General features: G+C 40.6%; 1 protein-coding gene across 1 annotated transcript; it reads left to right on the top strand.

Moving 5' to 3' along the window:
* Positions 1-22,524: 22,524 nt before the first annotated feature.
* Positions 22,525-64,600, top strand: LOC107102255 (dystroglycan-like). Its single transcript, XM_015401474.1, has 4 exons — positions 22,525-22,974; positions 44,591-45,265; positions 60,667-61,143; positions 61,652-64,600. The coding sequence occupies exons 2-4, from the start codon at positions 44,840-44,842 to the stop codon at positions 63,464-63,466; spliced, it is 2,718 nt and encodes a 905-aa protein (XP_015256960.1). The 5' UTR covers positions 22,525-22,974; positions 44,591-44,839; the 3' UTR covers positions 63,467-64,600.
* The last annotated feature ends 7,489 nt before the right edge of the window (positions 64,601-72,089 follow it).

Raw genomic sequence — 72,089 nt, 5'->3', positions numbered from 1 at the left:
CCTCAGAGTATTAAGCATCATTTGTTTCCTTCGCAGGAAGTTTCTGTGAGGAAACTACAGTTAAATCTGCCCTAAAGAAGGAATTAGTACATTTTTTATAAGATCTTTTAACACTTTCCACTTCTAGTTTAAAACACTCTGGTAAAGATTTTGCTAAATGGAAAATATTCATCACTTCACATGAAACTTGTGTTTAAAACCTCAGTTCTGCCACCTTCAAGGATCCATTTATATCTGCAGGTTTTCCTTAGAGCAGAGGTTCTTAATCTTGGTCCTCCAGTATGTGTTTCAGACGGCTCTCTGTTGCAGCACAACTGATTCGAATGATTACATAGAATTCTCAGCAACCATCAAGTGCTGCAGATGGCTGATTTATTTAATTCATGCGTGCGGGCAGCAAGGAGACACCTAAAACACGTAGGGAAGTGGGATTTGAGGAACACGATTGAGACTGCTTTTAATCACAGTACAATAATGCATCTGTTTAATGGATTGTAGAAGAGATTCAAAACTAGTTCAATTTGTGATCTTTCTGAATTTTATTGATACTTACCTCATTGAAAGTTTCAGAAATTGTATATTTATGTGTTGATGTTGGAAAGAAAAACTTGTGGTGGGTTTTTAATGTAAGCAGTTCGTAGCTCTGTCTATCTGTTCCTTTTTCAAGATGATCTGTTTTAAGGAAGCCTCAGCTGATAATCTGCAACCATCACTCTATATCCATTCCATCATCCATCCCTCACTGTATCCCACCTAACTATATCCATGACGTTTTATTTTCAGTCTTTCTGTGTTCCTCCTCCCCAGCAGCCTCCATTTTCAATATCCTTTCTGGAAGTATTTCCTCTGTTCATCCTCACATTTCTAAATCAGCCCAGACATTCTCCTATCACTGTCACTTCATCCAACAGGAGGCGCCTGGTTCTGGTCCGCCTCCTCACACACCTGCGGATGGTTTTCTCTTTAAACGGAGTGTTCTTAAGCTGCTGACTGCCACTACTTCGACGCCAGAGTGTTTGCCAGTTTAGGGTACTCTAGCCAAGCTGAGTTTGCTGAGTCATGCTGAGTTTTTGTCAACCTGAGTTTAACTTTGTCTTGTCTTTGCCCCTTGGCAGGAAGTTGTCCTGCTAACTGGATCTCTCAGACCTTCACACCCTGGAAGGATAAACTGAGCTTCAAACTGAGCTGGGATTCAAACAGGAGGTTTGGATCCACTTTCTCCAAGAGATCGTTTGAGCTTCTCACTGGGAAAGGGATTATTCTCCACAACGACCCGTTCAAGTACCGCAGGAAATCTGAGTGGCAGTCAGTATCTCTGTTCTCCAACTGTCAACCACATTCTGGGTAAAACCTGTTCCGCCCTCCATCGAATCAGACAGACACTGGAACCACAGCACACAGACAGAAGTCAAGGACACAACAACTTCACTGGAAACGTGAGTCGGCAACCAAAACCTCTTCTCCAAGTTTCACGAAAACCTCTTCAAATTCCCCACTGAGCCTGAACTAACCGCTGTGTCTTCCCCTCACTTTGCAGTTCCGGTTGAGCAGTGTTCAGAGCAACACTTCTCCCCCTGTTTACTTTTTCAATAAAACCCGTTTTAAAAACCTTTTACCTGGACTCTCTGTTCGGTTTTCTGCATTTTTGGGTTAGAACTTTGAAACATCATGACAATCACCATGTCTCTATACTGGTCACACTGAGCAGTTAAGAAACTAATTTCCGTTGATTTATTTTCTTTAGTGAAAACCAGAACACCTTCCACCACAACTTCCTGTTTTTTGTTCTAATTATGTCACATTCATACGTCCTGGCAGATCTTCTTGCTAAATTCACTCCTACCCTTACTCTGAAAACCCGTTACCGTTACTGCTCTGCTCCACTCCAAACCCCCTCTGCAAAGCTCAAGGAGAGCATGCGTGATATTATTATTATTTTTTAATTCATAGAAACACAATATCATAATGGATGCTTAATACATAATTAGAACTCATTATCAGCAACAATCACACATGCAGTTTCTGCCCAAATATTTTATTTTCATTGTGGGTCTTTGTAATAGAGATAACTAGGATCATACCAAATTGGTTTATTCACTATCTCCAAAATCAGCATCTCTTCATCCATGCCTGGAATAAGAAGTTTCTTTTGAAGTTATAAGATGCGCCCTTTGAAGGTTTTGTGACTGGATTTGACCAAACGTTTTAGCATAGAATAAATATTGACAAATATATGACAAATTTGCCTTCTTGTATGTTGAAATACCAATAGTTTCCTTCCAATAAAACTGTTTATTTGGGAATATTAACAAATGTTTTTTATAATTATTTACAGATCTGTCTTTACCCTATTTTGCATGGAAAAACCAGATCTCCTCAGCATGTTTTTTTTTTTTTTCCTGTTTGATACAATTGCTTTTGTGGATCTTGACGTGGCTGGTTTCCAACTGATGGAGCAGATCAGAAAAATAGCATTGCTCTGTATTTTGATGGTGAAAGATGGAGAACACGTACGTGGGCGGTGACATTTGGCATTCTCATTGATTAAAATGACTGTGCAGGTGCTCCACCAGTGTAGGTACCAGATTTGCACGAGTGGTCGGATATGATTGGGCCCTGCGCATGCTAGTGATATTACACTACAGGACTGGCTGTATGTTCTCAGGATGACGTAAAACATTGTGGTTGCCCGGACAACGATAATAAAATAACGCCGAGTTGGGAGCATATTTAGTGTTAGCGTGTCTAATTGCCAGTAAAGTGTTACCTGATTGATAACAATACTTTAAAATATATATTTATGGTGAAAGAAGTAACTGCAAGACCATGGCATAAGGGGGGGAGAGCTGGGAAAAACCGTGGCTAGCTGTCCTTAGATAACTTCATATCAATGAGAACTGAGAACTCTATCTGCTGATGGATACTTTTTACACATGCTGTCCTTTTGTCACATGCTGAACAGAGCTATGGAGACTGTCCTGGAAAACTGAAAGCTGTTGGACCACCATTAAAACATGTTATATTTCAATAAAGATGCAGGAAATGAACTCACCTTTTGAAAATCATCATGTTTACATGACAATGATACAGCCCCGGGGAAGATGTTTTTATTTCCTGCCTTGTTCCTGACTCCTACGTCCTGTTAGGCCCAACGTCCTGTATTGTCTGAAGCACGTCACGACACGTCTGGTAAAATTACAGATGTCGGGTAGAATGAAACTGAACAGCTCTACAGAGGTGGTTTGTTTGTGAGCAGCAAAAAAAAAAGAAAAAGACATCCTAAACATTCTTCCTTCATAAAGACCAGTTTGTGTAAAGGAAAAGGCATCTGCAGGGTTACTGTGTGAGCTCTCCAGTCCCAGATTGGGCAAGTTGTATCATGAAGACACTTTAGGAGCTCCTGCTTACTTCCCAAGGGAAAGAACGGATCATTTAGCTCCCTCCCTACCTCTGAAAAGTCCCTGTGGAAGTGTGATGATGAAGCACAGGACACGGCTTCAGTGCAAATTATCCCTTACTACGTTCTATTCTGTGGTGCATTAAATTGAATAGTTTTTAGTCATTAAAAGGCTGTTCTTGGGTTTTGGTGCTGATGTATTTAATGCGAACACTATTTGCATTAATGCGGTGAGACAGCAGCAACTTGTTATACAGCCTCTGCTTCAGCCTAAAAAGCTCCAGAGATTTCATCCTCCCTTAAAATGCTCTCTGCTGTCAAAAGCACAGACAACAGGTGACGGAATAGTTTAATATTAAAACTTAATTATACGTATTTATTAAAACTGCTCTGAGTTCACGGAATGATAAAAATCAAAACAGCTGCAAGATGTTTTTTCCCCCCCCTCTGCTGTCACTGGTTATTCTTATCTAAGAATACCACCAGTCTTTTGTGCCTGAAGCAGATTCAGAGCAGACTTTATTATTGTCTGTCTTCATTGTATCTGGGTCGCCAGTTATTAGTTTCTACATGAAACCTCTGCTTTCAGCTGCACACCCAGGCAGATGAAGCTTTTCCAGATCTGCTGTTCAGAACTCACTTTTCTCCCTTTAATCTTCACATGCATGATTCAAAATGCTTGCATTATAGAATAAAAACATCTGAAAGCATACAAGTTGGCCATTTAAACACCAAAGCAAAGCATTGGGCCTAATCCAATATTTTCTTATTCTTATCATAATAAATTTCTTTTACTTTTTTTCTTAAAATGTACCATCCCATTTATGAAAATGATGAACACACACTATTAAATTATCCATTTAAATAACTATGCATTATGCTGCACCTTAAATGCATCAGGGAGCGTTATCGCAGATCCTTCCTCCCTGCAGCTGTAAGATGTTATAACCACCACTGTTCCCAACAACCTCAATAAGTTTTTACATTCATGCTGATTTTGCAGTTTCTACCTTAGTCAGTTAAATACAGGCTGCTGTCATTTTGCACCTCTCTGATGTTGCTGCTATTTTCAAATATCTGTTACTGTAAAAATGTCCATAGTTGTATATTGGTTATTTATTCTCCAGGTGCACAGTTTACCGTACAGTATTTTATTTGTTTATACATTTCTGTGACCATTTCTTTTCATATAATGTTTTGGCTGCTTTAACTGCAGAATTTCCCCATTGTGGGACTAAAAAGGGATTTTCTATTCTATTCTATTAAATTCTATTCTATTCTTTAAAAAAGTAAAAATACATTTCTGTATTTTTAGACAAATGTTGAAGAATTATAGCTGTTTTTTATTTTTTTTCATATTTATATTTTTCATTTTAAAATTCTTACTGTTGTGTCTTTAGGATAGGTTTACGATCTGTCCAGGGACAACAAATGAAAAATAGCCTTTTGGCTAATTTTGGTGGATTTGCAGGAATGCTTATTAATGTACACTGTCCCTGTCAAATACATAAACAAATCTAAATCAAATTAAAATGTACAAAATTATAATTTAGTAAAATAAAATATTTGTTTAGAATATTTGATTTAAAAAATATATATTATAAAAAAAGGACAAGGACAAATGAATGAATGAATGAATGAATGAATAAACTGTGAACCAACATACCTGTCAACAGGAGCAAAAGTCTGAGGGAACATTTCCTGAATTACAGAAAACACCTGATTTGATTGCCTGAAAGTGTTTGAAAAGGCTTGATTACTTGTTTTATTTAGGAAAAATTGATTGAAAGGAAACTGAAAAGACGACATGATAGTGGCCTAGTGGTTAGGGCATAGAGCTTTGAATTCTGAGGTTCTAAGTTCGAGCTCCACTCCCACAGACTACCACTCAAGGTCTATGAGCAAGACTCTTAATCCCACACTGCTCCCTGGGCGTTGAAAAGTAAATGGTGGAAAGCCGTAATTTTCAAATTGTTGAAAAGATGTTGAAAACTGGGTTAGCCACGTCTTTTCAATATTGGACTAAAGTGGGAAAAAATAAGAGCGACTAAACACAGTCCATTTTGCAACAACAGTTATTTCAGGACTAAATCAAGACTAACACGGAACGACCAAGGATTTTTTTTTCAGTTTGTTAGTCTTACAATATGGCATTTTAAATATTTTTCCGGATGCTGAAAGGAAGAACACAGGAAGACCAGAGTTATCCGAAATTATCCTATCCTCTTGAGCCCTGTTTCTCTGCTAGTTTGCTATTTTTTCTTTCTTCCTGAACCCTGTGTATTGAAAACAGGCTTGGAGAACCCCAATAAAGCTCTAAAGGGGTTCTGAGTAAAGAGCATTTAGTCTCTTGAATCTTTCCCCACACTGAAGTTCACCACAGGTCAGAAAACACGACTCAGGGTTCCCCAGCATAGAGTCCTCCCCATTATTCACATAGTCCAAGTAAAGCTAAAAAAGTTTTTTTTTAGATGGAAATCAATTACCTGGTAAAAAAATATATATATAAATAAATAAATTAATAAAAATTGTGCATATATCTCCAATCTGAGAAGGAACATAGGGATATTCTCAACAATCCAATCACAGACAACCTGAAGAACTTTGACAGACGGATGCTTATATGAGAAGTTGGACGTGAAATAGTTAAAGCAAGGTTCTTATTTTACATCCAGACTCAAAGTGTCCTTTACTGCAAATTGTTACACTTTATAAATTTACCCTGCAAGTCAAGAACAAATGAAGTAAATTGTGTCTGTTCAGCCTTTCTAGATGCTCTTTTATTGGGAGAGATACGGTTGGTTTTATTTCAGACATTAAACTCCTATGACTTCAGTTACTGACTGTATTTTCAGGACTAATAAATTATTTTGTACTCTCAGTTTGCCACTACAACCATTTTAGGTACTAAACTGCTTTTTTCTTCTTGTGTTCCCATCAGAAGAGAAAATCTAAGTCCCTCTAAAGACAGCTTCAAAAAGCTGATAGATTAAAAGCTAAAAGGTCAACCTAAAGGAATGTGAGGAGGAATGGTAGAGCAGTGAGGGACCACCACACCCCATCCAGAATCCCACCTCATTAACTGCAGCACCTAATGACACACAGCAAGTCAAGATCAATTATGTCGCGCATGCCAGCGTTGTTTTCCCACAGAACTATCCCTCTCGGAGTGAACAATGCAGACCCTGAGGAAACAATGCAGACCTCCACTGTTTTCACATTCCTTCCCGCTGAAGGGGTGATTTCAGATAGGACCCTGCTCTCTCGGATCAGAGGATCAATGACATGACTCCACATGTCGCTCAGCAGTGAGCTGAATACTTTAGTGACCCTGTTATGTGGCTTCAGGAAAGAGACAAGTAGACAAAAGACAGAAACCTTCTGCAACAGCTTGATTGTGTGTTTATGCACTCATACGTCAATTGAAAACATAACTGTATAAACAAGGGCATAAAGAAGGCTTGAGGTTATAAACAAAACACACAAAAGAAGAGAACAGCACCGCAACTGTCTCTGTAATTAGATTAGGGATCTAGGAGGCTCCTGCAGCTACAAATGGTTATTGATCATGCAACAGGTGCTGAGGAAAATCTGAGGGCATTGTTGTGTGAAGGAATTCTCCTGTTTACCTTACTGTGTGCACGCTGGAATAAATCCATTTATGTTAATGCATAGAGATGTCTCAGAAGGAGAAAAAAAAAGACTGTTATCAAATCCAACTTTATGACAACAACATGCATCCTCACCTATTTGACACTAGCTCCATGCCAGACTCAGCAACCTTCAGTTAGCAGGTAAAACGTTAAAGCTCATGACAGGACGGTTACAGAAACACAGAACGAAAGACTGAATCGCTGCACTGAGTTAGAGAAGAAATTATCTTCTCTCTGGATTTATAATAGCAACAGAATTCAGGTTAACTTAAACTCTTAACTCCCCACTGCTCGGTGAGTGCCACACAATGGCAGCCGACCGCTCCCAAAGGGGATTGGTTAAAAAGGCAGAGAGTGGATTTCCCTATTGTGGGACAATAAATGGATTTGCATCCTTGGTCCAACACACCTGAATCAATGGCTGAGTTACTCCATCCGAATGCAGCCAGTTTCTCCAGAATCCTCTCAATCATCTAATTACTTGATTCAGGTGCATTGAACCAAAGGCACATCTAAATGTTGCAGGATACCAGCACCCAGGAACTGGTATTGTCCACCCCTAGTGGACAATACCTTCAGCAGTCTGAAGAACCTTTTTAGCAGCCCCACAACTTCTTCTAAAAGATTCAGCACCCTGAATGGAGGTTCTTAGCAATAAGAACTAGTTCAAGGAGGTTCTAGCGTCTGATAATGGAGGGTCTTCAGGTTGATGTAGAAGGTTCTAATGGCTGCTGAAAGAGGGTCCACAGGTTGCAAAGGTTCATTAATTAGCAACAGTTCATTAATTAGAATTGCTGCAAATGCGCCAGAAAAAACCAAGAGGCTAGTTTTCATCTGTTGTCCCTGGACAGATCTTAAAATTTTCTTCCTAAAGAAAACACAACAGTGAGAATTTTACATGTTGTACCATGTTGAAGGTGGGAGAGAAAAATATACAGATTACCGTGTGTACAGGGTCACTAAATTCCAAATCAGACAGTAGGACCCCTATTGAGTTTAAAAGACCACATCCAGATCCCTATCTCGTTTACAACATAATCCCCTTACTGGATGCTGTCCTACACATGTCCCAGCGGGGCTTTTTCATGCCTCAACAGCACATGCACAACATCCAGTTTCCAGTTAAGGCTTGAGGCACAGCCGCAAACAGAGGGAGACTGTGGTCTTGGAATTTTTCCGAATGTTGAATGACATCTTAAAGGAGCTGCTTGTTGAATTATTGCAAAATAAGGAAGATATTCATTTGTAGTTGTGAATTAATAAAAATTATCCTTTGGGGGTTTAAGTAAACATTTTATTAGTCAAAGTGTCATGTGCATTTTTCTTGTTTTCTTTGTATATTCTAAGTATCTTGCTTATTCGTTTGGTCACTCTGGTTCTCTTATTACTTCCTCCAAAGAGGTTATGTTTTTAGGAGTCTGTTTTTGCCTGTCTGTCTGGGTGTGTACCCGATGATTTGAAAATTTATGGACGAAATTTAATAAAATTTTTATCTGAGGTGTCCCTCATGCCAAGCAACAATCCATTAAATTTTGGTGATGATCAAGGTCATAATAGGGATAAAGGATTTTCTTTTTAAGATTCTCTAACATTGGAAGACAGGTATATTTGTGAAGATTGTCAGTCATCCAGGTCATGGTCAAGCTTGAAAATTTCAGTCAGGCAACTGGAAACAAAGTTTTCTAGAAGACTTTTCACCTCTCATCCAAGAGGCCTTGTCAGTTTTAACTGTTGGTAGGGAGCACTGGGATTATTATACTTTAGGTGTAACAAAATAATCAGGGGAAAACAAAAGGTGGCTCTGATCCCTCCTACTGGATAAGGGTGGGGAGGGGGGTTGTTAATGGTTATTAGGGGGTTCTGATGGGTCATTAACTCCCTTGTCAGAGTGGTTCAGTCACATGCCTCTTTGAAATGTGAGTCAGATGACTGCAGGTGAGGTGAATCTTATGGTTATTCTTCCTGAAAGTGCTTTGTAGCAGGGTGAAAGGTTATGTCTAAGACCACCTCCTCTGTCCAGAGATGGTTTTTCCAACATTAAATGGCTTCATTAACCCCACGCTCAAACCCTCTTTCTTACTTGGCCAGAATATATACATTGTTGTTGTAAAAATGAGTGACCTTTAGCCTTCAGTTGTAGGTGAACAGCAGAGTCCTGTCCTTAGGAATTGGCTCTCCTCTGTTGAGCCATGCACCTTAGTGGTCGCATGGTCTCTCCAATGTACAGGTCTGTTGATTGATTGACTTAATTTATCTCACTGTAAAGAAATGTATTTATTACATTAGCTGAAATAGTAAAAAAAGAGAAGAAGGTGCCAAAGAAAAAAAAGGTGCATGGGGTATAAACTGTATATACAGTGTGTCCAGATATAAGAGCTGTTTTTTTTTTTTTTTTTTTATAGCAGGATTATTATACAGGGTTAGTGCATAGGGTAATTACATAGTATTTATATAGATGGATATTTATATATATATATATATATATATATATATATATATATATATCTATTGCACTGGGTGTCAAATGTAGAGAAACAGGTTATTGCACAGGGTATTAAATAGTAATTGAATATTATACATTGCACAAGTTATTACCGTTTTGTAGTGTCGCATTGTAGACTCTGGTTGCAGCAGGGATAAATGACCTGCGGCAGCACTCACTTTTACACACAGGGTGTAAAAGTCTTTCACTAAAGGAGCAGCTCAGCTCCTCCACACTCTGGTGCAGGTGGTGAAAGGTGTTGTCCATGATGGATGTAAGCTTGAACAGCACCCTCCTCTCAGCCACTTCCTCCACTGATTCCAGAATGCAGCTTAGAACAGAAACGGCCTTTCTCGCCATTTTTTTCAGTCTCTTTCTGTCTCGCTCTGCACTGCCAGGGACCCAGCAGACAACATCTTAAAGGAGGGCTGATGATACTACAGAATCTTATAAGGTTTTAAGCAGGGGCCTGCTCACTCCAAAGGACCTCAGCCTCCTCAGGATGTGGAAATGGGTCTGGCCCTTCTTATATAGGGTGTCAGTGTTATGAGTCCTGTCCAGTTTATTATTGACGTGAACACCTAGGTATTTGAATCTCTCCACAGTTTCTATGTCCTGCCCCTGGATGTTCACGGTGGAAAAAATATAGGAAAGGAGAACACAGAGCCAACGTAACAGGCTTCTGCATGCAAGGCGCCAAATGTTTGGTGTACACTCTTCACTACACTGAATGGCGTAAACCACGCTGTCGGTCTTGTTTCTGAGTGTTTTCTCTTTGGGATGATTTTGTCTCAGGGTGTTGCTGGGTTTGAAGTGTACACGGATTCTGTGCTGGTTGAAATTGGAGAATGAATTTTTCAGCGACTCCAGCAACATAAAAAAAAAAAACCATCTGGGATACCCACAGATTTTCAGGCTGGTCCTGATGTGTCCCTGTTCTCTCAACCTCCAACTTTTGGTGGTTAGAATGGGTTCTGCTTGTGTCTGGAGGGTTCTGATAATGTTTAGTTGTCTGTCTTCCTCTATGTGAACCGGTAGTCTAGGTAGGAAAGGCTGTCATCTTTCACATCTTGATTGTAGGTCTTAGCTAAAGGCCTGAACTTCACAGTTTCCTCTGCACAGATCCCCACAGTGGACCTCATCACAGCTATGGAGACAGCCATCAGAAACAACAAAAAGACCTCCAAAAAAGCTGAACAACTTAGGCTGAAGGTCTCTGCTGTGCTCTCCCATGCAAAGGACCTTTAAACCTGACCATTCTGGAAAGGAAAGCTCTAACAGCCCTCCAAGGAGATGAGAACATCATCATACTACCAGTGGCCAAAGGAAGATGCACAATTGTACTTAACAAAAGTGACTACCTTGCGCAAGTTAAAGCCCTCTTCAGTGACACAGCCACCTACAAATCACTGAAGAAAGATCCCACCGCAGCAAGAAGAAGAAGGTCATCAGCTGCCTTCAGCAGTTAGAAAAAGACAACTGGCTGTACCCTGGAGAACCTCTACAATAGACATTACAGTACACATCAAATATAACAATCCAATTAAAACTCTAATGAAACACATTTTGAATGGAACTTATGAAAGATTAAATAAAAAGTCACAGAACCTTGGAAACTGAAATAGTTTTCACTCCCATTTTAATAGACTACAGCGGGTAGTCTATAAAAAAGACTCCCTGGACTCTTTCATTCTTGGCTTTATGCTGGGTCCTTGTTCTCTGGTGGTTGATAAAGTTCACTTTGTTTGTTTATACACATGCCACAATATTTAAGTTCAGTTAGGGTGTCAGAGTCAGCTATGTTATTCCACACCACAATGCAACAGGGACAATCACAAACTAGCTGTGGGTCTAGATACGGCCAAGGAAGTAAGGAAGCATGGGCAAGTTTGTGCAACAATGGAGGGACATGAGAGCGAAAATGAACGGGGATCCAGGTGGAAAAAGGGTCCATTCGTTTTCATGCACCTCACTCTTCTAGCTGGTCTAACTTCACGAGTCGTTTTCCACAATGGCGGGTCATACAAACAAAACAAGCCAGCAAGGTACCAAACAGGAAATACGCATAGTGTAGAGTGGATGTAGATATGTCCAATCAGAGGCGTCCTGTCTCCGGCACTGTCTGTTGTCACCTACAATTTGGGAGAGGTGCAGCAGAGTGTCTGCAATAGGGGCGGAGGGACATTTGTATTCACTGTGACACATGCGCAGACGACCTGGTTTCTGAGTATAAATCACCCTTTAGTTGACCAGACACATAGTATGCTTACACATGGTAGGAGCTCAAAGCTACAGACAAAAATGTACATATATAATATAATATATATATATATATATATATATATATATATATATATATATATATATATATATATATATATATATATATATATATAAAACAGACATGTTCATGCAGCAAGGGCAGTTATGTGTTTACTCAAAGGCCAGCATACCCTAACGTGACTATTTGATCAAGAGCCCAGTGATTCGTTGTAGTTTGAAGAAATCATATTGGGGCTTGTAGAGTCTTGGCCTTTTGGATGACCAGTGTCACATATCATCATTCAGTTTGGATGATGAAAAGATCATGAGGCCAGGGTTTAAACCTCTGGGATAGCATCTTATTTTTACTGGTTTTTAGAGCTGGTATTTCCAAATGCTCGTTGGAGCCCTGAGGCTCCTCTGAACATCAGAGTTATCTCCTGCCACAGGCTGAACACTCATCTCCGCCACAAGTGCCCCCTGTCGCCTTTCCCACTCTGAATCAGAATTCTTTGCTCATATCTTCTTCTTCTACTGACTCTAAAATGTTCTTATCTCGAGCTTAATTCCCCAATATTCACTTTAAAGAGCTGCTGAGTTGTTTGATAATCCTCTGAGCTCTGTAATTTAGTTGGGATGCTTTGCTCCTGGTCACAGTGACAGCTTAATATTGAAAGCCATTTATTTTATCTTCTGAGCAACAGGGAAATGATGAGTGTTTGTGTTTTATTTGGTACAGTCAGACACATTTGTTCTAATTCAGAGAATATTTCAGGTCAAACAACAGCAGGTGTATCTATCCAGATTCATAATGAAAGAAAACAGTCAGATTTTCTTAAATAGACATTTATACACAAAAGCTGTGCTCATTCAGAATAGTTTGAACCACTGGTTCCTCATGCAGACAAATTGCAGCGATGAGCTGGGTTTATTTTGCATGATGCTGTGAGTCTTTAGAGCTTCTTCTAGGTACATCATCAGGTCTGCATGACATCCTAATGCCCCACAGTCCAGGTAACATTAGGTTATGACCACTTGAGGAAACTATTTGGCAAAATTGCATCTATTTAAACAAAAACACTTTTTATCAGATGTTCTTTGCATTTGCTGATCTCCCCACCATATACTGAATCTCAGGTGCTCAAGTATTTATTTGTGTTTGCCAAAAGCAAAAGCAATATTTTTTTGATTGCTGAATTGTAAAATCTCTTTTTCATGATTTTTTTTTTCACTACTTTTATGGTGATCCTCTCCCTTTAGTCTTTAGATCTTTTTAATCAAACCCATTTTCATCATTAAGCTTCCCTCTATTTGTATCTGGGATGACTTGCTTTGATATTGTCCTTAAATAATCCTCAGTCGGTTGGTGTTGTACTTGCTGACTGGTTGTCTTGTTTTTATTGGGTTTAGTGCTGGTTTTACTTTGAAAATATTTTCCTCAGTTAACTCCAGGCAGTTCTACTTCCTGCAGTGGAAAAACTCAGCTGATAAGAGTTGCTCATTATTGCCTTGGTTCTTCACGTTCAGTTGCAAATCAGCTTTAGTAAATTCCAATTGACTTTTCTAGTCTTAGTTTTTGCCCAGGATATAAACCTACTACCTCTGAGGACCTTGGTGAGTAATAAATTTCTCTCAGTTTCTTTTTATCTGATTGAAAAGATCTCAGTTTGAAAATGAAATCTACTGATGCTTCATCTGACAAAAATGCCAGCTAATGAAAAAAAGACTATAAAGTTGCACCTGTTATGTTCCCTTTGAAAAGAGAAAAAAAATTATTGTTTGGACATAAAAAGCACTAGGTTACCATGAGTTCCTAAGCATCCACATTGTGATTAAATAATTTCAGACGGAGAGCTACTCTGCTGGTCTTTATATAACCGTTGAAAGTTAGTTTCATAATAAAATCCAATATATGACTCATTGCAACTGCTGAAGAATATGCTGGATTCTGATGAGTTACACTATTTCAGACTTTAGTTTTATAAAGAAAATCACATTTTCTTGATTTGCTGATTTCGCTTTTAGCAAAGTTCACTTCCTTTTTAATCACTTGTAGAATATAGTTTACACTTTGCTCATGCATTGACAGAAGCCTTTCCATGTAGAAATAAACCCATTCTTATAGATCTGTTGAGCCATAAGGCTTAGAAAGTTAGAGAATAAACAATTTAAGGCTGTGGCTCTCAAATACCAATGTTCTCTGTTTATGTTTTGTCCCTACCACAGTACAGCTGATAGTAAAGACAGCAATATCTCCTACACCAGACATAAGGGGCTGCAAAGGCTTGTTATTCATCTCTTTATCTAAAGCCCTGTCCACTACTACTAAATGCGGTCCAAATCTATTTTTTTTTTTTCATTTGGGGCGGGGGTCAACTTATCAAGTCAGGTTCTTTTAAGCATATGGGAACATTTGAGCCCACACCTGTGGTCCTTAATGCGGTTCATATCTAGTCTTTCAAAATGTGACTCCAGTGGGAAAGACCAAGGTTGATTGGATGCTAGTTTGAAGTCACTTTGCCTCAATTCGGCACAACATTGCACCGCCCAGTAGGAAACTGTAGCAAGGCATGTTTATTTATATAGCACAATTCAGTACAAGGACAGTTCAAACTGCTTTACATGAATTAAACAATTCTAAACAAATGGTTTTGTAACTTTGACTTAAAATGACTCAGGCTTTCAGCACTTTGAAAGATTTCTGGAAGCTTGTTCCAGATAAGTGGAGCATAGGAAATAAATGCTGCTTCTCTATGGTTGGTTCTAATTCTGGATTTACAGAGTAGGCTTGAACTAGAAAACCAGAGGTATGTAGCACAAAGCGAGCTCAACCCAGTGGGATTACTTTCAGTTTAATCCATCCACACCAATGGCAGCAGTACCAGGAAGCTGGTTATCAACTTGGTAACCCAGTCCAGCTTTAACTGATCATGGATAAATGAAGGCGCATGTATAAAAGGGCGGTTCAAGCTTGCAGACCAATCCCAATCATGACGAACAAAAACTCATCTTGCAGAAAAAAGTGTAAATCCCTTTATCGTCCCACAATGGGGAAATATGTTCTCTGCATTTTGACCCATTCCCTTGGGAAGCAGTGGGCTGCCATTGTGTGTGGGAGCAGCAGGGTTTTGCTTAAGGGACCGGGAGTGGGACTTGAACTCAGAACCTCAGGTTTCCAAGCGCAACGCCCCAAAGAACAATGCCGCCTCTCCTCAAAGATGTACAAGGAGGGGGGGGGGGGAGTCTCAATGAAAAGGCAAACATGGTTGTGGAATTAGAGATGCCAGTTGTGGTTTAATGTATTAGATGGCATCAAGTCTTCTGCCTGTGTATTAGAGAGAAGAGGCGATAACATATATGATTAAAAGGGACCCTCACCATCATCAAGATGTGAATAAACTCTTTGATATTAATGTCCCTACTTCACCACTACTGACTACATCAACTGCATCCAAACAATCCCTTGTTCTTAAATGGCACCTTATCTCCTTCAAAAGCAAGAAAAATAAGAGTTTCTGTCCTTATTAGTTCTCCAAGCATCAATTTCTTTGAAAATAAATAACTTCCGTTGGACTTTTGAATCTTAACTCCTGTTCCTTTTTACTGCAGTGCCATCATATGCATCATTCTGATTGTTCTTATGCACATGTGGTAGAGTTTGGCGCCATAAACAGATCACACTGAAGTCGTATATAGGTAACATTTCCACAGTATTGGGAACAACCTGAAAAAAAATGGGATTTGAGAATTAATACCAGCAGTGAAAACGCATCCCAAGGCCATATTCATACAGAGACAAGTTTGGATGCAGCTGCAAAGATATTTTGTCATTCAAGCTGTGTATCCAAGCAGTTGGCGTTTTGGGCGAGCATAAATGATCATCTTTGAAGTCTGGTCCCTTGTGTAAAACTGAGCCACATCTTTTTATCTAAGATGATGCTGTAGCCCAATCTACTGCTCTATTCCTTATGCTGTCACAGCGCCGCTGAAGGGCCTGGCATATGTACTACAGCTTCTTAATTTCTGCCATGTACACATGAGTGGATGCACCTTTTTTCTTAACTTGATGAAGATATGCTGTGCAGTTCTTTATGTGGTCTAGGCCTTAGTCAGGAGTGTTAGAACATGGAAAGGCCTAAAACATGGAGGACCAGGGATGAGATTGCTGATTCAAAAGACTCAAAACCTCCCTTTCATGAAAAAAAGAAACCTGAATGAGATTATTAAAATTATGAACATTTCCAGTTATGCCACAAGATTTGAACAAACACAAGGCCAGCCTTTTCTGTGATCTATGTACTGACAGGATATTCAGAGGCAGGGCCTAGTAAGTCCCTGAGGCTGGGTCACCAGGGTCAGAAATCAATAGCAATAAATGATTCAGCATCTGAGAATATGAAGATGCACATGAGGTGTTTGTGTGTCATGTTCAGGTTTATGTGCCTTTCTTTGCCCCATTTCTTTTTGCCAGAGCTGAGATGAAATATTAACGAGGACGCCACCCTAACCCACATACCGTACCCTCCACTACCACTTCAACAGGAACGCAATAACTGACACACACTTACCCTCCCAGTGTTGGTTTGGATTGCTGTTGTCACACACAGCTATATGTTCAATGTGGAGAAAAATTACACCGGGCAAAAGGAATGGAGACCTTCTCCAGCATTGAGGAAAGCTGCAGTACACCACACACCCAGCTGCTGCTAATTCACACACAATCAGAAGGTCTGATGCACGGCACGTCCCCCCGCCAACACTTCTCTTATGGAAGCTATTTCACTTCATCGACTGGAGATGGCGAGCCGGCCGTTTATCTTTGTGGTAGATTGATGGACTACAGTGTGAAGTTTTTCCATCACACGCTCATCAGATAATCCGACACGCTCTGAATACCTGCCTTTCAATAATCAATTTACCTGCTATCTTTTAAATGACTCTGTCACAGCCTTCCTTCGTCACTCTGAGTTTCTTCCCAAACATCTGCTGCTCAACATTTACCAGCTTATTACACATTTAAATACCTTTTTCTCCCATGTCTTTGGGCCGCTCCTCGGGGTAATTAACATCTTTACACTATAATAAGGCTGCATTAGCAACATGTTCTCAACAACAAGGGGTGTCCTCATTAGAGGGAGGAGGGAGAAGTGAGGCGTGGTGGTGGGCCTTGGTGGGGAGCGGAGTTGCCACTTTCTATTAGATACGGTCGCATGGACGAGGCTCGCCTGGTGCATTCCCTGCATCAGTGCAGGGAGCAGCAGAGATTCAGGGTGGATCTCCCTAAGCGCATGTGTGTTTGTCTGCATCTGTTAGTTTAATGCAACACTGACTTCAGTCCCTGCTGGGCTTTTCTGCTGCCTGCTTCTGTCAGCGCTACTTTATTTGCACTAAATTGTTTTAGGTTTTGTTTAGATTCATATCCACCCCCACTAACATTTAGCTAACTGTTTCTTAGCATGTTGTTTCCCAATTACATGGTTTTCATGGTCGTTACCCAGCTTCTGACTGAAAATTTGACATTTTAAAGAAGAGTAAAAGCATTCTGAAATGCATTCAGTGTTATATTACTGCTTCTGCTGCTGACTGTAAAACAAATTGCACTTTAGGGATGATCGAAAAACAAATTGCACTTTAGGGATGATCGAATCCTTAACCTTGAACTTTTTTAGCAGACTTCATTAAAAGTGGTTGGTTTTTAACTTACCTTTTACATGAAGTTTGCTCATTTTCAACAGGTCATGGCCTCTCAAAAGATCAATGTTGCCCTACTTTATCAATCTCAATGTTTTTTGTGTTTGGCATCATTATTTAGCTGTTTTTTTTTTAGATGCAAGTTTTCTGGTTGCTCTGCTCTTAATAGACTGAAACTCTTGGAGATCTTTGTTTAAGAACGCAGGAAGGAGGGTGTAACAGAGATCCATGCCTTCATCTCCTCCAGTGCTGACACGTTTTTCAGGAAGAGTCTGTGATATTTGGATTGTAATGTTTGAGCTGAATGAGTGAGGTCTTGCAGAGATGTTATCGTTGAAGCTGAAAGGGAGGTTAGAGTCAAACTAAACACAAAGGCTGCTAAAAGAAGAGTAGGATGTCCAGACCACAGAAAGTGGTTGTTAAGGTTGAGCTGAGCTTAAAGTGCTTCAGATTTTGAGCCGTTTAGTTGCAGTAAGTCATGGTCCAGAAAAAAAGATGGTCAAAGGAACAAGAGAGAGGCAAAAAGTATCTTAAGTTGAATATAATTTGTATAAAAGTGGTGTGATACACCATAGAGACCAATGACCTGGTTAAGGATGGATCGTTAAGGGACCAACACTGTAATTTCAGCATTTTGAGTTTCATTGGAGATATATTCCATGTGGTTAGTGAGAGATAATGGAGGCTGATCTGGTTTATGAGGATCCTGTGAATATGGTGTTGGAAGTATCAGGCAGATCAAGGAGTATGAGGAGGAAGAATGAACCATCATTAGATCAGTCTTCACCATTCTAGAGCTTCTATATGAAATATTGGCATATTTCATATAGCAGATTAGCTTTGATGATTTTTTTCCCCTCAGATCTTTCAAAGGGAAGGTCTTTTGGGATTTTAGATAACAAACAGCCTGAAAAATAAACAGCAAGGGTCAAGACCACTGTTCTAACGGTAAGGCCTGCTAGCAGTTTGAATCAATCAGTGAGGAAGGCTGCCAGTTTTATTTCAAGATCCTTACGCTCAGCTATGTTTCATCAAAACAATTACCTCAAACACATCACATAGAAACACATAAAACGGGTCAAAATCAAGCATTCCAATGGTCCAAACCGTTAGGTCTAGTGTTTTTTTCGGACTAAACTTTAAAGGAAAAGTCCAGTCAGCAAGGAATAATCAATGGGTCATTATTAATACCTGAAACTAATATGTTTGTGGTGATTTAATTTATTTGCCGTTAATCAGCAAAAAAGTAAAAATAATTTTCGTTGCGATCACTGAGTCTGGGAGCGGCCATTTTTGCCCAAATATAGTAACATCTCACTCCTGACATCTTCCGGCAGTGATGTCATGGTGCGGTAAGCCTAGTAGTTCCCATTCTCCCCAATGGGAACTACTAGGCACATTTGCAATCAACAACAATTATTGAAGATTTCAAGACAGGACTTCACCATTGAAATTTGTGAGAGCTACAATTAAACTGACAATGCATGGCAGTTGGATGTTATAATACATTGGGTAAAAGTGGAAAAAAAAATTAAAAGTCACCTTTCCAATTCATGATCCTACCGACTGCCAATTTGAAGAGGGAGGATTTACCATTCAACTTCTGACGAGAGAAAAACCCGTAATATGTAACCAACATTTGAAAGAATAATGTTTTCAAGATTACTCGGATAATAGTGCGTTGTGACAAACACCAGATACAGCACTGGGACTTGATCAACACCCGATGCCGTGACGTCACGAAGCGGTAGTAGGCAGTAGTGTTCTTTGACAAACATGGATGCCTCCAGTAAAACACATTCAAATGAAAATTAGTCTAAATTAAAAACACTTTATTGAACAGTATGTAATAATTTCATATTTAAAGTACTTTCAGAACTTTGAATTCTGAATATGACCGGACTTTTCCTTTAAAAACTGTGTCCATTGAACAAAAGACAGTTTGAATTTACTCAATAGTCATGCAAGAAAAATGGAATATCCAGTCAGAATGTCTGCTTTCTGGTGTTTATTCAAGTTCTCAATGAAAACATAACTCTTTAGTTCTGCATAAACTGTTTAAATAAGGCCTCAGAGGACAGAAACTTATGACATTAATGTTGTGTTCGTAAATTGTAGCTCCGGCTGGCGTTTTATTTAATGTCAGTGGGAGCTATGATGCTATTGGTATAAACCCAGCTGCCTAGCCTGCATCAACTTTCATTGGCTCTTAGTTCCTTTATACATTTCATATAAAACACCCCACAATCACAGAGGGCTTCGAGTTTCCTTTATTTTCTTCACCACTTTTCTTTTTTTTTTTTGTTGTTGTCATATCAGCTACTACTCCAAATTTAAGCTGAATTCATTAACAAAAAGTTCAAAGTGACACTACCTCATGTCTCTTACAAAAGATATGGAGACAGTAAGTAAAATCATTGCATTACAAATCAATTGCATTACAATTATATAGCCAATGGTGGATGATTTAATACTGTTGTTGACATAGCGATAGCATCAAAAAACAGAACTATTGTGCTCATTTAAACTGTCAATGATTTCTCTGAAAGATTTATTATAATTAAGCTTTTTTTTATCAGATTGGAATAGATTTATTCAAAGCTTCGTCCTCCAAAGATATTTTTCTGAAAAGTCTTAGTTTGCTGACATTTACTCAGGAAATGGGGGAAATGACTTGGAGCGGTTCATTTGAAATCTATTAGGAATTCAGAACCTTTGGTAACCCTACCCTCTGCACACATCCATCAGCTACACACAGGTATTTTCCCTCCTGTTAAAGGCGAGAGCAGCAGGAGCCTGCGGACGTGTACAACAAAGCATGCTTGAGGTTTACGGTCACTTTGTAATGCTGAGACGTTAGAAAGGAGGCTAAAAAACACCTGCAGCAACACACAGAGAGCTCCTGCAGGTTCCAATCTTTTCACTGTGGAGAAAACCATGCTTACCCTCAGAGCAGCCCCGCTTCCCAACATGTAATCTGGTATTTTTCCCCTAAAATGCTCAAGTAGTCAGCAGGATCTTAATACGAGTAACTGTTTCTCTGTAATTATCCGCTCTGGACGATTCAAAGGGATTCTTGGAATTTAAAATCCAGCTTGTTTCCATGAATACTACATGGAACGCTTGCAGCATTTAGTTGTTCAAACTGATCCGGATGAACGGATCATCATGTATAGACGATCTGTCTTTGAAGTGATTCTTTACATCATCTTAGTAAAGTCCCGGTGATATAACCATTAAACATGTTTATAAATCCTGATATGTGAGAAAACGGCAGTCTTCAAAGTAAACCTTTTGTAAAAGAATACCCTAAATCCATACTTGCTGATAGAAACAGGTCCTAAAGGGTCCCCACTCCAACACATCTGAATCAGATGGCTGAATCCCTCATCAGGCCTGGTAATGCTTGTCTTGGGAAAAAAGTATTCAACTATTCATCCTAGTTAAATAAACGGAGATCGATGGATTTCACTAAGTCGGCACATTTATTAATATCATTGCAAAGAGAGAACAGTCATCATGAAGCCCTTATGGCACAGCATTCTGCTCTGTTCTGATCTGGGCATTGTTCGTTCCCCCTTACTTGCAACAATGGAAAGTTGACAGAGTCATAACAAATTACACACACTTTGGTTAAACCATAACATGTTATGAATAAACCTTGAGAAAGAACCTGATTTGTTATGGGAAGAACCTATCCTGCAGAGAATTGTGTGGCCTTGAGAGAGAAACAGACTGAGTGAAAACTTTTATAGTGAGTAAATGGGATCAATTAATATATAATAGAAGAGATAAAAAGTTTCCGACAACATGCTCCTCTCATCCGATTCAGGTGTTGAATGAGGAATTAAGCAAAAAGTTAAAGGATGAAGGCACTCCAGGAATAGACCTGGGAAGCCCCCATCCATCATCATACACACTTTCATCTGTCACTTGCTTTCCCTTGTGTGGTTCTAGCGGGGTTTTGATCAACCAAACCTTTTGTTTTTTTTATTCATAAGGTGTGAAATGTCGTTCTAAAGAGACCATCATAGAATTTGAAGTAGGCTGACTTGGACTGGGTCAGCATATCAGCTACCACTTGGGGCAGAATGTCACTTTAGTTAGATGGAGTCACATTTGACTTTTAGTTTGGAATACAGAAGAGTTCATGGTTGACCTCATGACTGCGATGCACCAAAAAAAAACCAAACCATCTTCCCTCCCCCACCGTGCTTCGCTTAAGGAGTTGGCGTCCAACTTCTTTTTATGCTTTTCCCCAAAATGCTTTTGTACATTGAGGTTAAACATCTCTACATATATTCACAGCAGGACGTTTTCCAATAACTAATATTTACTCAAATGGAGCTTTAACTCCACTTTTTTTCCATTTGAGATGAAGTACTTTCACTTTTCCCAATCGACTAGATTTATTTCTAAAAAGATGGTTTCTTTTGCTGTTCTTTGACTCGTGTAATATTTAATGTTCCGTTCACTCGAGCCTGTAATAAGTGCAGTGTTCTCAGCAAAGTTGGTTAAAGGAAAGTTTGTGGCCACAGCGTGAGGTTACAGTAAAGTGTTTGAGAGTAAAAAAAACTGCTGCTAAAGCAGATCATAAAAACAGATTTTTAATGGATTCATTAACGGTTGGTTTATATCTAATTAAGCTTCATTTGGACTGCTGCTAAAATCCAAAGAAGCATAAAGTGTAAAACTACTGCTGGTTCACATAAGAGTGAGGATAAGGTGATGGGTATGAAGCTTCTGGTGGTTTTATTAAGAAATAGATTTAATTGGATTATTGGAACCACTGTTCCGATGGATTCTGCAGGAGGAACCTGCTTATTTTCAGCAGACCGGTGACTTGTTTGGTTCCTGGACCAAAAAAGTTCAGGTTGGACCAGAATCGCCCAGAATGTCAGCTGAGAATCTGGGCAAAAACAAAAGTGAATGAAGTGAAGGAGGAGGGAGCGCCAGGGAGGCAGTTTGTGGGAGGAGTAATTCAGAAAATGCACGGTTCTGCCCTCCTTCATCTGCTCCTCCTCCTCTTCCTCCTCAAACGGGAGCAAACTCGCCTCCTGGATCAGGATCGGACATTTGCGTGGAGCACCGCCGAGGATCGGGACTCTCTGCTGCCGTGGAGGCTGCTGAGATCCAACATCGGCGTTCCTTCAGATGATTTCAGGAGAACAAAAAGCCACCAAAACATTCCCCTTTCTTCTGCCACATCCCACCGGTTCCCTCCGCCTCTCCCGGTTCCGGGGAAAAGATTCTACCGCTTGGTTCGCGTTCCGATCCCGGTGCTGGTTCTGAGATCTCTGGATTGATTGAGAAGCGCTGCTGCCGCTAAGTTTGGAGCAGCCCGTTAGAAGGAGGAGGAGGAGGAGGAGGAGGGACAGAGGAGATCTGACACCGAGCACAGAGCTATATCTGTCCGCTGACTGCTGCAGGGAGCCGCACCGGAGCGCCACCGCAGGGGAGAGGGGATTTATCCAGGAAAGGGATTCACGGTCAGTGTCCTTCCTTCCTTCCTTTCTTTCTTTCTTTTTAATGCCAGCTGTTTTTCTCCGCGCTGTCTGCGTGCAGCCGGAGGCTGACGGAGCTGCTGCAGCCTGAAGTGGCCAATAGACGGAGCCTGGAGTGCGGCGGAGCGCCTGGAGACTCCGCGGCTCCTCAATGTCCGCCCCGGGTGGATATTTCAGGGCTGCCATATCATCCCTGCTGTCACACGCGCGGACGCCTCACGCGCTTTGCGCCCTAGAACAGGTGCGTGATAAATGCGGGGCAGACGGCGCTGGGCCTCTCGGGCTGTAATTTACGGAGTTATTTTGGGGCTCCTGAAGGCAGCAAACCCGGAGCTGTTGCGGAGCTCGGTGACCTCGCTGATCTCCAATGGTTCCTGTTTTCTATCCATGACGGAACCCAGAACGAGCGTAAACGGGCCGCGTGCGCGCGCCGGTGCGCATCGGGAGGGGGGCACTCGGTGTGTGCGCCCCCCCCTCCTCCCGATTCCTCTCACGTTGGCTTTGCCATGGAGACATTTGACAGGAGCGAGGACGGCTGCTGTGACCGGGGCGAAACGAGGACAGAAAGGAGTCCAGAAATCTTCTTAAGATCATTTTCCTTCATCATATGTCATTTTAATCCCACTTCCTCCAATATTTCTTAATATTTTGAAGCCTAAACAGATAATTTAGTCTTTATTTTGCTGTGGTCTGACTTGGGAGGATCTGAATGTGTCCTTGAGCAGTTTATGATCTTCAGTGGAATCCCAGTAATGGAACCAGTTATCTGCTTGGGGTTTTTTAAGCTCCTGACCTTTGGATTGGACTAAACTGTCAGTTTATACTCAAATTCAGCTCTTAAAATGTATCCCCTAAGCTTAAATAATTAAACTGCTGTTTATTGTGAGGATGGAGGGACCTGTAAGGGCCAATGTTTTGTCTGTAAAGAAAAAACTTTCTTAAATAATTCTGTTTTTTTTTTTTTTTTACTTGGTGAGATAAACATTAAAGTACCAGAATATTAATGGGGAATGAAAAGTTTAATATCCTTTTTGAGACCTTGCAGAAAGTTGGTTGCTGCAGTAGACCTTTTCTTCTATTAAGGCCCCCTTTGCAGCTGCATTGTTGGTGAAGCATGAGGTTTTCTCTCTCAGTAAACGTAAAAGGTGAGCATGCATCACAATGGTTTCAAAACAGGTTGAAATGAGTTTGCAAAAACCATTCCAGGTGAAGTTAAAACAAACGACACAGAAACTTGACCTGGATCTGCTTGAACAGAACCAGTAGCTCCTGAAAACAAAGGGTTGGGCCATTCAAGGACCTGCAGGAATTGGAATTTTTAGTTTTCGTTACTCTTTTGAAATCATGCTTTTAATTAATGAAGATAAACCCCTGAAGATGCACTAATTTACAGTACAAAAACAGAACTTTTGATGCCAGAATCTTTAGGAGGTTCATTTTAGCAGAGTGAAAGTTTTACTGCAGTACTAGCCCAGGAAGGATGTGGCGGCACACTGTGCAGAGCTGATTGGTAAAACCAGAGTTTCAGAATCTGTTCTGTTGCGGTGTTCTGCTGCTTGGTTGTGCTTATCTGACCTAGTTAAAATTACATTTACAACTGTAACCTTAACTGTGTCAGATATTTAAACCACTCTCTTAACCATGCTATGTTTTTGTCTGGACAGTTTTGTTTTGTACGTCTGAGGGCCATTCAGTACGGTTCTTCGAGCTGATTGGGTAAAACACCACTCGGTACCTGCCTTCCATGTGGAGCTTTTAGACAACAGCAGCAGCAGTAGCAGTTGCGACATATCACATTCTTCATCAAACAGTGGAGTTAACTTATAAATCAAACTTTTATCAAATCTGATCTGGAGAAATGTCCGAATTACTTTCCCATCTTGAAAGGCATAAATCACGTCCTTTTGCTCATTTTACAAAAAAGAAATTAAGGGATATACCAGCTAAAACCGGTGCAGCCTTGCTATTTTGCTTCCCCCTGCTGCTTCTGGTCGACGTCATATACGTCACTGCATTTCATTGTTATTGAACATTTCTATATCGAGGTTAATGCATCTTTTGGAGTTTGTGAATTCACTAATCCTGCGATAATTCATCTTGCTTACAAGGTAACTGATCCGGTTTTCACAAAAAGGAACAAATTGGAGTCGATTCTGTTCCTTAGTCTCACTCCTCCTCCCCTTCTATCCAAGCTCCACGCTTTAGATCGTCCAGAACAGGAGTTGTTATATTGCCAAAACTCTGTGGATCCTTGTTGGTGATAGGAAATGAAGGCAGCACATTTTGTTAAAGGCCTGATGTGTCAGGAGAGGAGGTCCAGATCATTTTAGGGCCAAACTACTGGACCACAGATAGGAGGGGGAAAAAAGCCATTGTGCTGGAGTATTGTTGACTGCCTGTGGTCTGTTTGCAATAAACTCAGATGTGATGATTGTTCAGTAAGTGTAATATTAATCTCCACTCGTATCATCTTTATCATCATCCGGACGCTCAGCTCTCTTATAGATTATGATGTCTAGCTGCTGTTCTGTGAAGATGCCAACAGGAAGTCTGTTAGAACCTGGAAAAATCAGATGTCAAATGTCTTAAACATTGATTAATAGTGGATTGTTAGAAATTGTCAAGAAATTGTCAGAAAAAAAAACTCTCCTTTTATGGTGCATTTAATGATTCATAAAAATCTGAATTTTCAGTGTCTGACCTTGAGTCCGTTATTTTCCCTTTATTTAATTTGCTCCCGGCTGCCCGGGCTCGACCCGCAGCAACTCCGATTGTGTGGGAGTGTCGTCCCTCTGAGGTGGGAAGTGTGAAAAAATGGGACGGTGTGGCAGTAATTAGTTCTGGGACATTAACTGCTTATCACTGGCTGCATTTATTAGCCAGTCTGTTTTGGCTGGTTAGCTTTTTGGACTCAAAGCCAAACGGTTACCTGGTCAGCCATGAAGGAATTCCCTCTCTACGCCAGAATCCTTTTATGGAGGGGGAGAGGGATTGGGCAGTGCCAGATCCTGCTTTTCCTAAATGATGGGAATTTCTCACCAGGACTTTATGTTGGTTTCTGACCTTAGAATAAGACCACCTTCAGCTGTTCAATTGGACATGAAGGGCTCCCTAAAAGAAAAAAAAAACTCAATATTTGAGCTTTGCTGAGAGCTTCTTGTAAAGCCCTCCCTGCCGCAGGATGATTGATCTGGTGATCAACATGATTTCCAGCTGCTTTAGCTAATTAAACACGCAGAGACGCAGCAAAGAGCGAACTTTCCCCTCCTAAAGGAGTCTTTTCATGGAGCCTGTTTGCTCTGGTGGTCGTGGCAACGGAGCCACATGTGGAGGAGTGTTGCCCGGTTTGCTGTGAAGGAATTCGGATTCTCCATTAACCTCAACCCGAGGGGGGGGGCTTTCACATGCAGCTGAAAATGTATTCTGTTATACACCCAGATAAGTAGAGAGAACCCACCTGAGGTGGCACAGAACCTGCAGCATCCACTGATGATGCTAAAGAGATGCAGGAAAACTGGGAATTAGACAGAAATCTCAAGTAAAACTGTAGAATGCGGCTTTCTATTGGACAAGGAAATATGCGAACGTCATAAAACTCTGTTTAAGTTTATGGAAGGAAAATGGAATGAAACCTTCTTTTTATGGTTGAACTCTGACCTTTTTGTTAATGACGCTGATGGAAAAATGAACACATTTTCTCCCCATCCTCCATCATGGTTTTTCTTTACTTTTCCTCATGATGTTGGTAAAATTCCTCCGAAATGACACAATGACATGCAGCTTACTTGAGAATTCTATTCTATTATCTTTTTTATGTTGTATATTATTTAAATACCTTCAGACTTTAATGATTTCTTTACTTTAACCCAAATTTGAAAGCCAAATTAATCTTCAAATTAATACGTACCTTGCACGACATAGAAACCTGCCCTTTTTTGCAGCCATTTTGAAATGAGTGTGTGTGTTGCATTGACTTGGACAAACTGGGAGCCATTGAAGCGTCAGTGGGGGTCAAACACAGCAGGATGAGGAAATGAGAGTCTAGAGAAGCCGACATGTTAAATCTGACAGCCAAACAACAGCCGACCCACTTCACACCGACCCTGTTGCGTTTGTGTGTGTGTGTGTGTGTGTTTCTAACACTAACACAGGCGGAGTTGACACAAACGAGACGAGAGCCTCAGGTTGCACAAAGGCTGCAGGTGTGAACGAGTCAGCAGCTTTTTAAAATAGCAACTCGGTCTAACAGATCCAGGATCAGGGATGATCTCAGTTTGCTGCGACTGAAAGCAGGAAAACACAAGAAGACTGTAAAAATGGAGAGAAACTAATACTGTTCTACAGATCCACCCCAGAAGCCTTCTTCAGTGTGTAGGTACTCAGCAGAGGATCCAGACGTCTCTACTGCAACATTAGCAGTGATCATCAGCAAACTTGGACTGATTAAAATCCAATTACTGATCATCCTGCAGGATTTCATTCATTGTTTATGTCTTTGTCTGCTTCAGCTCAATATATCATTGGATTTATCACTTTAGTATTCATATCATGGGGAACTGTTTGAGCATCATGCATTCAGGCTGTAATATTCATGGTGACACTTGGTTAATGCAGCATATTAGTCTTAGAAATTAAAGAGATGGTAAATTAAATGGTATCTTAAATATTTAATCATTGGAGAAACCTCCTGCTCAAAACACGCTGCTCAGATGGAAAAAAAATCAAATTTATTTAGTTTTAGCAGAGATCTAAACATCTGTTTGTGAACCCAAAGCAGAAAGACGAAACATTCTTTCAATATTTACATCACTCATCTCATATTGATGTTGCAACATTTTTAATTATTAGTTTCCCTATTCTTATACAGTCATATCTACAAGCAAATGAATGCATTTTCACCCCCAAACCAACTTGTTTATTAAAACTGATTAAAAGGGATATTTACAAGTTTAACTCCTCCTGGCCAGTAAGTGGCGCTCTCACTCTGTACCTTTTGCCAGCTAGGTGCCAGGCCTAATGCTTTTTAGTTAGCAAATATAAAACTTACCTGTTCATAAGAAAAGCTGTGGATGCTATGAGGATCTACCGATTCTTGTGCAAATGAGCAGATGGTAAAGATCGTACTTTCGGTAAGGATCAGGTAGTGACACGTACCGAAAGTACGATCTTTACCATCCGCTCATTTGCACATGTGCAAGCAGATATTCATCCAAGTCATCATAAATGATATAATTATGGTAATAAAAGTAATTATTTCTATCCTTAAATCACTTAAGAGTGCTAATGCAAATCTTTAAAAATGTTTCATGACTTTTCGGAGACAATTTGATGCTTTTTACATTTTCTCTGTTAAACTTCTTGTTTGACGTCATCATCGGACATGATCAGAGCAGTCCAGCAAAATATGATTAAACCATGTTTATCTGCAGTTTAGTTATTTCTATCTTTAGATTACACACTATATAACATAATAACATGAAAGGAAAAAAGTTAAACTTTTAATCCGACAAGGTTATCTCCAGGAAGTAGTGTGGGATCCCATTTCCTGTGCAGACCGGGCACAGACGAGTGAAAAAGTAGAATTTTAAGGCATTCATTTTCTCAGGATATAGATTGATAACCTTTAACACATTATAGTTTAGTACGTTTAGTATTTTTTGGGAGGGGAAAATGTAGTTTAGTTCTTTTTTTTACACAATAAAATTAAGGGTGACCCGGGTGTATATCTGGTTGCATGTGCCCAAATGGGTTGATGGTACGGATCGTGCTTGGGGGACGGACCGGGTAGTGGCAGTTCTTAGTCTTGTTTTGCTTTTTAATTTGTCTTGAGTCAGAGAAATGTAGCACGTAGAAGACGCTCAGAGATGCTTAGATCTGGCAATGTCTGAGCTCCGTGTCACGTCAATTTAATCTTCTATTACTATTGCTGCAGAATCCTTTGTGTCGGAGTTGGCATTGTAATCAGAAGTAAATATAGTAATATTTAAATCCATAAAAATGTATCAAGGAATTATTTCTATGAAATCCCCCCCCCTCCCCAAAAAAAATGAATATTTTTTTAGTTTTGCACCACTGTAGCCATTATATAGATGTATTTCTTCAAAAAAAAACAGTTTTAATGAAAAAGTTAGCTATGCTCGTTAATGCAGATCCTTGGGGTGCTCCTTTAATTTTTGTAAATTAGCTCCTGTGTTATTTTCTAAAGTTACACAAATTCTTGTCCAATGTTTTTGGGTACATTTTAAAATAGTGTTATTTACCAAGCTTACTGTGGATCATCTAAACAGCATTTAAGCAGTAATGACGCAAATTTGCAAAATAATTCCAAGTTTTAAAAACGGCAAATTTCACTTTGCAGAGGCACTTCATTTTTTATCACCAATTGTCTTTAGCAAGGGAATAAAGACATTTTTTCCACTCCAGTTCTTTAGGTTATACACTTAAAGTGAGTTTTCTGCTACACAGAAGGGGAGAGAGAGATTTGCAGGTAGCACACAGATCCATCCACGCATGCAAGCTCGAATTGAGCTCTTTTCCTGCTAGATTGGACTCCACACAAGAGAGGATTCCAGGCCATAAAAACAAAGAAACCCTGTTTAGTAGCTGGAATCTGCACTTAATGTTCAACAAGGACCGATGTTGAACTCGGCGAGCTATCTTTGTAAATAAACATATTCACATCAATAAAAAAAACTGTTGAGTTTCTTTTTTAAATTATAAACTGTCCACAAATGCATCAAGCAGGCTCATTTGCTGCTTGTGGTTAGTCTAGAAAATAGTCAAAATAGAAATGCAGTTTGGGGAAAAATATAGCCTGGAATTGGGTAAGAACATTAGGTCATTTATTAATGATAAAAAGCACAGTAATGCAGCTAACTTGGACAGTGTGGATGTTAGGTGGTTATAATTTTAAATCTGTAGGATCTCCTTCTTTTTAGGTACAGATATAAAGCTGTATTCCCTGATCCTGGATCCTCTTTCTACTAAAGTTAAACAAATCATCAGCCTCATGTTTGTTTCCTCATCTTCCACTGTAGCTGAAGTCTCCAACATTTATTCAGTTTTATGCCAAATAGTTCTGTTCATTTCTGGGGAATGCACTGCATGAACCTTGGTCGATATTTATATTATTATAGCTGATAAGTGGTACTTCCCGTTACAGTTGACATCGTAAAGAGAAACGACCACACTGCTTTGATCAATTTTCTGTATTGAACACCCCCAAACACACAGAAAAACACACTAAATTGAGTAATGAAATGATGACCGACATCATCCGACGCCGTTAATGCAGATGTCTTGTGCATCCATTTGTATTTCATACAGACTAGGGCTGCAACTAACAATTATTATGCAAATGGAATAATCTGTCAATAATTTTTTGGATTAATAATCGGGATAGCTAAAGGTTCCTTAAAGATTCTTTACTAAATTAATCCTGGTGAAACTAAAATTTTTCCACTTGGGTTCTGGATAGAACATACTGACAGACTTAAAAGGTTTTATCATAAATGCAATATGTTTGATAAAATTACTCCTAAGTGCGTCACTCTGTCAGCTAAAGGCATGTTTTAGAGACACTATACTCGAGTTGACAATTAATCGATAAGTAAATTAGTTGGAGATTGATCTGATTGTTTTAACGCCCAATATAAACCCAGATTCACTTAATTGTTTGGGTTTTCTGTGACAAATTAAAAAAAATCTAACATTTGACCAGATTTAAAATTTGACACCTCCTTTTGTTTTTCATTTGCATTTTTCCTGCTGCATTCAGCTTTGTTGTTTTAACAGCTTCAAGTTTTTCTCTAGCAGGATGTTGAAGTACGAGTTTCCTCATGCTAAATGCAGATGGTTTCTTTCCTGCAATAAAGCAGTGGCTGCAGCCTGCTCTGGTTTCTGCTCTCAATGGATGGATTTCTAGAATCTCACTGATCCCCCAGCATTAAGATATATTTTAATTTTTCCTCTATTAGCAATGATCATTTCAGATTCACTGAGGACCAAATGTTCTCCTGTTAAGCAAACTGAGCTGTGACTATTTATCTGAGCTCCGTTGAGCATGCCAAAATAAATCCTGAAACTTCCTTCTTAATGCTAAAGCGCCACTTCAGAGAGCTTCCATAGTTCCGGAAGTAAACACTCGCCATGAAAGCTCCCTTCTAATCCTATTTGCAGATATGTGCAACAGATCAGAATGTCACAAGTCATGTATTCATGCCGTTATTCACCCTCCGGCTCATCAATCCATACGTTCATCAAGTCATTTATTCACCCTTTCCCCTTCATCCGTCAGTCAGTCTTTCATGATGGGCAGTCATTTAGCAGGATGATTCAGAGCCTGGAGCTGGGAGACGTCGTGCACAGTGCAAGGATCTGCGGGGGGGGTTATGTTGGATATGGGAAAGGGACGAGTTGATTTATTGGGCGGGAGGCGGCAGAGATTCTCTGAGAAAACGGGGTTAATAGAAATTGAGCGAGTGCGAATGGGGGAGAAAATGAGGGATGGATGGGTGGATGTTGTGGGACAGTTGGGTGAAGAGACAACTGCAGAATGAAGTGGTGTGTTGCCGCCGACCGTCCCCGGTAGGCTCAGGGTGACCTCAGAGGAGAGGGTGTGGGTGCTGTTTACATACAAGCAAGCATTACAATTTGATAAGGCAATAAGTTGAAGGGCAAGCAGATCGCACACCCAGATCCCCGCTGCTAGCAACACAGCAGCTTCAAAGAGCACTCTGAGATTGCGATCTCTGCAGCTGCAACCGCTTGTTTCTACAATTTAACACTCAGGAAATGAATCTGTTGGTGAGGAAGCCAGCAACATCATCTGTGCAGCCAAGAGTGAAAGCCAGGCCCGATGTTCATACTGTGTGGAGACAAATATTCCTTTTTAGGATGATTTCTAGTTTTAGGGGGTTTTCTAATGGCTTTAATGTTTCACTTTCCAACTGTAGCCACCAGCACATCCCATTATCATTCATTAACAGAATGAGATGGAGAGAGGAAGCTGTTTGAATCTTTTCTAATGCTGTGATCCCCTTGACCTGGGCTGAATGTCTAATTATTCTCTATTGGGTCAAATGCTCAATTGCAGGTTTCACATTCCTGTCATCAGCTGTTCAGTCCTGCAGGGCTTTTGAATGCATAAAAACTGGAATGACCCTGTGCAGGTTACTATGATCCTCTGGTGTTTCTGATATGCTGCTTTAACGGCTGGGTTTGTTATTCCCATATCGGAGTTTAAATAGTTTGGGCCTCATGCAAAAAATGTCTACTACCTGTAGCATAATGCTTCATGCAAAACCAGTTTATAAAAAATAACCTTAAACTTTGCATGCATGTGTTTTTCAGTAACACAAACTTTGACATACGGTAGCAGCCATTTAGAACAAATATTTTATCCATTTCACGAACATCAAGACTAAAAATGGCCTCCATTGAGTTTGTTTTTGACTAAAGAAACCATAAAGTTCACCATCAGAAAGCGATGTCCATCCCTTTTTGGAAGTCATAGCTGAGTCATCAATATTACCAGCGTAGATTAAAGAGCTGCAGGACCGACTGATGTAACTAAACTATGCACTCATCAGTTCTATTTAACAGCTATTTTTCATCTCTTTAATGTTTCTGTTTTGAACCTTTTTTTGGTTTGAAACAATCCAGAGATGTTCGATGTCATATCCTGCAAATGTGCATCTCAGAGGAAGGAAACCTCTGATCTTCAAATTGATATTAGACGGTCCGTTTAGCTCCGATAAACCCAGCAGATGGTCAAAGCCTGTCTGCAGTGGCTTTAAAAATTCACCTGCGGAGTTTGGAGGTCACTTTGCTCACTGTGGAAAGGCTACCAGCCTTGGGCCACTATTATCAAGCAGACAAAGGATGGAGCCTTGGAGCTGGGACATCTGCGGTGACTGTAGAGGAAAAGGGCTGGATACTGAGCGGCTGTCCGCCATGAATCATCAGCTCAGTGAAAGTTTAGGCGGCTGGCTGAGAGAGAATTACTGCTTAGCTCGGTACTGATCATTTGATGTTCGACTTTCACTGCCTGCTGAAGAAATGACAGGAATATTTCCTTTAGTTCATATATGGAAGCTGAACAGACTGAAGCGGTTAATAAAATGTCCCATAAACTGCCCAATAGCTCAGTTTTTAATTAAAAGGCTGTTTGTTTGTTGCAGATCATGGACTGCATTAAAAGCCTAATGTTTCTGTTGAGGACAGGTTTAAGCAGCCTGTTCTGTGATGGTGCATCCCTTCCAACATAATATATCCATCAGAGATGCTTTGAAATGAAACCAAACCTGATATAAAACAGCTGTATGAAGGTAGATGACCAATAACTGTCCCTCTTTGGACCAAAACACAGGTGAATACTTAAAATCAGCAGATCCCTGCTGAAGCAGGTTGGCTGTTTTATTTTTTCCCCTCCCTGCTCTGATATTTATAGCTGTGCACAGTGAGCCAGGTAGGACAGACTCTGAGATGAGAATTGATGACCTGCATCAGCAGGGAGGATGGGACGAGATGCCTATCACAGCAGAGGCATCACACTTACACAAACACCCACATTTAGGGGTGTGTACAGGTAATGGACACACAACCTTTCCTCCCGTTCACAGCGTCTGTGCAGCAGGTCTGGATGCAGCTTCGGGTCTCCGTTAGCTGTGTTATCACAGCTCCACACAGCTGACCCAGATCGGACCTGTTTGTCTCAGTGGAGGTGTGTTTGCGGTGTGCAGCTAAATGAAGCCTGCAGCGCCGATGGGAATGGGACTCTGAGCTGATCCAGGCTGTATGTTTGGAATTTGGAAGGAGGTTCACTCTCTGAAAACATGGAGCCTCATAAATCAGACCATTTTTCTAGGTTTTCTGCTGTGTCACAGTGAGATGTCAGCAGAGGATTCTGCCACCCTGTCACAGTTTGTGCGCAAAGAAAGAAAATCCCGTGTAAGGGGGAGAGGATGTCCTTCTACATCTCACTGTTACACACGACTGTTTCAGGTGAACGGTTGGTCTTCTGCAGATGAATCTGTGCCACTGAGTCAAAGCTCTGAATCTAAAACGGGACGCCCGGTTGTAAACACCCACCCTTACACCTCCTCTCTCTAAATGACTCACTGCATAAAAATAAATCCTGAGCCGAGTGAACAGAAACCCTCTCTGACGCCGTTACAAAATCTAACACTTAAACGTAACGTGTTTGACCTCTGAGGTTATTTCTGTCCCATAAAAATCACTCGGTTCATCGCTGCCGTCAGAAGTGGAGTTGAAACGTAGCGTTGAATGACGTCACTCCAACTCATTAGACCCAAAAATACAACAGTTTGGAGTTTTTAGAAACCAGTTCTTCCAATCCACTTCCAGAAGGACTGTCTTTTATTGGGGGAGGACACGATTTAGCATCTCGGGGGTGGGGTACTTGGTACCCAGTGGTTGGAGAGCTGGGTGGCTACGACTGTCTCTCTGGATCCCTGAGCGGGACCTTTACTCCCAAAACTCTGTTTCTGCTCATCTTTAGTTTCAGAGGATTAATTCAAAGGACAAATTCCTCTGGAATGAAAATAATCCCCTGACATAGTTGGTTTCATTTCACTTCAGTTTCACTGAAACCCAGAAGCAGCCCTGACCAGTGACAAGTTAAACTGGGAGACAGTCTGTGTGGTGTGTGTGTACCTGTCTTACCCTCAGGGTGAGGGCCATTTTTTCCAATCTCACAATCAAATTGAGGACCAGTTGTTGCAAAGTGGGGACATTTTGCTGGTCTTCACATGCTATTTTGCTAATGTTTAGGTTTAAGGCTAAGGTGTCAATTGGTTAGGGTGAGGTATGGATTGATAATGGTTAGGTTTAGGGCTAGTTTTCAGGTTAGGGCATAGAAAGGGTTGAAAATGACTGAAAATCAATGGGAGTCAAAACATGGTCCTCACTACGATGGCAAAACAAGTATGTATGTGTGGACTTGTTTTTGTGATATTTTGCAGACTTTAATCTTAACACAGTCATGCATTGGAAACCTATGTCCTTTTTGGGAAAAAAAAATCCTGGTCCCCATATGGTAAAGTTCTTTTCTTTGAGCCATGGTTAGGTTTAGAAATATGGTGTGTATTCAGTTCAGGTAAGTGCTAGGGATAGGCAAAGAAACAAGTGTGTGTGTGTGTGTGTGTGTGTGTGTGTGTGTGCGCTGTTTCCAGCTGCCACTTTCAGTCTGCAGCAGCTGGAAGCAGCCGTTGCTCACATGTATCCAAACACACGTGACCTCCTGCTGCCAGCTGTCGGCGTCCGTCATGCCTGGGCTGGTGGTCCAGTTTGACCACACACTTGGTGCCAAAACAGTTGCATTAGAAGTCACCGAGGACAATAAAGCTGAGAACTATAAAAGCTCCTCTGACGCCACCTTTTATTTATGGAACCTCAATAATCATGAAGATCTGTTAAGCAGCTTTGATGTAAAACCTCGGCTGCTCGGGTTTGATTCCTTCTCAGAGGTGATGAGCAGCAGTATCAATTATATTTATGTAAAAAGTTTGAATAAATCCAGTAGGATAATTACAGCTGGGCTTATAGCTGTATATACAGTAGTCTGGGTTATTACTGTGACTGACTTTCTTGTTAGTCTTGGAGGCAAACATTTGAATTATTAATGTTCTGGGAAGTTTATAAATATTCATATTTCTATTCAGTTAAATGTGACGAATGCTCTAATCCCATTAAAACACATTTAAATGCCTCTTTTCTTTATTTTTATTCACTTTCACGGGCTTCACTCAGGCTTCGTTAGTTTCTCAAACACATCAGCTTCTGTAAATAAAAAAAACAAACTTAAATCTGGAAACCAAAATTCCTCATTCAGCCTTAAAAGCAGAATTATGTAACATTTTTTTGGTTTTTTTTCAGGCTTTGGAGTTTTTTTATGACTTCTATTGTTCAACACGTTCTCATTACCAATTCACTGAAAAAAAAAAAGGGAAAACAAGGTTTGGACATGGATTTTCTGTGATCTCATTGGTTCCACCGTCTCATTATCATCATTCACCAGGGATGTGTGCAGGAAAGCTTGAGAGAATTTCATTTGGAGAAACCAATTAATAAGGAAGCTCCTAAGATGTTTGGATGACTTGGAGCTAAGATGCAAAACATTTGCCCACTTATTGCAAAATAAAAATTGCTCAATTTCTAGACTTCATATGTAAACTCAATCCTCAGAATATTAAAGAATTCATATCTGTTTTAAGCACATTTCTATATTTTCTATTTTGTCTGATCCTAATGCTGTGATTATCTGTTAGATGTCCTGAAGTCAGTTGGCTGTTAATTTAACCCAAACGTTAAAAGTTGGTTCTGGTTTCAAATTTAGATTTTTTTGGTCTTGGAACAAGGTTAAAACATGAGTTTAGGGTTGAAACAATCGTGATTAATCGATTGTTAGAAAAAAAATCGTAAATATTTTGTATTTTAAGATTTAAAAAAAGCTTTTCCTTCTGTCAATATGCCCTATCCAGAACTCCTCAATTGGAAAAGTTTTAGTTTCACCTGGTTTAATTTTGTAAAAAAAATCTTCTTCAAGGAACCTTTTGCTATCCAATTATTAATCAATCAATTGAAAAAATTAACCACAAATTAATCGGTTTACAAAATAATTAGTTCCTGGTCTAAATTAGTTATTGAGTCAACCGGCTAAGGTCCTCTGTAGAGGCGTCAACTTTATCCAGCAAATATTTCAAATGATCTCCATCACCATGTTAACTCCAGTAATTTTGAGGATTTTTTTCTCACTACATTTGAACTTATAGATACTTTTTACTGAATGTTTTTAAACTGGCTTGGTACTTATATACATATTAACATGATGTAACGGCTACAAAAACGAGGACAATCTAGAGTGGGAAGATAATCTTTTTGTTTATAGAGAAACACTGATGCCGTAGATGAAGACAGGATTCTGAGAATGATGGATCAGATTGTGAGATGGAAGATTTCCAGATTTATGTTCAAAGCTCTTTATCAGTTTTAAATCTAGTTAATGCTGTTAAAAAGTGTTTTAACTGCTTATATGGTGCAATCTATATCTTTCTGCATTTTTGTAGTTACTATGTTATTATGTAGTTACAACTAGTGGGACCGAAACAGCTAGCATGCATGCATGCTCCTGAAATGCTAAGCTAACTTATACTGCAGGGCAGGCTACTCTTCTAGACATTCATTTTCCAGGGTTATTACGAAAGCAAAAGATATGACATTTTATGCAACCTTTATTTTCTTGCTTCGTTTTATTATTATTTTTTTTACTTTATTCTTAATAGCTTGGAGCAACATGTAGGGGAGGGGGTAGCATTATCATAAAGTAAAGAAACCCAATAAGGTCCCCCCCCCCAAATATAGTTGAAATAGAATTAAACCTCCAATTAATTGACTGAAAACTTAAGTGGTTTTTCAACAGTGTTTTCCCTTTGATACCAGAGGGTGTCTAGAATGACGCATAAAACTAAATCTAGTCATTCTTTTGGACTTCCTGCTGTTGCCCACTCAGTCATATTACTGCTCAGAAACTCTATCAGCTGCTGACATTCCTGATCACATTCTAATTTATCTCGGAAAAAAACAAATGTGTGCAGATAAATCTCATAGGAAGGCAAGGTAGATTTATTTGTATAGGACATTTCAAACAATGTAAACCTTAAATTCATAATGCTTTACAAGAAATCTGTGAATTACTGATGGAAAAAGTGCTGCAGCAAAATTTCAGGTTCGCATAAAAAAATAAAAAAACCTTTATCGAAAATCCACACATAAATAATTAAATGGTTCAAGTCTGATTCTAACTGAAGGATTCATTTTTGCTCTTTCGCTCCAAGTCTCCCGAATCTTCAGGGATTCGTTTTCAGGTTTAAGGAGCATAAAAACCAAAAATAACTGCTAAACCGAGCAGTCTCTAAGGATTAGTGGCGTCAGCTGAACTCAGCATCAGTTTGCATCAAGATTTTTAAGCTGCTTGACTGAATGTTTCATCCAGAATGAACAGAACCATAAAGGCAGGAAATTCAGTGGAGATTAAAGGATTTCTCAGAAGTCACCCGGTGAGAAGACATGTCTGCAGCTGACTCTTATTCCCGCTTCTTCCCGCTCTGCTAAAGGGAGCTGATGCACATTTGAAAGGACCAGTTAACCATCAGAAGAACCACTGGGGAAAGTTCTCCCTGGATGATTGAATGTTCTGCTGTCAGCTGATTTCTGCTGTGTCGCAGATTAAAACCAACACCGGGAGGACCTCAGGAATGCAATCAGTGGTTCTTTAACATTATGTTCTCCACCGTCTCGGCCCTCTGCGCCGCTGCTCTGCAGGGCTCCTTCATGTTTCATTTCTGCAGCGATTGCAGCGTTATAATGAACAGGCTGAGAAGATTACTGTAGTTGGCACCTCTCCCACCCCCCCATCTCCAACATACGCACACCCTTACAGATGAGCTTCAATAACGTGTGATCAAACTGGACGCCTGTTTGGCTTCGTTTGCACAAGAACCACAATTCCCATGATTCCACCCTGCTGCTTTCATTCTTATTGCTGTTTATTTGTCCTGGGCCTCGCCTCAGATTAAATCCTCATTTAGGAGATGCTCACTGTTTTCAGACACCGGGATGTTGGAATGTCTCTTTTATCTTGAGATTTGGGCTCGACTTGGTCTCTGCTGTCCCAGTTGTAACAACACAGCCCAGGCTGGTTTTCGGGTCTGGGTGACGGCGGATCTTGTTTTCCACAGAAGGATTATTCCACAGATAAAGATCTTGTTTATGGAGAAAATAATTGGCGCTGCAGGTTGTCTGCTTGTGTAACTCCGCAGTACTAATCTTTTCTGCTTTGTTTTTTTTGGGAAGTTGGGAGGTCTGGAAAACATACTCCACCTACTGTACAGCATGTTGTTCATAGCGGCTTCAGGAATGAGAAACCCTACATGTTATTTCCTTTTAAAGGACCCAATTTCACCTTTCTGCCTCCAGTCTTCTGGTATGAATGAACATCTGCACGTCCTATTGTTCAGCATCTGATCAAAGATGGATCTGGCTGACCTTGGAGCCGTTTTAGAGGCGACGTTCACTGGGAGAGGTTTACATCTGCCTCCCACTGCCCATCACACCCAACTTCCAGCAGCTTTTTGATCCAAGCTGCTGTGACCAAGGAGCGGCCGGAAACTTCCTCCTACAGATGTTCTTGTCAGCTGGACCTGCAGCTATTATTAAAAGAATTTCTCAATATGTTTGTTTATGGTTCAGGTTATGAACCCCCAAAGCCCAGCTTGGGTCCCATCTGAGAACCAGATATGTAAACCTTATGTTTTGGTTCTATTTTAGTCAACTTGAAGAGTAATTGCTTCTGGATACTGGGAAAGATGGAACCTTCTGGAAGAGAGTTTTTTTTTTTTTCTTTCTTTCTTTCTTAGTTTAACATGCCTAACTTGAGGCAGTTAAGTTCTTCCACTCTATGTTCCCTTTTCTTCTTAAAACTCTAATTCCATCAAACTATGAAAAGTTTCAGGTCGATTGTCCTTGATGACACATCTTACAGTCTGCTGGTGAAGATTCTCAGTCATCCAGGTCAGTTATTCCAAGAAAAAGATAATTAAGAACAATCCACTGGACTTTGTTTCCAAGTTTGAAGATGTTTTTCCTCTCATCCAAGAAGCTTTTTCGATTCAAAATAAAAACCTTGAACTTGATGCTATTCCTGAGATTTTGAATTGAAAAAGCTTATCGGATGAGAAGTGTAACATCTTCAAACTTGCAAACAAAGTCCAGTGGATTGTTTTTTATTTCCTTTTTTTGGAATCTTAACAGCTCAACCAATCCGGTTTCCATCCCATTTCTAGCATTTTAACTTTTCATGTTCTAGGTTAGTGTCCTTTTAGGACAGTATGACGGCCATTCTGGTAGGTGTACCCTCCTCTTCCTCAGTCAAGAGCTGTGATACACGCCTATATCATGAACCAATCACAGAGCCTGGTAGCAGTGTATGGTCCGTTTCTCTTTTTGACTCACTTGACTCTTTTAGACATTCCCATTTTTTGGGGTAATATCAACCTGCTGAATGAATCTGAAGAGCTGAAGTGGCAAATTAATGGGTCAGTTTTAGAGCAATACATGTAAAATTTCTCATAAATATTTCACTATACTACAAAGATTTTATTTTATTTTTCTTTGTTTCTTTTGTTACGATAAATACTACAGAATGCTGCTTTTCTTTTTGATCCTCACCCCAAAAAAGATCTCATTTCCATGACTTTGATTTTGAAAAACCAAAGACCCAAAACTTAGCAATCAATCCTGATATTTGAGTAGCTTTCCCTGTGTACCTGGTTTATTCTTGTTATCTTTATATGAATATAGACAATTCAGTCTATATTGACATGTGCTCTCCATTATCTATAATATGCACTTGGTGTGGATAATGTCTGTTCTGTACCAGACTTAATATTTCAGTTTTGATTTGGCCTCTGAGTTGCAATCATGCACATGTTCTGTAACTCTCTACTTTGCTTGTACTCTCATGTTTTGTTCCTAAAGTTCAGTAAATCCCTTGTGGCTCCATGTTTGACCTACTTCGGTGTACTGTTGAAAACGCCTCGGGAATGCAACATAGAAACGGCTATGACTCATTTGTGTTGTCATTTGTCTGAGACCTGGTTTAAACCGACCGCATACACAGAGTTAAGTTTATCCAATAATCCTTGCTTTAGGTTTAGGAAACAAACAGTTGGCTTGTACAAAAAAAAAGCTCCCAGTTGGTTTTCCTCCTCCTCTCTGAACATGCTTTATAATTCATTGGAAGAGTTTTGCTCTTGGCATGACGCTCGTTCTCCCTGCCACCTTATGTTCACACATATGGCCCCTCCGCTCGCCTTAGTAGCAGCTAACCGAGTTTCAGCCGCCGACTGGACGGTGAGTTTGTACTGTGATTGATTGCTCTTCTTGCTCTGGACGATTCTGCAGCTTTGCGTCTCGTTCAGACCGCAGCACAGCTAATTACAGGAGTAATTAAGAGGGGAAAGGCAGATTAATCCGAATTCATTTGAAAGATTTTTGGAGGTAGCACAGATTGTGCACCTGCAGAGGTCACCGCTTTGAAACGTATCCATAAGCAGCCGATAATAAGGTCGGAAAAACCAAAAAGACCTCGACTCCTTCTCTGGGACAGACTCCCTCAGATGCTATAAAAGAACAATAAGGACGTCTCTCCTCCAACGGAAGGAGTAATCTGTTTACAGTAAAGCTGTCTGCGTGAGAGAGCCGTCTAAATACCTCAGATGTGTCTAATCTCTGTGCTAAACATCCAAATCTTGTTGTAAAGGTAAACACAGCATAATCCTGGTTTACTCTGGAGACTACACTGGGAATGCATCATCCAACCCGCTCTCTGCTCTGTGTGTGGAATGTGTAAAGAGGAGAAGACTGCATATCCCGGGAAGGTTACCGTGTTTAGAAACCCTCCCTCTGTTTGAGAAGCGGCTCTGCCAATAATAGAGGCGTCAGCTGCGACTTTGAGACACTGTTGGTGGTCATCAGGGTGAAGACTGACCCGGCAGAAATCTACAGCTCTGATGTTGGCAGGACGTCTGTCTGTCTGATTGGCCTCCATGCGGGAATGCTGTCACTATAATTGGCCCCTGAGTGGTGTTTCTCCGCTTTTCATTGGACGCTGAGGGAAATTCCAGCAGCAGATTTTTGTTACAGGTCCAGACAGGAACTTTCACACCTACTGGATCCTGTTAATGTACTGTATCTGAGTGAGACTGAAAGCAGACAGGGCTCAGCTGGGAATGGAGTGTTTTTGATGATACCACTAAAGTATTCCTTAAACATCTCCAGACTGACTCACAGGACTTTTCATTTGACCTTTAATGTCGGAGATGTCTCTCTTTGACTTGTCGATCCATTTTGATCAAGTTCAGAACTTTATGCAGGGTTAGAACTTGCCTCAGTATTTATTTTAGCATTGTCTACAAGGATTAAAAATGTATGAGTGCATTAAATTGAATAGCAAAATCAAAACACTTTTGTGTCCATTTAAAGCAAAACTCAATAACATTTTTTTCCTTAATATAGCCTATTTTAAGTCACTTTGATGGTAGATATGAATAGACATATATCTTTTCTTTTTTTCTGTGTTTTTATTGTCATAAGTGCAATGAAATTCATTCTCTGCATTTAACCCATCCCCTTGGGAAGCTGTGGGCTGCCATTTGCGGCGCCTAGGGAGCAGTGTGGGGTTAAGGGCCTTTTGCTAAGGGAGCCACAGCGGCAGTCTGTGGGAGTGGGTTTCAAACTCTCAACCCTAGGATTCCAAGCCCTATGCCCTAACCACTAGGCCACCACTCCCCCTCTATTCCATGCCTGTTTATCTTTAATCTTTGATTAAAAGGCTGAAAAGGATGAGTATCCATCAGTAAACCTTTGCAAAGTCCTCATGACTTGCAGTGGTGACCCCTAAAGAAGGAAGCAATGGAAAGGAAACATTCTTCTAATTTTGATTACAGCCCACAGATAATTGAAACACAGAATGCAGCTTTATTAGAAAGGTTTTTAAAGAGGGGTCTACTGTGAATAACAATATTGTGCTCTGATTAATATATGTGTATATACTTAGCCCGCTTGTTTCTGACATATGAGTCATTAAAGCCTAAGGAGGCTCCCTAACCACTGTTATTCTTTGCTGTAATTTTTGCTCATGGGCTCATCTGGATTACTGCACACCACAAACTACCAGATCCTTTACAGTTGGAGCCTCAAACCTCCACTTAGGAGTGAAGCACATCCCAAAGAGCTGCGACTTTATGGGAGGAAATTGATCTCCCTGAACTCTCCATAAGTCCTTGCTTAAGACTTATGATGACTTTAGCTGTTAAAGTGTTCATAATTACTAAAATGATTAATGCCACATTGAGTGCAATGGTTATTTTTGTTTTATTTGATGGTTGGGAGTGTTGGTATGCATAAAGACAGTCTGGGTTTGTCTTTGATCTGGCGCCATGCAGCAGCTGCCCCGTTATTCTCACCAAATAGGAAATGCATCTGAAGAGTTCTATCTTTAGAACCACTGAGCAGTTTTCACATAGTGTTCCTTAACCAACGCCCGGTAACGCCCCCATCCCATCGGCCCCGTCCATCCTGGGTTCAGTGGCAGACACCCCAAGTTATCACATTACTATTTATTAATTTTTTTAAATGGAACAGATTCGAATCTTCTGCAGTAAAGTAGATTTTCTGTTGTTTCTGTTTCCAATTTTTTTTTCTTTATGCAGTCCGTTACAGCATAAAAAAAAAAAAAAAAAGTCGGGATAATCTAGCCCCAGATCAACTGACAGGTATGGGTGAATTTAAGAGTAATGGTTTTAAATTAGTCATTTTTGTGGCTGATGCGGTGGCATTTGTTCGGATGCAGAACCACAAATCCACAGCTGTGAACACTTGAAGGCTGCATTAATCTATGAAGAGTCTGTGCTGAAAAATAGGATGTTTTACAAGTTCCTATTGTAAACTGTGTTCATCTGTGACCTAATGATGGCTTCTGTGTTGGAAACGTACATTAGAACAGCATACTTGCCTTCTTCAGGTATGCTTTTTTTTTTGAGTTGCTGCTGCAGCTCGATGACCCCTTTCATAGTGACACTCCCTCACCATCATCAAACCTTTTGTCACGCGGTGAATGGTAGACCTGTGCTTCTGATGGGTGAATGGGTGCCAGGAGGAAAATAAAACTGCCTTGAAGGCTTCATGGATCTGACTGAGGGCGGATCTGAAGCCTCTGGAGGGATGACAGGAAGAAGTCAGGCAACAAGAGAAGCCGTGCAGAATGAGAGAAGGAAAGATGGAATTAGGTGGCAGGTTAAAGAAGTGTGTAAAAAAACAAAATTCACCAGAGTGAGTGCAAATCTTATCTTTCACTAATAGAAAATGGTTCTGCTGCAGCTTCAGCGGGTTTAAAAGCAAAGGTCGGTCCAGCAGTTGGTGGCAGCTTTATTCAATTGGTCTGAAGCTACCTGGGAGACTGAGTTGTTGACACTCAGAGACTCCTGCAGAGATTCTGCTTTCCCTGACGGGACAAAGTGGATTCCCAGCGGGACTTTCCTCATTTCCCATCCGTCCTTTTTTTTCCCCCACTTTCCTTTCTTTGCTTTCTTTCTCTTCATTCCTGAGGCCTTTTGTTCCAATACATATTCAGTAGGGAGGGGGTCTGAGTTCAGGCCTGCAACACACACCTCCACACACTCAGTTTGACCTCTCTCACAAAGGAGAAGGCATGCATTCATTAGGAATCCCCCGGAAAGCTGTGACCGGTTAGGCATTGTTGCTGAAATCACCTTCGCCTCCCCCTCCCTCATCTCTCCATCTTTCATCTTTTGCCTTCACTTTTATGCCCCAAAGCGGAGCCATTGATGAGCTGAGAACAGAGCTAATCAGATTACTCCCTCAGCGCTGATATTAGGATTTTTTTTTCAAATCAACAATGAGCTTTATGTGGCTTGAATTAGACTGAGGAGTTGGCTTTTGATGGTGTGTAGAATGTTCCCTTTTCTCACCTGTTTTCTTCTATTCATTTGTCTCCTAACAGATCTCGAAGTTGTCCGGCCCAATGGGACTCCCTGAGCTGTGAGGGACGCTCAAGAAACGAGCAAAGTTAGAGGACTAAAGCGGGTGGAGGAGGCGGGGCAGAAGAAGGCGCCAGGCGAGGAGAGGTTTTAAAAGAAGGATTTGGTCAATCTGTTGGGGGTGCATGCCCCCTCGAGACCTTTCCCTCCTTCTTGAACATCCTCCTTTTTGCTGGTTTCTGCATCACTGACAAGCAAACAAAAGGCCAAGAATGTTCAGTAAACGGAGTGTGGGCTGGCTGAGAGCTAGCAGGGGCCTCAGCGGGACTTCGTCAAGGACTAGAGTCTGGCTACTGGGTTTGGTTTTCACTGCGATCAGTTGGATTCCCCTACCGGCCAGCGCAGAAGTAGAGATTGACATGCTGGGAGGAATGGTGTTGTTGGACGCTGGTGGAGAGGGTGAGGAGTTGGGAGGAGGCGGGAGTGAGCTGGAAGCCTCCATGCACTCGTCGCTGCTTCGTGACTTCCAGGAAGTGGCGGAGAGCCTCCGGGTGATGGACGTTGGGGAAATGGCAGCAGCACGGCAGGAAACGGCGACTCCCACGGCTTTCCCAGACTCCTCAGCGGTGGTTGGCCGGGTTTTCCAGATCAAGGTGCCAAACAAGATGGAGGATGCTTACCTGGGAGATATCATAAAGGTGAGTAGGCTCCATGTTTTCCACTTTAGGTGATTCTGGGTTAAGACTTCAAACCAAACTCTACATCAAAATTAGGAATGTAAACAAATAGTCGAATTCAGATTAATAGTTGATTAACGGTTTGTGAGATTAAGATTGTTCCATCTCTTAACTGCTAACATCCCAATGTCAAAGTCACCCGACTTGCACACAGTAGAACCCACTTCGATTCCCTGCTGGGGGGCATGAGTGTAGTTCTTTAGGTATGATCCTTCACATTAATGCAACCTACTTTGTAAGTTGCTTTGGATAAAAGAATCTGCTATAAACATAAACACATGAACAATAAAAGGAATTTCTTTGAGTGTTGTAGTGTTACTGACGTCCACCAGAGGGCAACTTGTCATACTGCTCGCAAGAAAAGTATTGCCATAGAGTACAAACATGAATCCACTCTGGTCCACAATTATTGAGTGTTTCAGATGATGAAAATGTGCAGAAATTACTCTTACCTAGTTCTTTTTGTAAATTTAAACACTGAACAAATTGTTTACTTTATCATCTAAATACCACCCATTTAGTGGTGTTACGTGAGGAGCAGCATAACTTCTCTGCTGTGCTCGAAAGGTGAGGATGTGATGATGGAAAAGTGGAGGGGATTATGCAAAAAAATGTATTATAATATACAACATGAGCAAGTAGTGTAAATCAAGGAGGCTTTCATTCATTAATGCACCTCATGTAGTCAAGTTTTAATGTTCTTTAAGTAGCCACAATAACCTGTTCAATAGTGCTACTGTAGTAACAGCACAAAGTCTCATCAGATTATTGGGCAACACTAAAACCAGAACAAAACCACCACTGAAGCAAGACAACATTATAGACTGACAGTATGTCAAAGCGTCATACCCTGTCTGTTGATGAAAATCACAAATATTTCACATATTTTTGCCCGTAGGCAGCTGGAGATGGGCACCAGCACCCCTCGCGACCCCACTTGGGATAAGAGTGATGGAGAATGGATGGAATTCACATATTTTATTAATCTTTTTTAATTTAATAAACTAATATATCCCTGTTTGTTGTATAATTATTAATAATTTTAACAAACTCTATTTTTTTTTGTTAATTCAGTCATTATCTAACACAGCTTACAAAATAAATGTGTAAAAATTGTTAGCTTTATTTAACTTGGCATATAGTCAAAAGAAAACAAAAACATATATATATATATATATATATATATATATTTGTTTTTTCATTTGATCTATAATATCATCGAAAGATTTTCTTGATACAAGGAAAAAACTATTTTTTTTTTAAAAGTGTCACTTGTAGATCTTATGATGAATTCATTAATTAATAATTTGCATCATTATTTCAATATTAAACAATGACTTTATCAGTTGCCTTGTATCATACACTGGTTAACCTTAATTTTAAAGAAATTCTGGTTGAAAGTATTTAATACTGCGTAGTCACTTGTAACCCTTAACCTACAACTGTGACAGGTTTTGCTGATGTTTTTAACATCCTGAGTTGGACGGGATGAAGTTTAACTTGGTTTACACTCCAATCAGGAAGCCATGAACTCTTGATAGATTTTCAGAAGCATGAAAAACAAAGTAAACTCTGCAAACTGAGAAGTTGAGCTTCTCAGTTTCCCCACAGCACTGCCAGTACGTCTCCCTGGAGTCTCTGTTAACCTAAAAAGTCTCTCTTCTCTCTCATATCTGTGATTAAGAGGGCGTCCAGGTAACGGTGGGCGCGGCCTCTGCAGTAACTTCAAGCCTCCAAAGTAATTCTAAATTTGGAGCCTGTGAAACATCAGAATTTTTTTAATTTGGATGTTAAACTCTGGATCAGGGACTAAACAGGAAGTTTTTCCTCACAGGGCTCAACAGTCTAGATGCTCAGACCTCTGCTGAAGGGCTCTTTGGTTCTTGTTGATTGGTCTCACTGCTATTTGCAGTGGCTGCTGCACCTGCTGCTGGATGACTTTTAGGCACCTCAGATTGAAATGCTGTGCAGACGGACAGATTGTCATCTGCTCATCCATCAATAGCTGCCGAAGGGAGACACTGATATCCTTCTCTGGCCGATGACCTTCTCCAGCCTTGTGTGGAGTAAACCAAGACACTGTCCAGTAGAGATGCCCAGCTTCTGGTTTAAATCAATAGTCCATTGAGTTTTGAGGAGCAGCATCTCTATGCGCTTCATGGCTTGTTTCTGAGGAAGCAACTTCACAGAGGAAGGTTATAGTCGCTGCTTGTATCCAGAATCGTCTTTCCATCTAATCAATATCTCTTGATCATGGGCGAAGATACTGAGGCTGCAAGATCTGCTTTTCATTAGATAGTTACGAAAAATAAAAGTTGACGCAAACTTGTGTCATAGAGCATTTGTTTTCCACCCTAGTGTGAACATTTCAGTCATTTTGAGATTTATTTTCTGATAATTGTTTGATTAAAATGTGTTCTATGCGATTAACCGAGAACATCCGCTTAGATGGACAGTTTTTAAGTGATGTAGTGTGGTTGTCATCCAGAAGAGGGTGCTGCTGTTCATTCTCAACTGGAGCCGGATCGTTTTAGCCAGATCGTCCCAGAGGTCCTCTGGAAAAGAAACCTCGCAGCTTTGTTCATGGAGGATTAAAAGTGTAACCTCATAGGTTACATTTTTATTATGTTTTGGAACTATGTCTAATTGAAATAAGGTTTAAAAACCACAATATCTCCGTTTCAACATAAGACAGAACAAGAGCATAATCACAACACACTGATATGGTCTCTTTTTAATATTTTAGTTTGAATCGGTATGTTTATTTGATTTTTGGAAGCTAAAAAAATATTTGAAATGTTAAACATATTCCTTTATTTTAAAATTCAAATCATGCTTTTTTTTTTTTTTTTGTAAGGTTGTTTAATAAAAGACTGTGCTAGCGAGGCAAGTGAGGGACCTTTTCAGGCGTGTCAACTAATGGAGTTGAAATATTTATTCAAGGGATTGAAATGTCATTTTTAATCCCAAAATTTGATGAGGGAGATATGGAAAACCATTTGGGATTAGTCGACTGATCAAGAAATTATAATGGATTAGTGAACTATAGAAGTAGTCATTAGTTGGAGCCCTAGGTAGAACGATGGATTACTGAGTGAGGAAAAAGGGAAACAGAAGAGTTCTCAATCCGTTAGTTTATCTTTTGCTCCACTCTTGAACTGATCTTTAATTCGTTGCTGATGGAGGAATCATCCAGTTCTCTCCGGTAGTATCTGGAAGAAGAAGTCAGTTTGCATCTTATTTTGGATAAAACTAGGGCTGCAACTAATGATTATTTAGCAAATCAGTCAATCTATTAATAATCAAAAGAAATTATCTTTTACGAAGAAATCTTTTATGAAATCAAACCAGGTGAAAGTAAAAGTTTACCACTTAATGGAGCATATTGGCAGACGAAAACATTTACTCATTCCTAAATCCAAAATTTTTATATATATATATTTTTTTTTTTACAATTTTTGTAGTGTTGTAACGATACCATTCTTTGGCCCCGATAATGATACCCAACTGTGCAGTATTCGGTGATACCATACCGATACCATCTGTTTGAATTTGATGTGTGTATATATGAAGAACTGCAGACTACTTTGATGTAAAATAATTGCCATCATGGTTTTTTCAAGCTGCTGCAGTGCCTACCATTGTGAAGCAGGAAAAAGACTAATACAAAGTGAATCCAGTAGAACCTTTTATTGCCTACCTGGAATGGGTGACAATAGTTAAATAAAGTTTTGGCTCTCAAAATGGTATTTGCTGGTACTCGCCGATACAGATGCCATCATTTTAGTGCTGGATCGGAGCCCCGCCCGATATTGGAATTGGTGCAACGCTACAATTTTGATATAATTACTGCCCTAAGTGGGTCACTCTGTCAGTTAAAAGCATGTTTTACAGTCTCTATACTGCAGTTACTGATTGATCGATTACTAAATTAGTTGACTGTTAATCACGATTAATCAGATTGTTTCAGCCCTAGATGAAGCTTCTTTGATTAAGAAAACTTGGTGACTCCACATGAACTTATAATACATCTAAAAGGAAACCATTTGTCTGACTGATGTATTTGAGAAATAACAGCAGCTTCAGTACCTGCCTCCAGGAGACGCCTAGTTGCAATAGTTCTGAGGAAAATCTCATATTTAATTGAAGCACATTTTCTGCAATAGCCGATTTTTCTAATGGATGCTCTGAGGAGGAGACATTAGGTCCTCCGTCTCCTGCAGCTGAAGCACATTTCATCCACCCCAATCTAATTGTTTCAACCCCTGGTGTTGGTTACCTCCTCTGTCCTGCTGCTCATCTGTTCCCCTTTCATAACCTCCTACCATTTATTGCTGCTTTCATCTTCCCCAATGTCTCCCATCCCCTTCTTTTCTTTCCCTGTGTCACATCACATCAGATCATATCAATGTTTCCACCACCATGAGCAGCGTGAACAGCAGCTCGTATTTCTAACGGCTCTAATGAAGCCCTGCACACACACCCACACACACACAGGAGGAAAGCTGTTTGTCCCAGCAGCACACAAACGTTACATCAGACAGAAGCTGCAGGGAGGTTTGAAAGTTTTCTTCTTTTTGCTTTGTTATCCTGCCACTCATCATTCGTTCCAGGGGCCCAGGGAGGTCTCCGTGTTTGGAAGAAACCCTCCTTTCTTTAAGTGAAAGGTTACAGGTTAGACTCTATCTTGTGGCAGAGAACCGGGAGCAGTTTGTTCTAGATTTATATATTTTTCCTTCCTCCTGCTGCTGCTGCTGCTGCACCTCCTCATCCTGTATAACAAATCTGCAGCCCTTCCTGTGAATCTCCTTCCCACCACATGTGAATTCCCCCCTCCCCCCTCCCTCTGTTATTTTTGAAGGTCGGCGGTGCTGAAGGTTTCAGAGCAAAAGGCCAAATCAATTTCTCAGCTCGCCGTTGCTCTCACACTAGCTGTCCTTTCTTATGAAAATCTGCCTCAGTCTGAGAGTCTCCGAGCTGCGTGACAGCCCGCCTGCAGGTCCGCCCTCTGCTGAGCAGGTTGGACCGTGTCAGCGAATGCACCCCGCGTTTATCCGTTTACCAAGCATGGAGCTTTCCCATTAATTACCTGCAGACTGAGCTCAGGTTTCTCTTACGGAACACCTACGGTACAACGAGCCTATGAAGAACAGTCTTACCTTCGATATTTTCCAAGCCGCTGCGTTTTTTTGGGGGGGAAATGATATAAAGTCTGTGAAAATGCAGTCTGTGTGCTGCTGCAGGGGGCTGGTGGGATGGTCCTCTGCTGGAAGTGCAACGTTCCAGGCCAGCAGATGAGATGAGAGCTCTTCAGACTCATTACCAGTTTAATTAGCTGATTGGCTGATGGGCTCACTGGCAGTCACTCTCATTAATTCTTTGCCTCCTTTTAGTTTTATGCGCTCATTCTTTGACGTTCTGATTGTGTTTGCATAGAACCACAGAAATGGAGAGCTCCACTTTGAGTCGGTCACTGTAGAGCTTCGTTCTCAGAACCTGATTGTTCATTTGTATGTGATTAAAGCCGGCGGTTCATCTGAAACTGTTTTCAGACATAGTAAAAGGATTCTGCTGCTGAACAAATTTGTTTCTGCTTAGAGTGAAGGAGCTGCCAAAAACTCTGCTCATATCTTAATGCTGAAGCTGTTTAGGATAGTTTATTATGGGCTGCATGAAAAGCTGACTGTGGTACAACCTTGAATAAACTGGTTTCATGACCTAATCTTTCCACAATCTGGCCATAATTAAAAGCAACACTGTCAACTTTTTACTAGAGTATTAGCTAAATTTGAGATATAGAAATTGATTTTTCAGGTCAATATTCATCACTTGATGCGCATCGATGCACCATCCCGGCTGCACTCTTCAAAAACGCCCTGATGTAGGATTTAATCTAGAGGGAGATATGTGGTCTTTACTTGTAACTCCAGGAGTTCTCTAAGGAGTGGTCTGCTAAAACACCTAAACCTGGAAGTTACAGGTCTAGCGCCCCTAGTGGTGAAGTGTTATGCTTAAACATACCGGTAGAATAACTCTTTCAAACAGTAAAAACAAAAAAGTCACATTTTGATAGTAAAAATCACTGTAATGAGACACACCACGGACAAAAACGAAGACAGTTAGTTCATTTAATTTAGGGGGATATCTACTTTCATATTGGTGTTTTTTTATTATATGGATGTTTTATAGATTTGGCAATGGCCTGAATTTCTTACACCACTGTTTGCCAAAACTCAGATAAAACCCAAACTAAAATTTTAAAAACAAAACAAATATTCTGCTTCTAAGATCCTTAATAAGGCTTGGATAAAAACTTCTCTGGACATTTGGTTTATTTTAAACCTTGCAGCTTTATACCTTATTTCATTACCTTCATGATCCCTCTGGACTATTAATACTGTAAAAAAAAGGAAAAACCTGTTTGAGTGCTTCAGCTGAATGACCACTGTTAGAAACGGGTGGGGAGGGGGCAGCCCCAACTGGACCTGTCATTTAACTGAACTGTTCAGGAATAGTTTGTGTTTAAAAGTAAGACTAAGAACATTTTTAATCCATGTTACGCCTTGACACCAAAAAGCGGCTCATACCTTCTAGACCAGCGGTTCTCCACCTGGTTCCTCAGGTGCTTAGTTTGCTTTCAGCATCTGGTCAGTTCATTTGTCTTCTGCTGTTCCTTTTCCATATTTCATCTCCAGTGTTTTCTCCCTTCAACACTAATAGTTTGATTTATTAGAAACATTAAACATTCTCAGTTTTGAGGGACGAAAAAATCCATATTCCCTCTATTCTTTCCTCCTTTCAGAGCCTTCGGTTCGACTCTCTGAGCTGTCCTCTTTAATTATCAGGTCTCCTCTTCAGTCTCTCCGCTGCTCTGCATTTTAAACTGCCATGTTTTTCCAGAGAGGCGCGGGAGCCGGTAGCTGGCAGGACAGGAGTGGAAAACTGGTATAAAGGGAGCAGGAGGAGGGAGGAGGCAGCCCAGAGATAAAAACCCAGCAGAACATATGAGTCAGCCGAGCTGAGCGCTGCGATGAGGTTACTGGCACAACAGCAGCGGTGGCCATGTTGCTATGTAATTAAATGTACACCGGGAAAAGCTTTGTGGATTCATGTGTTCACCATTTTATTGTTCCACCGATTCATTCATGATTTAGCTGAACATGTTGAATCCACTGACTGGAAACCATTCACGGTTCTGTTACTGGTCCCTGATGCCTTCATGGTTGCATTGCAGAGCTCTATTTCTCTGATGATGGAAGCAACAATCTTTGGTCCTGATCACTGCCATGGAGTCACAACTTCTGGTGCTGGCTTGGTGTGTCCCTCTGGAGTCTCAGCTTTTAATGGGATCGTCCTGCATGTTTGGTTCTAATCCAAAGGGGAGGTGGTGCTGCGGGCCAGAGAGCTGCTGTCATCGGTTCTACAGCCACAGGGAGCCCAGAGAGCCATGTTTGGTGCTTAAAAGGTACAGAAGAGTATTTATAGAAGTTGGACACTGATTGTAGGACAAATGTTGTGCTCAAACGGATCAGCAGCGTTCAGCGATTCACCCGCCAACAGAGTGTAATCCAATCAATCAGAATCAAATCCAACCAAATGGACTGAATAATTTCTGTCTTCACTCTGCGTCAGGATGCTGATGTCTCTGCTCAGCTTTCTGAAGCCACAACACAGAGTTTCAGTCGGGATATGGTCTTGACTTAGGCTTGGTAGTATTTTTGGTTCTATTAACCCAGTTTGGAAAGTCCAGATGTGCTGAAATGGCCTCATATTGGACTCTGGAAATGTTAGTGAAACTGAGAAATCAATGGTCAAGTCAGTGCTAGCAAAGTGTCCAGGTCCTGTGGCTGCAAAATGAGCCCACAGCATCAGCCTACCACCACTGTGCCAGACTTGTTCAAACAATTCCTACCTCTGAGCTTTTATCATACATTCTAAAGTCTAGTGAGTCTGAGGAGGAGCTTTTTGGTTATATATAAAATATGAAAGTGGAATAAAGCAGCTGTGCTCAGACTGGCATCTGAGAGGAGCTGGGTGAGACTGATCCCGAAGAGAAATAACCGTCTTTCATCTTCCCCTCAGGCTGCCATCAAGCTCCCATCTTAAGCACTTCAGCATCATGTCCCACATTACCCCCCGTCAGTATGTTTAAGGTTTAATGCTGTGTGTTGGTGTTAAAGCTCGTTAGCTGGATAAAGATAGCCAATGTTTTATTCACATGGCAACAGCCGAGGGGTCTGCTGAAAACACACCCAGCCTGTAAGCCAGCACTGAGGGAGAAGATGGAGGATCTGGGAGTTTGAGTGTTTCTTATGGCAGCAGAAATAATGGGGAGTGAATTTGGGAATACACAAGTTAAATTTAGTTCATTTTTTCTCTCTTTGTATTACAATGGATTTAACGATTTTCTGATTTGACCCAAAGCTGAATCTTTACGATCTTAATTGATGTCCTTATTAATCAGCGTTTTATCTTCAGAAAACATGGTGTTTGATCTCTGCTCACACAGAACCTCATTTAAGTTTTAGGGTTTAAAGATATCGGAATACAAGCAGTTGAGCAGATTAAAGATTTTTATGATTTTTATGCTCTTCCCTCTGTGTTGGAGGAATGTTCATAACAAGTAAATCAATACGAGCAGCTGGACCGGGAACGGGCAGATTTCTCTACGGATGGAGAGAAACTTTTCACAATCTCAGTAATGGGTTATATCAGAACCACTCAAAGTTTAAATGGGTCACTGAAAGTAAGGTTTTTTAACGTACCCATGGAAGAAGGCCTTAGTCCTTGACACGGCCGACCCGGGGTTGGAATCCGACCTGTGGTCCTTTGCTGCATTTCTCTCCCCCTCTCTTATACCTCCTTTCCTTTCAGCCTACTGTCAATAACACAAGCCACTAGTGCCATATAAACAAACAAAAAAAAAAACTGAGTTTTTTTTTTGTTTTTGTTTTTTTTTACCCACAATGTTCAGTTTTATCTAGGGTGATATTTCTGACTTCTGTGAAACATATTGTTAGATTTAATTTCAGTTTAATCTCCAGTTTCTCTGTCCAGTTGTAGGTCTTACTACTTCTAGCCTGGATGTCTCCCTCTGCTGGATGACTTACATGCTTCTAACCAATCAGAGCCCTGCATGCAAAGAGAGACGCCTTGATTATCATTCACTGGCAGTTGATTTTACCTCTGATTTTTATTTTTTTTCTTCTGTCTTAAGCCAACCTGAAGGTTCTCCTGAATCCATATAATCTTTTACAGATAACACTGTAGACACAGAGCCGTTATGACCCAGAAGGTTCTTCTCTCAATGGTTCATGAACTAGTCTGCATGTCATTTTAGCAAAGTCACTTTGTGTTTCTTTCTGCCCGTAAGAAATTAATGTTTTTGTTTTTCTGGATGATTTGGAGTAATTTTAGTAGACTGGCCTGGGAAGGTTCACCAACATTCTCCAGTAGTTCTCAGTAGTCCAGTACTGTAGTTCTCTCTCTGGTGTCACACAATGGGGATGAGCAATTAATTAAATTTGGGATATAATCGCAATTTAACATAATACAATTTTCAAATTGCAGAGGTACAATTTTACAATCGCACTGTATTTAACAAGAGTTATATAGTAAATTTCTAACTCCAGCCCTTTAGATGGTGGTGCAGTGCTTGCAGTGGGTTTCTTGTCACACAGAAATGTTGAGAGAGCTCCAGCTAGCTTAAACATCCATGCATGCAAAGAGAAGCCAGAAGTTTTTCCACATAAAGGTTACCGTTAAGTCCTGCAGTAATTGACTCTGGACTAGCAAGCTTTTGAAAACCTGGAGTGAAATATCTTCAAGGTTTTGCTTAGTGCAAAGAAAAATCTAAAAAAAACAAACAACCCAAACCATCAGAAATTGACTTTTAGCCCTTTCCAGGTGGATTTGTCTGATATTTTAGCCTACTTCATTATGTCAGATAGGTTCTGTTTTGGTGCGATTTATGAACTGAGGTTTAATTTTCAAAGATGTGTCTAGTAACAGTACATGGTGGGGGCAGTTTCCCCCTGAGTGAATGAAATCAATGTTTTTTTTTCTTTATTCATAAAGTCTCTAGTTTTTTAATATTCATCTTGGGTTTGCTGCATTGCCATTTGTCAAAAATACTCAAGGGTTTTAATCGCAGCTTGGGATGTTTCTATAGGAAGTTTCCATCTTCTCTCTGGGCAGGCATTGCTGCTCTCCAGGCTCTCAAACTCCCTCCCAAAGTCCCAAAGCAGGACTGTTGGGTTCATTTGTGTCTTGACATTGCCTCTAGTAGAGAACCTGCAGCTCCACACACAGACCGACACCTGGATTATTCCAGGAAATGTGACGTGTAACTACACAGCTGTGTCGAGAAGAGGGAGCTCAAAGGGAAGCAGACAGACTGACGTGCACAGACGGCTGGACTGAGAGAAGAAAGGGAGAAGTGAAGCACGAAGAATGAGGAAGAAAATGAGAACGATATCTCCTGAAGAGATATTACGAGGAGGCGTTGAGTCTGCTGGCGGAGGAAGAAAGCGGCTCATTGTTGGAAGAGCGGGAGGAAAGCATGAAGAAAGGAGACCATTGTTAGCAGGGCCGGCTCAGCAGATAAGCCTCATATTTAGGAGGAAGGACGATGAGGATGAAGAGTCGCTGCTGGAGCCAAACAGGGATGGAGTGAAGGGAGGGAATTAAGAGAGAGGAAAGGAAAAGTTGGACAATAAAGAGGAAAGTCCAGTGGAAAATGTGAGGAAATGGGAGGTATAGATGAACAGATGGGTGGAGAAGTTGAAGAAAAGAGGGTGGATGGTAATAGGTGGCCAGAAGCCAGGTGGATGTTTACAAGAACTCCATTTCTGCCTATTTTTACTTTTAAAATATGGCTTCAATCCATAGCAGGCTTATTCCCACTGTGGGAGTCCTGGAATGGCAGCGATATGAGGCGTTATGCTGGAAAGCCTGTAACTTTGATCAGAAACAGCAGGTTAGCAGGAGAAAACAGGGTTACTCCGAGAGAAAAGGAAAGGTCTAAACCGGGCCAATGATGCTGTGGCTGAAATTCAAATACAGAACCTGGGGAATACTTCTGGTCACACAGAAATTCCCCCTGCAGCCTAGCAAATACTCAATACCCTGAGCTTCAATTACATGGCAAAAATAAAACCATTGAAGTGATTCTTAAGGTTTGCTGGATCCTGAGCCTAAGGGAAAACAGGACACAGAACCAGAGCTTGCTTACCCTTCAGTTTTGGTCCAAACTGAAAAAAGGGGTGCAGCCTCAGCTACGAGGCTTTGGTTTATGTTATAAAGCCGGATGGGAAAGATGATTCCCAGAGCTGAAATAGATTCCAGGAAAAATGGACCTTTACTATTAATGGTTCTATTTTGGGAGCTACGGTACATGAGGAAGACATTATGACTGTGGATCAGAGCTATGATGTCTTTAAATAACCATCTGCACAAGTGTTATTTTAAACATTTACAAATACACCCAGATGCAGCTGTATTACACTGTTATATGATGAAGAGTGCTTAAGGCAGTAAATCAGACTCCAAGCCTGCAGCACACTCTGAGCTCTCCTGTTAAACTGGCAGCAGGTCAGAAGCCAAGAGAAGCTGGTCAGCACTGGTTCCAGCTGCGCTGCACAGATCCAAACAGCCAATGTTTGCCTGCAAAGGCAAACATTGAGTCTGCTGCTGTGGGGAGACGGGTGCAACAAAAATAACTAGGAGTCACTGCATGTGTGAGGATCAGGGAAACTTTCGAATGTCCTGGCTCCTGGAATTGGGAGAGGGGACCTGGTTGATGTCCATGCCACCATCCAACCTCCAACAAGGTCAGGTGAAAGGCTGTGAAAAGTTACTATGAGGATTTCTGTTGTATTGAACAGAAAACTTCAGGAAAAAACTTAAATACAAAGTGCATTTTTCTCAGTTACGAGAGCAGGTCCTCTTCGTGGATCCCTTCACCTTGAATGAAGATGTCCTTACAACATAAAAGGTTAACCAGAGCTGCACAATCTTCCCGTTATCTTGTTGAGGTCTTGAGATGCTCCATATATTACTAAACAATTATATAATTGACAAAGAACGATATCATGCACAACTGCAATTGTGTCTATCAAAGTGTATCACACAAGATGTTAGTTGAACCAGTTCCAGACCGATTAAAGAGTGAGTTTTCAGTTTATATGGATTAAGTGAATAGAATTATTATTTTAAAGAATTTACTAAATCTATATGCAGTGCGAGCAAATCAGTCATACTGTTAATTTCCGTTGTTGGCTCACAGACAGGTGCATTGCTAGCTAAAAACAGATAATCCAGCATTAAATATTAAACAATGTTGGCCCTGACACACAGGGAAGTACATTGTAGCATAAATGACACATCAAAGCCTCAAGTACAGTATCCACTCTACTGTATATCCACATATATTGTAATGATGAGCTTTCCAATTGAACCCTAATCGGCACCCATCAGCCAAGTGTTGCCGCAGAAGACCCGACAAAGCCGCTGTGAAGGCAGCGAGAGGGAGAACAGCCATGCAGGGTAAAATCAGCCTCATGCCAGTGAGGCATGATAATGTCTCACTGTGTTTCACGCCTGTCCCTTCTAGAGACTACAATGCATTTTGAGCAGATTTTGTTGCACGGCGGTGGCTGTCAGCATAGCGTACAGTGCTGATAGTCATGGTGGCACTGCGGCTGATGTGTCAGAGGAAATGATGAAAGAAGCTCCAGCTCTGATGAGATTAGAACTCGTTTCCTTTTAATTAAGTGTTATAAGTCGGGGCCAAACAGATGTGCCTCGCTGCAGCACTCAGGTTGTCATTCATTCTTTAAACTCAACATTAACATCTATTATGGTGAAAACGTGTTCCTCTTTAAAGCATGGCGTTGGAGTGGTTTCTGAGGTGATTTCCCTGCAGTAAAGTTCCTGAACGAGGCATTAAACTGCAGCTCTCAGAGGTTATCACTTTGCTCTGAATAAATTACCTCAGCTTGTTGCTTCTCTCCGGATTGTTTCCGTCCTTAGCTGTCCTTGCCACCACCTTTAATAGCTTCGCAGAAAGCGGTTTAGTCCCGTTTCTGCCTGGTGCCTGATAAATCTTGCAGAAAGCAGGGTTTTCCTCGCTTCTTTGAGCTTGCTCGGGCTCCATCCTTGACTCTGCTGTTTGGGAGTCTGCAAAAGAGAGGACAAGATAACCTTTGGGGTCGAACATCAAGCTACTTTGCTATGAAACATTGTTTGGCTTCTGAGATTTTAATTATTTTCTTGTTTGTTTATTTTAAAGAAAAACCCAAAGCTCAGAGTTACAAAAAAATATAATTCAACCCTACACCTTCTCAGAAAGAGAGGAATTTCAGTCATTTAATCGCTCAGTCACTCTAAGAAATTATCTAAATTACTCTGCAGCTAAAACTCATTGGCAGGAATTTTCAGGCCAATGTAGGAGAGCGGGGTTAATCTATGAATCTTTGGGAATATGGCACAGACCTCGACCATTATCCACAGTAGGTGAACATGGCTCAGTGTTTGCCTAATTTTATACCAGCTGAAAGGTTTGGTGTTTATTTTTCACCTCTGAATGGATACATGTTTGTTGTATCAGAAATCTCCACTTATTTTCTGCTAGAAAAATGCTGCCTTTATTTCCTGATGAGTGTATCCATATTGTGACTGTGTGTTAAGTCTCTTATTTAGGTGTTCCACCTTTGCAGTCCTCCAAACCAGTCCATTACCATAAATATGGGCTAGTTTTAAAGTTTAATTAGGCATTCAGAAAAAAAGTCTCAATCTAGATGCATCAATTAATAGTTATTTTTCTTTGACTCTTTCAGCTCATCTTTACATTATTTGGCTTTGTTAGACCCTTCTTTTATAAGCCATTGCTCTACCAGAGTAGTGAAAGCTCCAAGCCAGCCGCTGTAGCCCATGATCCAGCAACCGGTAGGGCCTCCTTTATGGTCAGCCGGTAGGGCCTCCTTTATGGTCAGCCGGTAGGGCCTCCTTTATGGTCAGCCGGTAGGGCCTCCTTTATGGTCAGCCGGTAGGGCCTCCTTTATCGCCACCCCGTAGCGCCTCCTTGATAATCATCTGTGAATCTTAGCTTTAGCTCAATCGCCTGATGGGATCTAGACTCCTTGGTAGATGGAGAAGTGCTATAAATGCAGGGTCACCAGGTTCTGCACTGCAAAAACAATCTGAAATTAAGTAAAAATGTCTTAAATCAAGTGTATTTACCCTTAATTTGAGCAGGTAAATAAGATAGATTGCCAATGGAATGAGTATTTTTACACTTAAAATAAGTCAATTAGATAATATGCACTTGAAATGAGACAATGCAATTGATTTTTCTTATTTCCAATGTAAATTGTCTTGTTTCATTGGCAAAGTGTCTCATTTACCTCCTCAAATCAGGATAAAATGCACTTAATTTAAGAAAAAATGACTCATTTAGATTTACATTTTTTGCAGTGTGTGGCTGGAGTTGAATGGTTGTTCTTGTTTTGTCACATCTGTTGTTGCCATGATAAAATCTTCTCAATTACTCTGTTCCCTATCCTACAGTTTTATTAAATCAAAGCTTTGTCACCTTTACCCACCCAGAGAGGTGTTGAGCCTTTGGAGAATTTCTGAAGAAGAGCAGCACAGCGTTACTACAGTAGGCATGGCATTATTTGGAGCGCTGTTGGGTCGGAAGACCCACTGTCTCCAGGACAATCAAAGTTTAGAACATCTGATTCGAACCACTCCTTTCACCCTGCCTCTTTGTTTTCCTTTGTACGTGCTGCTTCTTAGCTGGTTAGAGCAGTAATGATGCATCCTGGGAACAGTGTCCCTGCATAATTTATCAACCAGGATTTATTAGCCACAGAATTAATTTGTTGAAGGGGTGGGGATTCAGACTCTTGTTTTGAATTTATTTTTACGGTTGCATTGTCACTCCCCAGTGATCTATTTCTCCCCATCAGCCACCTACCCATCTCATAATTGGCCAACTTATTTTCATTTTTGGCGAAAAAGGTGGGGGTGAGGGAGTTGTGAGTGACTAAAATTATTGTTTAGTTACAGCAGGTATCCAAAACAGATACAGATTTGCAACTGATTGATGGTTCGTGGAGTCTCTCCGGAGTTCACAAAAGTTTTCTTTAGAGAAGACTGACTGAGAAATGCAGCAGGTGAACATTTGGAAATCATTAAACTCTGGGTAAAACTCATCCTAGACATTTTCTGCAGTGTTGCCAAAACGAAAAACACTTATTTTAATAATTATTCCTGATCAAAAACACCAAATACTTTGTATGTAAAAGCTTTTGTATCTTGGAACATCTGTTAATTCCCTCCATCTTTTTTTCCTCCAGGTGACGGAAATGGGAAAGGATTCCCTGCCGTCCTGGCTCCACTGGGATGTCGACAGTAGAATCTTGCGGGGGCTCCCTCTGGATGAGGATAAAGGAGTTCACTACATCTCTCTTACTATTTCCAACCACACAAAGCCCTCCTCTTCCTCCACCTCCTCCTCATCAGAGGTGTTTTCCATCGAGGTTCACCCTGAAGACCACTTTGATTCAGACTCATCTCAGCTGCTGTCCAACCAGGCAGCCGTGGAAGATCACATCCAGCCGTTCACCTGTGGCAATGAGGAGCCAGTCACCATCCTAACGGTGATTCTGGATGCAGATTTAACAAAGATGAACTCCGAGCAGAGGGTGGAGCTCCTTGAAAACATGAGGAGCTTCTCAGGAGTGGAGCTCCAGCACATGAAGATGCTCCCTGTGGTTAATAACAGACTGTTTGACATGTCTGCATTTATGGCAGGACCGGGCAACGCAAAAAAGGTCAGTGGATGAAGATTTACTTTTACATCATTGTATGTCCCAATACTTTCGTAAACCTACCAATTGACATTTGTCTCACAAGCTGTAGATTGTAATTTCTTCTAATTTTTACTAAATTCTGACTATATTCTTCTACATTTTGGGCACCAGCCTGTGCATCAAATTCTGACTGAAGACACATTCTTGTCTCTTTAGTTTTGGAAACTGGTACCAGTTTGTTGCTGGGATTATAATCAAAGCCAAAACTTGACATTTTCTGATCTTTAGCCACTGTAACATTCCCATTTTTTTTTTTTACTTTTGTTGATTTTCGGGCTGACGTGTTTAACTAGTAGATCAATTGAGAGTAAAATTAGATGCCCCAAGTCAGTCATTCAGCTTTTTCAGCTATAAAAGGTTCCTGCGCCCTACAACTACATCTTGTTCAACATTTGATTTCCTCTACTTAACTTTGAATGAACATTAAAACATGACTTCATATCTTCATTAATGGTGTTTCTTTTCACAGGTTGTTGAGAACGGGGCGCTTCTTTCATGGAAACTTGGCTGCTCATTGGACCAGACCACTGTTCCAAATATAAACAGTGTCCAGGATCCAGCTAAAGAAGGGACAATGTCTGCCAGGTTGGGATACCCTGTGGTTGGATGGCATATTGCTAACAAGAAGCCACATGTCCCAAAGCGCGTGAGAAGGCAGCTGAACATCACTCCCACGCCTATTCTTGCTGTGCTTCCTCCGACAACAGCAGTGGAACCTCCAGTGAGGATTGTCCCAACCCTCTCTTCTCCTTCTATTGCTTCACCTACAGAAAGTTCTGCTCCCCCTGTACGAGGCCCTGTACCCCTTCCTGGAAAGCCCACCAATAAAATTCGTGACCCTATTGCTCACACCCCAACCTTGGGGCCACCTCAACCAACAAGGGTAGTTGAGACCACCAGCACGGTTTCCATTCAGCCAACCATGACCAGGCCAAACTATGTAGAAGCCACTCCCACATTACCCACTCCACCAAAAAAGACCACCAGGAAACCACCTAGAAGGCCCAAAACCACTCCAATGACCCCCAAGTCCACTACCCCCGCCACAAGTACACCATCACCTGATGTCATACATGATCCATTCAATGAAAAGCCAGTACTGAGGAATCCCATAGATCAGGTTAATGCACTAGTGGGCACCTATTTCGAGGTTAAAATTCCCTCTGATACATTCTTTGATAAAGAGGATGGTACAACAGACAAGCTGCGTCTGACCCTGAGAGAGAACCACAAGGATGTGGTTGGAGACGAATCCTGGATCCAGTTCAATACCACCAGCCAGCTGCTGTATGGCCTTCCTGATGTTCAGCACATTGGGAAACATGAGTACTATATGCAGGCAGAAGACAAGGGTGGCCTCAAAGCCATTGACGCCTTTGAAGTCAGAGTAAAACGCTGGCCTCTCAACGACAAAACACCAGTCATATTTACTGCCCGCTTCGAGGGAGAGCCACGTATGATTACTAACAACATCCACAAGAAGATTCTTCTGGTTAAGAAGCTGGCATATGTACTGGGAGACCGCAACAGCAGCACGGTGAGTTTAAGGAATATCAGCAAGGGGTCAATTGTGGTTGAATGGACAAACACCAGCCTCCCCCAGCACCCATGCCCAAAGGAAATACTCAGAGACATGAGCAGGACCCTTGGAGATGCAAGTGGGAAACCCTCACAGAAGTTTAAGAACTACATGGGGCCTGAATTCAGTCCAATTAAGGTTGAGGTGAGGGGCAAAGCAAGCTGCCGAACATACTCCTTCATCCCACCAGCAGAGATTGATATCCCAGAACCTTCTGCAGTTACTCCAGGTCTTGGATCAAGCCGGGACAGCACTGATGATGTCTATCTTCACACAGTAATTCCTGCTGTGGTAGTTGCAGCCATCCTACTCATTGCAGGAATCATTGCGATGATCTGCTACAGGAAGAAGCGGCGGGGCAAGCTCACCATTGAGGATCAAGCCACCTTCATCAAGAAGGGAGTGCCTATCATTTTTGCAGATGAGCTTGATGACTCCAAGCCTCCCCCATCCTCCAGTATGCCCCTGATTCTCCAGGAAGAAAAGCCCCCTCTTCCTCCCCCTGAATATCCCAACATGGCTAGTCCAGAAACGACTCCCCTCAATCAAGAGTTGCTAGGGGAGTACACAGCTCTGCGAGATGAGGATCCAAATGCCCCTCCCTACCAACCACCTCCTCCCTTCACCACTCCCATGGAGGGCAAGGGCTCTCGTCCAAAGAACATGACTCCCTACAGATCTCCACCCCCCTACGTGCCCCCCTAAGACTTATTTGCCCCTCACCTGAAAGGGTGGAGGGATGCTCCAGGAACTGTGCTGGTTTCTGCTGTTTCTGTCTGGACTTTTACAGGAAGATATGTCAAGAGGTGCTAAAGTTCCAAAAACAGGAGATTATGGTTTGGGTGGGGGTATAGGATGTTGGAACTACTTTGAGGGACTACTGGTTCTATGGTAGCCCACATTCTGCAATAGCCTGACAAGTCTCATAACAGTGGGCTTTCGGTTCAACCAAGCTTCTGAGAAGAAACAACTGGGAGAGCTGCTCTCCCTTCTCAGCATTTTTTCTTAGATTTGAATACTGGATTCTACTTTGTTTTCTTCTTTTCCCAATAACACTTTCTTTTTCACTGGACTGAAGTGTTGCCTAACAGCCTTTATTGTGTCCTGCTTTTAAACAACACAAGAAGAGAACAACAAACTGTCGCCAGACCTCTGCTTGGAGACACTCGTCTTCTAAAAACAGCGTCAGATTCTCTTCCAAATCAGAGAATCTCAGATCACCCCTGCAGACGATGCAAGAGACGGGGAGGCCGAAGTGTACGCGTGTGAACGAGTATTTGTGTGCGTTTATTCGGATTCATAACGGTTTGCCTTTTAACACTATTTATCTGTTTTTATCCTTATTCACAATGTCTAGTTAGGCTGAGAATAACAAGGTAGCCTAAAAAGATATAGAGAGGAGTAGTCATGTTCTGTTTGTTTTTAAAATCATAAAATTTCTGGAAGACATCTTTTTTCAGGAGGGTAGAATGAATTGCAGAAGACTGATTTATCTTCTGTAATGCTAGACATTTTTTTTCTCTTTTCAGTTCTTCTACAATTAAAATCAGCCACAACTTGTCCTGTTGGATAATAAAGACGTAAGAAAAAAATGAGTGGGGTGGGCCTCATGGTCTCAGCTGCTGACCACAAACATTTCAACCAAAAAATGCATCCCAGCTGACAAAGTTACCCAATATTGTAACCACAGTGGCAAGGAAATACTATGGAATTTTCTCTTAATTAACATTGATAACATTGGAGACCAGTTTTGGTAAGAATAAAAACACAAACGTGAGAAAAGTATATCCTCTTAGTACATACTGTGCCTTTAGGTTTTATAAACTATTAAAAAAAGGTCAGAATCACCCATGTTTAGGACTTTTGGAATGGTCTAAAGAGGAGATGGATTTCCAGTCAGAAATAACTTGTACCTTATAGTACATGTTTCTGAGCATGGATTAGGTTATTTCCTAGTGATTCTACAATTTCCATAATCTTTATAATTTGATCTGGAAATGTTTCCATCTTTGGTCTCTAAATAAATAACTCCCAATTTCTAACATCTTCAAAACAGAACATGTATAAATCCATTGCTATCTGGTTCCACCAACCCTGCTAATTACCAATACACTCCCTAAAGTTTTTCTTTTAGAACCAAGAAGGAATAGCCCAATTAGATTTTGGTCCACATGTTGTGGTTAGAAATCACTGTCAGTGATTCGCACAGAGACAGAAGGTACATCATAGTTTTAGTGGGCAGTGTTGCCAGCCCATGATACGTTCACATTGTGCAGTTCTTAAAAAGGTTGGGTTTAGCTGTTTTTACATGATGAAAGTATATCTGTAGCCTATGTCTCACAGGCTGCACAATGAAACCAATCAGCCTCATGTATACCCACAATGTGACCCTGAGAAAACTCCGTCGGGTGCTGGTTATGATGCTTTGCATTTTACAGGCTGTACCTGACTGTCAGACCAACTATCTGACAATCATTCGGCTCCACTCTTGATGCCACCACTGTTGCCCTCTTATTTGCATTATAAATGCAAGATTTCCTGTGATTGGGATCCAAACACTATGCGTACCTTGTTACCATCTAACTGGACAATCCCTTCTGAGTTCTTAATGTTTTTTGTCAGCATTATGAGTATTGGTTAAGATTATATTCCATAGATGTCCAGCCCAGCCTTTTTTTTTCTCCAGTACAAACAACCCAGGATGTTCTCAAAGCCAGGGATAGATATTTTTCTATGTGCCACTGGGACTCTCCCAGAATTGTACCTTTTTTTTTTTTCTTATTTTTCTGAGCACAACAGAGGTGATTTCGGCTGAGATTTAGAAAAGGAAAGATTGATTCTAACCAGTAGCTCCCAGAATTATTTTTTTCTACTACTTTCGCCTCAAATTGTTTATTAAAATGATCTGAATTGATAGTCTCCTATGATTTGTTAAAGTTTTAGTTTAGTTCATTCATGATTCAGTTATTTACACTTTGTTTTTTTGTTGTTTTTTTTGTCATGGGTCACATTTTGGTGTGTTTGTGTCTCTAATGTATCTCCTGAACACAAAGACGGAAGGACCCGTGCGTTCTGTTTTAGTTCTCCACCCTTCTGTCCGAGTTTGGATTGAAAATGACCCTTTGCAATAACGGTGTACGGTGCGGTCCGTGAAAAGACTGCTCCATGCAGCCTCACACGAGTGACTCGGTCATGACGGTTTTTGCAGGAAGCCAAGGCTTTTTTTGCTTATCGAGTGTGCATTGTAATAATAAAACCAACTGGTACCTTAATCAAACTAATGCCCACCTTGTCTTTATTTCATTCACCTCGTCTTTGTAGGATCTGCTGGGAGTTCTCTGGCCATGATGTCTTGTCCTTTCGTATTGCCTAACCTAACCTGACTGTCTGTGGGGAAGCTTTTCAATCCTTTGGGCTTCCCTACTGCTCCAACTTATCCTTGAATTGATTAACTCACCTGTCTGAAGCCCGCAGGAGATTTTAGCTCCTGTAAAATGCTGTTGGGAACGATGATACTGCTGTCCATTTTTTTTTCTTCAAGATTGTTTGACTGGTTAAACGATTAGCTCCGGAAACTCCATCTGATGAAATTGCTGTATTTACAAACTGAATACAAATGATTTGTGCTGATATTGATCAGATTGATTATTTGTAAACAGTTTACCTTCTCCTTTGCCCCATGCTGATAAGGCATGACAGAGTTTAATTTGGAGGAGGGTGAAGCAATGATGAATGAATTTCTGATGCGTCTTCGGTTACTGAGTTGGAGAAACAGACCTCAGGGATGATCAAGATTAATGAAGGATTGATCTTAGTTTGATTGGGGCGAAATGTGAGGTGAGTCTCTGCTGTCCAAATAAATCAGCAATATGTTTAGCTGTCGTAATGTGGGTCAATCAGCAAATCCCTGGCTGCAAACAAGGTAAAACTGAAAGAATTGGGTCTCGTTTAGTCAGAAAACATACATTTTTTTTTTAGATTATTGGGTTCTAATCCAGCAAAATTTCACAAGTTTTTTTTGTTTTGTTTTACGAGGTAAATGACATAAAAAAAAAACAAAACAACTTTCATCCCATATTACACCGCAGCTTAAATCTGGAGATGACTAGTGGTTTAAGATGACTTTGAAAAGGCTGAGCTTGAAGAAACGGCTTTCTGTATGACTCAGTGACAGATTTAGGTCTGTTAACCTCCCCAACCCACACACACGGATATAGGCTTTTAAATGGATGTTCTGTTCTGTCAAAGCCAGAGGTTTTCACATTTGCCACATCAATCTAAGGTTTGGATGATGACCTTTTATTCGTAAAAGCTAGACCTTTTAGCACTTGTCAAAAGACTTGTGGTTGATTCATTAATGCTTGCAAGCTGTGGCTTTTTCAAGGATGTATATATGTGTGTGTGTGTGTGTGTGTTTATATATAAATATATATTTTTAAACATCCTACAGATATTGTTCTGTTCACCATCTTTTAGCTAAACCTGGATTTGAGCAACAAATCCATGCTTGTTTCTTTAAGATATCAACATATCCCTACTTTTGCTAGAGATCAGCTTACCCGTGGGTTGGGGGTTAGTGGGCCATTTCCCCTTGAAGATGCTCATGCCTCTGTTTATTCCCAGTTCTTTTGCCTGGAGTGATCACTCTCCATCCTAAAAAGGACATCTCTCAAACAACACTTTAAATTTATCATGATTTAATCCAAGTTTAGCAGACGGTGCTGGGCTCATGTCTTGTGTCAAAAGAACGAAGATAAAGCCTGATGATGATTCCTGTTGGTCCTTATACTGCAGTTATATTAGTAAACTCTGTCATGCCAAGTTGGTGTCACTCTGACAGGGTGTGTCATTATGTCCAACCCCTATATCGTATCTGGCCCGATCGCTCTTCACTGCCATAGCTACAGGCATATGTTCCCTTTTATTAAACCTGGCCCTTGAAAAGAGTAACTGTTTTATTATCTACATAGGCTATTATATCTATATAGGCCGACTCATATCTTCCCATTCTTTTCTGCTAAGCTTGTGACTTGGTAATGATGATCATTTATATTCTGACAAAATGGGTCTCTGCTTCAACAAATCCAATTTCTGAGGGAGATATAATAAACATTACGATTTATGTATTATACTATGGGTAGGAAAAATAATTAATGGAGAAATATATATTTCTATATTTAACAACCTAGGTGTTTCAGAATTAAACAAGCCTTTAGGGTTGATAAAGATTATTCCTAACATTAACCTATTTACATCTGAGCAGGAGACAAACTTCCAGGCAATAAACACAAGAAGCAGCAGCAATTCAATCAATAGTGTTAAATCTTAATGGTGTCGTGCCAGTCCATTTAGTTTCTATACATAAAAAGCTGCTAATAAAGTTCTATGGCTAGTTTAACTTCTTCAAAACTCAATATTTAAAGGGCCAATTGAATGAAACTACTTTATACTATAGAATACAATTACGGTTTCACAGTTTTCAACACATCCATTGTACAAATTCCTTTTTATAAAAGCTGCAAAAAAATGCATCCACTCATCACTATTTTATTGCAGCAAGGAGTAAGAAAATGCATGCTATTGTAAGATAAATTTTTTTCTTTTTTTTTTGTGTCCTGTTTTGCCAATATAGCTGTTGGAATAGATGTTGCTAAATATCTCCAAACTTGTTATATGAAAGCATGTTTAATGTAAATCGGAACAAACTGATATAAAATAGATTTTAATGCTGCGACTAAAAACTGCAATATCATGAGCTGAAAGGGCATTTAAAAGTTGTAAATCCATTGGACCCCTGAAATGTGCACTTGCCTCTATCTAATTTATAAAGAACCTCAGATTTCTGGTAATCCATTTTGTTTCATTTATTTTGTTGTGATTTTAGCTTCATTAGAGCCGATGTTTTAGAGTTCATGCAGATACTTTTTTTTTATGGATTATATCGTGTTATGGTCTGACGAACCATTTTGCTAGATATGTCTACATTGCTGTACTATTTATATATATTTGGATATCTGCACCAGGAGATGAGGGTGACAAATACTTTGTAAATAAGCTCAAAAAAGAAGTGGGTAAAAAAAAACAACTGTGCTATGATTTATGTCTGACTGATCCCAGAGCTTGCAGGGCTACTATGTGGTAGTTAGTGGTCAAAAGCATTAAGTAAATTTTGAATTTCTTTTGAAAATGTTGCAAATTCTGGAAAAGGTCTAGAGAACACTCATAAATCCAAGGCTCTAAGGTCTAGTAAGAAATTTCCTATTTGACCTTATCAAAATAAGTGATGATCTCAAAGCCATGGCATCTGCTGCTGTTTGTCCTCTATCAAGTACAAATTCAGAGCAGCCATCTTCGTTTTATAGAGCTTTAAGCTTCATTCTGTTGAAAATCTTTATTGAGATGCTCATTTTATTTCCCAGCAGGGCTTAGTACTGGCCCACTGTGCCAACAAAACCAATATCTCCTTTAATCACCATTAAGGCTTTAGTTTATGGTTTTCTGTGCAGGTCTGAAGCATCAAACGACAGAGTGAATTCTTCTGGTTAAAACCAGCTTCTGAAAATGTTCTCCATATAAAAGAGGAAAGAAAAAGGCCCATTTTCGGTTGAGTCAGCCCTCTGATAGATTATTAGTTCTCTGTGGAGTTGTGACAGGCTTTATGAGATGTAATTTTAGCTGACTGAATCAGTTTTTTTCAGTAATTGAACAAAGCCATGAAAGGCAGCAGATTGTACCGTTTGTCGGTTGTTCAGTTCATTGTTTGAGAAAAAGCTTTGGTGACCGGGGCTTCATTCTTACAGGTCTATTGGAGGGAAGGTTGATTAAATCCCTCTGAAACCCACACACAGAGTAAAGACTTTCCTGGATTTCTATTACAGAAGGGAAAAAAATGTGTGCTCCTGAAGTCTGTTGGCGAGTTATAACTCTGCACCAAACACACCGATCGAGACTTTAAATTGGAAATAAATTGACCATCAATCCAGGGGAAACTCTTCAGCAGTTCAGTATGTCTCCAGTTTTATCATGACTACATAATCACACTGTTACCCTTCACATTTAACCTGTTCAGTGCCTGAAAAGACTTAATTTGAGCAGAACCTTGCACTAAAAGGATTTTGGCCCATTCCTCCTGGCAGAGCTGGTTTAACTGGGTCAGGTTTTTTTCAGACGTATTGCTTCTACACAACCTTAAGCTCTGTCCACAGATGTTTTCAAAGACTGATATAAGAACTTTGTGATGGATTCACATAGATGTCATTATGCCACTTTGTAGGTCACTATATACTCATCATATATTTCATCATATGCCTATAGATAACTTTGGAGGACTTAGAATAGCAGTGTGTTTACATAATACATCCACAGATGTACCTGTATTAGAAGCTAATGTGAATTAACCAATTAAAGCATGGCACACAATGACATTATCATCATCTGGCGGCTTTCCCAATTTCTTTTAGGGCATAATAATGTTAAAGTCTGCAAAAAGTTGACTGTTGAGTCTAAAGAAATTCCTGTCTGGAAATAGAAGACCCACATGGAGAACTTGGATTACATCAGCAAAGCTCTGGATCCTGTCGTGGATCAGGAGGCAGTGGAGATTCTTTTTTACCTGCACCAGAATCCTCATCACCAGACCGGGAGGAATTAAAGCTCAGCCAGGCTTGTGTTTCACACATTCACTTGTTCTCAACTTTTAAATGTTGTTTTTCTTTAGTTCTTGCTTTTGTCTTTGCTATTTTGAACAGTGCCTATTGAAAGTGAACCTGTGTTTCAATCCCTTTAGGAACTTATGTGTAAACTAATTAAAGGTCCGTCATTAAGGGCTGGTTATACTCTCTGCAGAAGTGTGTTGCAGTGAGCTTCTCGCAGATATTGTTGATTTATGCCCAATATTGAAGCGTGGTTTGCACTATGTTATTCCACGCCACAATGCTAAAGTGACAATCACGACATGAGGGCGAAAAAGAGTGGGGATCCAGGTGGAAAAAGGGTCCAAGCGTTTCTTACGCTCTTCTAGCTGGTCCAACTTTACGAATCGTTTTCCGCAATGGCTGTCATACAAACAAAACGAGCCGGTAAGGTACCAAACAGGAAATGTGCATTGCATAGAGCGGATGTAGATTTGACCAATCAGAGGACTCCTGTCTTCGGCACTGTCTGCGGTCACCTACAATTTTGGAGAGGCGCACCAGAGTTTCTGCGGAAGGGGCAAGGGCATATTTGCATTCTCTGCAACACACACGCAGATGACCTGGTTTCTGAGTATAACTTTACTGAGTATAACCAGCACTAAAAACGAGTTCATAAAAATCCTTCAGATATACATTCTTGTAAAGAAATTGTTGGAGTTTTTTTTTTTAAATATATTTTAGTGCAATAAAAATATGTAGTGGATAACTTTAAACTAGGTAGAGACAATAAGTGGTTGTCTGTCCACACATACTTAACCGAATATAAGAAAATAACCAAAAGTCTAATGGTAAATCTTTGCTGCTTTGTTTGAGTGGGATAAGTCTATTACTTTCGGGGTCCCAGGTTGGAATCCTGGTTGAGTCAGGATGTATTTAGCATTTAAATCTCTGAGCTCAGCTGTATGTTCAGGATAAACTAGACAGCAGTGAGACCATATTAGACTAGGAGGCAGTTCTCCTATTATCTGGCTGCATATGTTGTTATCTGTAAACCAATCCAGATCCGTCTGTCTTCATGTGACGAGCAGGCACTCCAAGGCGCCACACTTGTCTGATTCCCAGCCGTTTTAATAGAACTGCTTTCCAATCCCTCAACTTGTCACAGTGAGTGTTCTTGACCTTGTCTCCCAGCTGAGGGGGGTGAATAAACTCCCCCATCCCATCCTTTACACCCCAGCCCTCATGCTCCCTCCTTTTCCTCTCAACTCCTTCTAAACTTCCCATTTGTTCCTTCTGTAAACCATATAATGGGTTCTTGTCTTTAAAGCGCTCTCATGTCGCTCTTCCTTTTTTGCTGGATATGAAAGGCTTAGGCTGATGAGAAGTCCTCTTCAAAACCCCTCGTTTCAGACTGTGCAGCTCTTCAGATTTCTTTTGAATCGGTATTCTGGAACTAATGCATTTGGATAAAATTTTTATTCCAGCTGCTTTTTTCTTGATTCAACTTTAGTTTAGCTTGATAGTTGAAAGATTACAACAAAACAAAACAGGAGAGCTTTGGTTTCCATTAGCTCAATTTATGCAGCCGCACTACAACAAGCAGACTGGAGCCCATCTCATCACTGAGATGATCCAACATGCAAAACAAAGTAAACAGAGGGCTTTGACTAAAGGAGTGTGGGTCCAGCAGAGCC

This window comes from Cyprinodon variegatus, unplaced genomic scaffold (genome assembly GCF_000732505.1).
Source record: "Cyprinodon variegatus isolate N-32 unplaced genomic scaffold, C_variegatus-1.0 Scaffold1224, whole genome shotgun sequence".
Classification (NCBI taxonomy): Eukaryota; Metazoa; Chordata; class Actinopteri; order Cyprinodontiformes; family Cyprinodontidae; genus Cyprinodon; species Cyprinodon variegatus.
Note: the sequence above shows the minus strand (reverse complement) of the source record. Positions and strands in the feature narration are given on the sequence as shown.

What these genes read in the sequence shown, in the direction of transcription:
- LOC107102255 (XM_015401474.1), top strand. Translation starts at nt 44,840, where the DNA reads ATGTTCAGTAAACGGAGTGTGGGCTGGCTGAGAGCTAGCAGGGGCCTC. An exon ending in ACCTGGGAGATATCATAAAG is followed by an intron (nt 45,266 to 60,666) that starts GTGAGTAGGCTC and finishes TTTTTCCTCCAG; the next exon opens with GTGACGGAAATGGGAAAGGA. An exon ending in GACCGGGCAACGCAAAAAAG is followed by an intron (nt 61,144 to 61,651) that starts GTCAGTGGATGA and finishes TTCTTTTCACAG; the next exon opens with GTTGTTGAGAACGGGGCGCT.